Source organism: Lathyrus oleraceus, chromosome 7 (assembly GCF_024323335.1).
Source record: "Lathyrus oleraceus cultivar Zhongwan6 chromosome 7, CAAS_Psat_ZW6_1.0, whole genome shotgun sequence".
Taxonomy (NCBI): Eukaryota; Viridiplantae; Streptophyta; class Magnoliopsida; order Fabales; family Fabaceae; genus Lathyrus; species Lathyrus oleraceus.
This window is the reverse complement of record NC_066585.1, coordinates 487,372,892-487,444,980: the sequence shown is the minus strand read 5'-3', so window position 1 is coordinate 487,444,980 and position 72,089 is coordinate 487,372,892. Positions and strand designations below refer to the sequence as shown.

At 37.1% G+C, this 72,089-nt stretch overlaps 2 protein-coding genes and 1 non-coding gene across 3 annotated transcripts; 1 reads left to right on the top strand and 2 right to left on the bottom strand.

Annotated features, from left to right (window-relative positions):
• Positions 1-8,881: 8,881 nt before the first annotated feature.
• LOC127106059 (probable histone H2B.1) lies at positions 8,882-9,559 on the bottom strand. Its single transcript, XM_051043338.1, has one exon. The coding sequence runs from the start codon at positions 9,454-9,456 to the stop codon at positions 9,010-9,012; it is 447 nt and encodes a 148-aa protein (XP_050899295.1). The 5' UTR covers positions 9,457-9,559; the 3' UTR covers positions 8,882-9,009.
• A 35,973-nt stretch (positions 9,560-45,532) lies between these two features.
• Positions 45,533-51,690, top strand: LOC127106058 (geranylgeranyl transferase type-2 subunit alpha 1). Its single transcript, XM_051043337.1, has 9 exons — positions 45,533-45,698; positions 45,807-45,938; positions 46,020-46,176; positions 46,319-46,479; positions 46,577-46,681; positions 47,715-48,491; positions 48,611-48,791; positions 50,195-50,378; positions 51,168-51,690. The coding sequence occupies exons 2-9, from the start codon at positions 45,823-45,825 to the stop codon at positions 51,554-51,556; spliced, it is 2,070 nt and encodes a 689-aa protein (XP_050899294.1). The 5' UTR covers positions 45,533-45,698; positions 45,807-45,822; the 3' UTR covers positions 51,557-51,690.
• A 7,357-nt stretch (positions 51,691-59,047) lies between these two features.
• On the bottom strand, positions 59,048-59,154 carry LOC127109397 (small nucleolar RNA R71). Its single transcript, XR_007796696.1, has one exon. It is a non-coding gene; the product is annotated as a small nucleolar RNA R71 (small nucleolar RNA).
• Positions 59,155-72,089: the final 12,935 nt, after the last annotated feature.

Genomic DNA, 72,089 nt, shown 5'->3' with positions numbered 1-72,089 from the left:
GCAAAGGCTATTGGGAAAATATTAGAATTTCCATCTTGTGCGACCGCCATCAGTAACGATCCTTTGTATTTCCCATATAGCCAAGTTCCATCGACTTGAATAAGCGACTTGCAGAATGTGAAACCGATGATGCAGGGACGGAATGCCCAGAAAAGTCTATGGAATATTCCATTACCTTCTAGACGAGTTCCGTCAGGGGATTGTGTCGACAAGGTCTCCATTATAGAAACCGTCCCAGGTGAATACAAATGTAGTGCAGCCAGGTAGCGCGGAAGTTGTTTATATGATTCCTCCCAATTACCGTATACCAGTTCAATTGCCTTGGTTTTCGCTAACCAAGCCTTTCTGTACGACGGTGTATATTTGAAAACAGCAACACAATGGGAGATAATAGTTTTGACCTTGAGTGACGGGTCAGCTTCAACAAGAGGTATTATGGAATGGTAGATCATATCATGGCTAAGTTTGCGATGATCCTGTGCCATGTTTGTGTTGACGCAAGTGTGAGCTTGATAAATGGACCCTATCACCCACGTATTATGTTTTTTCTTGTACGATGCCATCAACCTATACCCACACTCCGGGTTTTTGCATAAAATAACGTATCTTTCCGGGTTTGATTTGTTAACATCGTAGTCAACACAGTTTTTTAAGTGCCAGTTTTTTATTGCTAACAGACACTCTTCCTTGGTCCGAAATTGGTCACCCTTCTTTAACTCCTCATCAGACCTCATATATGGGTTGTAGAACATATCTGACGATGGCTCATCCTCGCCCAAGTTAAGGGTTGTGAAGTGCACAGGCGGTGAGTAGCGTTGCGCTATAGGTATTTGTACTTAGTCTTCGTCTTCGTCTTCGTATTCGGAATCACGGTTCACCAAGTCATCAACCACGTCTTCTGCATCATCAACCACATCGTCTTCAACGGGGTGTTCAACATCTTGTTCGTTATCAACCACAGGATCAATAACCTGTGACTGAATATTCTGAGTTGGTTGAAATTGTTCCAAGACAATGTACAACATTATATAATCGTAACCAGAATACTCATGGTTACGAAACATGTATTGTGCCTTCATGTCATTTTGAATCAATAACTTATAAAACCTGACTGAGTTATTTTCAGAAAAAAAAGGTTGTTGATAAAAAATTTGGGACACAGGTTGTCTAAGTTTGGACCCAATCTTTTTTTTCAGATAAGAGAAGTCAGCTCCTCTATTTAGACAAAAACGAGTGCAATCGGTGTTTCTAAATAGGAAGCCAGACATATCACATTCATAAGTCTCACCATTCACGTGAGCTTTGATTTTGTATTGTGATGAAGATGCCATGATATGTGAAGATATGTGTGAAATATGTGAAGATATTGTGAAGATTTTGTGAATACCTGTGTGAAAATTTGTGTGAATACTTATACTCACACATGCCTACATACACGGATTCAATTGTGATGCATGCGTTAGACGTGTCACATTTTTGCATGCAACACATCCACCAAGCCTTCCCCTAGACAAGATAAGTGCAACTTAACCTGTACCAATGCATGCTAACCTATCCACCTAGCCTGCAAGATTCTCACGCATGCCTATCCATCAAAGTCATATCCATCTAGCCTGCAAGATTCTCACGCATGCCTAGATACACGGATTCAATTGTGATGCATGCGTTAGATGTGTCACATTTTTGCATGCAACACATCCACCAAGCCTTCCCCTAGACAAGACAAGTGCAACCTAACATGTACCAATGCATGCTAACCTATCCACCTAACCTGCAAGATTCTCACGCATGCCTATCCATCAAAGTCATATCCACCTAGCCTGCAAGATTGTCACGCATGCCTAGATACACGGATTCAATTGTGATGCATGCGTTAGACGTGTCACATTTTTGCATGCAACACATCCACCAAGCCTTCCCCTAGACAAGACAAGTGCAACCTAACCTGTACCAATGCATGCTAACCTATCCATCTAGCCTGCAAGATTCTCACGCATGCCTATCCATCAAAGTCATATCCACCTAGCCTGCAAGATTGTCGCACATGCCTAGATACACGAATTCAATTGTGATGCATGCGTTAGACATGTCACATTTTTGCATGCAAAACATCCACCAAGCCTTCCCCTAGACAAGACAAGTGCAACCTAACATGTACCAATGCATGCTAACCTATCCACCTAGCCTGCGAGATTCTCACGCATGCCTATCCATCAAAGTCATATCCACCTAGCCTGCAAGATTGTCACGCATGCCTAGATACACGGATTCAATTGTGATGCATATGTTAGACGTGTCACATTTTTGCATGCAACACATCCACCAAGCCTTCCCCTAGACAAGACAAGTGCAACCTAACCTGTACCAATGCATGCTAATCTATCCACCTAGCCTGCAAGATTCTCACGCATGCCTATCCATCAAAGTCATATCCACCTAGCCTGCAAGATTATCACGCATGCCTATCCAGCTCCACCTAGCCTGCAAGATTCTCAGACAAGACAAGACTTCAATGTATTCGCCACCTAGAGTGGCGAGTTCATGTCTTATCCTGACCTACTGATGCATGCAGTAGACGTGTCAAAATTATTACATGCATGCAGCTCCACCTAGCCTGCAAGATTCTCAGACAAGACAAGACTTCAATGTATTCGCCACCTAGAGTGGAGAGTTCATGTCTTATCCTGACCTACTGATGCATGCAGTAGACGTGTCTTATGTGAAGACATGCATGCAGCTCCACCTAGCCTGCAAGATTCTCAGCCAACTTTGCATGCGTTACACGTGTCAAATTTTTACATGCGTTACACGTGTCCAATTTTTTTTACATTTTCATACTATTTGAATACGGTTATAAATAGCAGGTCATTCTTGAAAATTTTCATCATCCACTAACACTTTTTCTCAGAGAACACCGGCGAAACTTTTCATCAACAAACCTACGTTCTACATTGCAATCATGTCTCTTCTTACCATGGGCCAAGAACACAGAGGCACTAGGGCGAACATTGCCTCATTTGTAAGTTTTTCTTGAACATTGCCTCTTTCGTATGTTTATAATTTATTTTTTAAAACTCCAAACTAATGATTGTTTATATTGTTTGTTTTAAAAGGATCCCAAGAAATTTCGTCAACGTTCACACCCTGTGGCTTATCCAGACCCATGGTGCGTACCTTACATAGAGCGTGCGGGGTTCGGTCATGTTATGCATGTGGTAAATGCCACAATTGATGTGAAATTTATTCTTGCTTTGTGTGAACGTTGGAGACCGGAGACACACACTTTTCACCTACCAACTGGTGAATGTACCGTCACACTAGAGGACGTGTACATGTTTTTGGGTCTTCGAATAGATGGTAAGCCTGTGACTGGAAATGTTCAACAGCCCAACGAACTATGTGTTCAAATGTTAGGCGTAGATCTAGTCGAGGGTGAGGGATCTGTGAAAGCAAGGGGCCAGGGTATTAAACTATCGAGCCTCCAATTCTACCACGACGCTATAATTTTGACTGAGGATTCGTCCTAACAAGAAAAAATAATAAAAACAAGGTTTTACATTATGTTATTATTTGGGAACTTGCTATTTCCCGAAGGCATGGGAAATAGCATAAACTTTATGTACTTGAGTTTGCTCGAGGACATAGATAGAATAAGCCCGTATAGTTGGGGTTCTGCTGTATTGGCTTTCCTATATAGCTCTTTGTGTAAAAATGCACAAAATGACCACTGTACATTTTTTGGATGTGCTTTTTTGCTCCAAACATGGGGATGGTGGAGATTGCCGAGGCTAGCCCCCGAAAATCCTAACGACTACTCTTTCCCCTACACAACTAGGTAAATTTATGATGTTATTTCATTTTGTATATTTATTCTATAAATATTTGTAAATAATATTATTTATCTTTTTTTGTTTAGGTTCATTGCAACTGGACTAGATTACAGTCTTACCCCGAAAAATAAAATAATATTTTATCGTCAACTCTTGGATCGTCTCCGAGCACAAGATGTATTACCACTAAATCATTCATCTTCTAACTAATTTATTAATATCAAGCATTCTCAATAAATAACATATTTATTTTTTTCTTTGCAGTTTATTTGGAGACCATATTTGGGACTGGAACATCAACCCAACCCCGAAGATGCAGCTGTTTGGACAACAAAAACGGCTATCATGTGGTTCACCACTGTGGAGATGCACCAAAGTGACCGTATCAAACTGCAATTCGGAATGCATCAAGAAATCCCAGGCCCCCAATGTCTTTGGAACCTTAGCATCTTAAAAAAGTCAGCCACCAGTGGTATGCCCAAAATTGGAAGGCATTTGCAAAGGAGTTCCGTAAAATGTGGAAAGAGTGTGCCCACTATGTTCTACAATTTCCGGTGGCGCCCAACGAAATGAAGCCGACAAGGGAATATGTGGATTGGTATAGAGCAAATACAAATCCAGAAATGATTGTGTCTGACCCGTTCTATTTGGACGATCCCCGAATGCAACAACCATATTTCCAACAACAACAACCACCACAATATTCCCAACAACAACCACCACCACCGTATTACCAACAACAACCACCACCACCGTATTACCAACAACAACCACCACAACACATGTCCACCCCCCAACCAAATCAACACTACATACCACAAACTCAACCCCAATATCATGAAGATTACCAACACCAACCTCAACATTCCCACCACCATCAACAGTCCCAACACCTACCACAAACTCAATCCCCCCACCAACACCAATCCCAACACTTCCATCACGACGATGTCCCGGGCTCTTCCAGTCCTCCACTTAGCCCCGACACAGGTATACAAGAGGATTACCAACAAGACTACTATACACCACAACAGACATTGTTCTTTAGCCAACCCGATTCAACCCTCAACTACCAAAGGTCACATTTCGAGGACGCACCCAACAGGAGTCAGTTTGTCCCACCGAGACAAAGCTTTGAGGGCGGAGAGGGCACCCGCCTTTCCTACAGCATTTAAGGGACTTCGACCCAACCACAACGGCAAACGGCAAGGGGACGCGTTACGACTAGGGGTGGGAATAGGGAAGCACCACCACCACGTGAGTCGTTTAAACGAGTAGTTAGACCTCCCCCGTGCGGACCGTACCAGGGACCGCATAATATGTAAAAAATCCCAAATTAATAATGCATTTTAATTAAACTTTATAATATTTGTCTTATGTATTATTTTAATATAAATATATTATGTTTATTAATATAAATTAATATATATAAATTAATATATATTTATATATATATCTTGTGTATTTTACAAATATATACATAATATTATTTATTTACATGTATATAAATTAATATATTTTAATAATTTATAAATAATATTATTTAATTATAAATTAAATTAATATATATAAATTAATATATATAGATAGATAGATATATCTTGTAAATAATATTATTTATATATGTATTAATATAAATTAATATAATTTATAATAAATATAAATTAATAAATTTAAAATAAGTTAAAAAAGATTTAAAAAAAAATTTAAAAAAAATTAAAAACATATTTAAAAAAAAAAGCAAAAAAAAAGTTTAAAAAATACAAAATTAGGAGTAGGCGCCACTCCTAGTGGCGACTTGCCCTACAATTTAAGGGTAGGGCCATCTAAGGTGGCGCCAATGTGTAAATTAGGGCAAAAATTGCCCATTTTTGTAATTTTTTTTAAATTATGGATATTTTTGTAATTTTTTTTTAAAATATGATTATTTATAAAAAAAATCTTCTTGATATACTCTGTCTCCGTAAAACCCATTGATTGGCCATTAAGGCATATGTTTCTTTGTCTACATAAGAGCTTTTAATGGGAATCAAGCCCCTTATTTTTTTGTCTGAGACAAACTATTTATGGTTATTTACACAAATTGAATACTTTGTTCATGTGTGTAAAGAAATAGGGTATATGAAACTTGGGTCGGTTAGATCTACCTGGACCATTTAAGTTGATCTTACTTGGTCTTGCCTCACAAATGGCTTAAACTCGGGCATGTCATGTTAAGTGTGGATTCAGATCTGACCTAGATCATCGGAATGTCCACAATCCCTTGATGATAATTTACTATCAAGTTTACTTGCATTGGAATTAGAGTAATAAAATAAATTCTTCTCCATAGGGATTGTGAGTTTAGAACAAGGAATGTTGTGTGGTGTAAGTAAAAATAGTAAACGAGGGATTTTTCAAGTTGATTGGTTGAAAACACAATAGATAACTTTTTAATAGCAAAGATGATAAAGATGATAAAGACGATTAGGTCTTATTATCAAAATCCCATATTTTTAAAACAAAATAAAATCTCATATTCTTACTTGATTGATGAAGCGTACGTTAACAGACATGTAATGACTATAAAGTTGCACAATGGACTAACTCTACCACTACACCAATCCCTTGACATGTAGCTCACTAATCTAGGCGTAAACTCTCTGATCCCTCTGGCTAATTGTACCATCAGACTATGAAACATAGTGTGTTAATGTCTAAGTGACAATTCCTAATTATCTTATCCCTGGTCAATTAGTGAATTCAACAGTTATATTAGTTCAGATAAATAGCCATAGGGCCAGTAGTCACTACTTATCAAAATCAAATTCAATATCATAACAAACAATAGGCAATGAGCATAACTTGAAATGAATAATAACATAGTAAGAAAACTAATGAATATACCTATCCCACTGGGCGTGTCAATTTGTTTACCTTGAAAATTGGTAAGCAACCGCTGATCTTCTAAATTTTTAAATTTGGTTGCTCGCATGATCGATCAGATTGATCCTAGGACATATGCTAAGTGTTTTGGAAATGTGGTAGTAACAAATAATCATGACTAAACGCCAGATCAGAGTTTGAAAGAAAACTAAGAACAAATGGTGAGTTGAATGAAAAAGATCTTAAATCGGCGTTTAAAACAAATAATGAAAAATGAAGTAAACAACAAAAATTATAAAGGATTTAAAATGATAAAGTAAAGGTTGCAAGTACCGGAATCTTAAGACTGTAAAGTAAATGTTGAATGTAGGAAAAAGAACGAAAAGGATCTTAAAATTGCAAATGACAAAGTAAAAATAAGGTGTTCGAAAGGAAGAAGTAAGGAAGTATGTTTCTAGAAAGAAAGTAAAGACAAATTTATATTGCTTTGAAATAACTAACAATGGTGTAGACAACGTACATTCTGAGTTTTACAATTCTTCTTCACACGAATACTTAGTAAATTTTGAGATTTTGTACACAATTTGACACACACTTTTCTAACACTAAGACCCTATATTTATACTGGATCGAAATAAGCGTTTTGATGGTCCTTCAATCACGTTGATACACATGGTGCCCTGTATGCGCGCATTCATTAACTCGGCTCCACGTGTGCTCTTATGGTTTCTGACGAAGGTGAAATTCGCTTCTTTATTTAAATTTTGAATCTTTGATCGAAAACCATTTTTAACCGCTTCTCTAAAGAACTGCTCTGAAGTTTCAGTTGTAAGCTTGATCTTTATCCAACTAGCCAAGTCGACTCACCTCCAGCTGTTCGAATACTACTTCTTGGTCGAAACCAGCTGTGCATATTTTCCAATTTTGGTAATTCAGGGTGGGCGTCAAAAATATGACCTAACAGTAACACTATGGAATGAGTTCTATGTTTTCTCTTGTTGCACGTCTTATTTCTTTTGAGAATTGTCGAACTACTTTCTCATTTATCGTTGTTGAGAATTATATGTTAAACTCATTAGTTTTTCCGCTGTTTATTTTTTAAAGTTTTATTTGTGATCATTTTATGCTATGGTGAAGAATCTGTGACACTATTTGTTGAGTTATACTGAAATATTTTATTAAATGTCGAGTCAGAAAAACAGGGTGTTACATCATGCTCATTTTGTGACCAAGGTTTTAGGTTTGATGTGTGCACCTCAATTTGTTCGTTCTTTTGGGGCACGGACATTTATAAAAATTTATGCATTTTTGATTTAAAAGGTGTAGTATACGCTATCCCACCCTAACCCCACCTATCGTTGCTTAATGATCGATGTTTCCCTTATCTTAATCCAAGTAGAAACAATTTAACTTGAAGTCTAGTTTGGCAGAGTCAAGAGGTGAGTTGTGAAATTATTCCAAAGTAAGTTCTTAATATTTTCACTCCCTCTTCGTCAGAAAATGACAAGGTTTTTTGAAATATATATCTTAGTTGTCTGACATATATCAATTTAAAGCTTTTAACGGAATAATCTATTACTAAACCTAATAGGATGGATTTTTCTTAGGAATTGCTATCATCATTATTATTCTTAAAACAACAATGGTGACATGTTTTTTTCTAACTCGGTTGATGTTCATTACTTTATTGTTGTTGTTTTTAGATTGCAGAAATTTGTCTTTCAATCTTCCTTCATTCGCATATAAATACCCAATTGTATTACATTTTTTTCATCAAACTCTCCTTGCCTTTTTCTATACTTACTAACCTTTTTCTCCATTAAACATGAATACATCATCTTTTAACTAAAACATGGGTGGCCAACAACAAACAATCTTAGTACAAAAAAACAACAAACAAACTTAAATTCATATAAATACCAAGGATTGAATTGAGGGCCAATAAATCAAACACCACAAGCATCACAAATCCTAACAAACTTGATTGGTAATTATAAATCAAACACCACAAGCATCTATTTGTCCGGAGTCACAATAATTAGTAGAGAAATAGAAATTATTAAGAGCCATGGTACTTATTGAATCAATTTTGTTTTAAGGTCATTAACATGATCACAATTGCAAAGTACAAACTCATTCATGTCGCATTATAAACTGTGCCCTACAAGACGACAAAAGACATATAATTATTCATAGACAAGATATTATTTTAATATTTAAAAGAAAATTACAGAATAATTCGGATTTAATTGATACCAAGAGAGATAAACATTAACAAGAACCACTTCTGAAACAACACTACAAATGGTACAGTTTAAGCACTGGTAAACTTGGTCACGGCTTTTGTTCCTTCAGAGACAGCATGCTTGGCCAATTCTCCAGGGAGAACAAGTCTAACTGCAGTCTGAATTTCCCTTGAAGTGATTGTTGGCTTCTTGTTGTATCTTGCAAGTCTTGAAGATTCAGCAGCAAGCTTCTCGAAGATGTCGTTGATGAAACTGTTCATGATACCCATGGCCTTGCTTGAGATACCAATGTCAGGGTGAACTTGCTTCAGAACTTTGAAGATGTAGATCTTGTATGTCTCCACGCTCTTCTTGTTTCTCTTCTTCTTCTTGTCTCCGGCAGCGGCACCGCCATCCTTAGGCAGCTTCTTTCCGGCCTTTGGCTTCTTCTCGGCCGGAGCTTTCTCTGCTACTGTGGACTTCTTCTCCTCCACAGGTTTCTTCTCAACTGGTTTCTTCTCTCCCTTTGGCGCCATTGAAGGAATTTAGAAATTCTAGTTTGGAAAAGTTTAGGGATACAACGTAGAAATTGAAGAGGATGCAGAAATTGGAAGTGGATGAGAATAAAATGTTGCGGTGATTTATATATAACAAGATTCTCGTGTTGCTATTTGCTGATGTGGTAATACGCGGATCGATGACGTGGAAATGTTTTAACCGTTAAATAAATGTGATGGATGGCTTAGATGCTTTTTCTTAGTTCCCCCTATTTGCTGATGTGGTAACAAGGGAGTAATTGCTTTTCATTACGCGGAGAAATGGATATTCCCACTTTTATATCCTTCTTTTCGCGGTTTAGTTTTGAAACACACAGTTTTCAAATTTGCGAAAATATCATACTTAATTTTAATTTTAAGAAAACATTCTTGGCAAAATTATTAATTTAAAAATTAAATTAAACTTAATTCTAATTCTACGATGTCTTCTTAAAAATCTTTCCGCTAAAATCACTAATTCAGTTATCAATTAATTAATAATTAAATTAAAATAATATTTTATTAATGAATATTAGATCTATGAATTAATTAATTAAAAAATCACAATCTTCGTTAAATCTACTATTCATAATACTTTGGATGAGAATAAAAAAGTATTTGTTTCTCGCATTTGTTTTCCTTATTCTCGTCTCATAGTCTTTTATTTTAGGTCTTATGGACAATCCAAAACAAATGTCCTTCAATCCTTGTCTCTATTGTGAAGGATTAGGGTTTTGTCGTGTACAATCCTAGGTCGAACAACAATCGAAGTAATTAAAGAGTTTTGATGGGAAGTCAATGTCGGTATTAGGAACATATGCATTAAATATTTTCATTGTAATAGATGATGTTTTTTAAGGAGGTCTAGACGCACGTACCTAACTTGTCAGTAATTATTTCTTTTTTGTCCTACGACGCTCAAGTATTCTTGACGGATTTTTGAGGGAATTTGGACCGTTGGTGGCATATCTCGCTTCTCAATCGTAGGAGATAGTGTGGCTTGCTACAATGAGGATACACATAAGAACTTTTTAACTTGTCACTTTCCTCCTTACGCCGCTTGTGGGATTTAGGAAATTATTCTTCCACTTCTTCATCGCCTATGGCTTTTTTTTTCTCTGTCAAATTTTCTACGCAAGTCTTTGTTTCAAGTTTATTCTCATCACCTCTCCAGCATGCGCATGTTCGCCTACGTTTCTTTCTAAGATAATACTCGAGGTTCATTTTCCTTTAATTCACTTCCCTTCACTAGGATTTCAAATATTCTTGCTTTGTCTTCAATTAATTTCCTTGCCATGGATGTGCTTTAACAAGAAGTGTTTGATTCAGGTTTGAACTTACTTTAAGTTTCTTTTTAAACCTTTTTCTTCCTTTTGACGGAGTCCATTGCTATGGAGGTAGCACCAAGTATGAGAAAGAAGGCAAAGAGATATATTTCAATAGATTGGGTAGGTCAAGAGACGTTGTATACCTCATTTATCTTTGCTAGCGGGAATGGTTTGGACCATGCTTTTATTGAAGTGGAGTCTTTGTCAGATGTGGGGTGTTCCCTTTAAATGAAAATAAGATGATATTTAATACATATGAGAGATGTGTCATTCCATTTCATGAATGTTTGTTCTCTTTAATAGGCTTCTGTTTGTGGAAAAATATTTTGCAGGATATTCAAGATAAATGATCACAACCCAAGAGATTTATGGTTTGACTTTGTCATTGTGCTTTTGATGATGACAATGAGACATGTTATATACAAACTCACATGTAGTAAAATGGTTAAAGATGCAGGCAGACGAGATAGGGTTAATCGTCTGATGATGGTACATAACTAAAATAAATATTAAGCCTCATAACTAAAATAAATATTAAGCCTTTATGAAAATCTACAAACCTTACTCTCAGATATGTCAAGGGTCACTACGAGAATTCTTGACAAAGGTACCCAATAGAACTTTTCCTAACCTCGTAAAATAATTTTACTCCAACCTATCAATTGTAGGAACATCCATAAAGTTACCGGTTAGATGAGTTAAGATAGAAATCCACAAAGATAATTTTGGTAGAATCTTTATGTTGCCCTACCAAGAAACAATTTACACACATGAGGCACCCCTAGGATTTAAGAACTTCAAGAGGTCTATAACCCTAAACCCCATAGTTGTAAACCCCGTGGAAAAGAGAAATCTACCTATCAAGTCAACCTTTTTGAAATCAAAAGTATGTGTAATGCATTACCTTCTGAATATGATTCTTATACCAAGAAGAGTAAACCTCAACTATGTCATAAGAGATGACATTGTTCCTGTCATACCTAAATCTTACCCTAACATTTTTCACCTGCATCAACATGGCCCAACCCTTCTATTTGATCATGCATTTCATCAGTCATAGATGTTCATCAGGGATATGGCATTGGATCTGATCTTAGTGGCATGCATTGCATTCATCTTTGGAGTAATGAATCAAGAGTATTACATAGCCTCTGGACATTATCCATTTCATTTGTATCAGGGCTCAAAGTTTAGATTGGTAACAGTCAATAGCATTGTTTATTATCTAAACCTTTGTAGGTTTTGACTATCTTTATGATCAAGTATTGGAAGTAATTGATCCAAGAGTTGACTCTTTTATATTTAATTCTTTGTTCATTAATCATGTTCATTTGTATTTAGAAACTAGGTCAATAGTCCAAAAGTGATTATTTTCAACTTTCTTTTTACTCATAGTTCATCTGCACCATTTGTTTTTCATCAGCATATTGTAGAACGAAAGTCAAAAGTCAAGGTTGACTATGTTGATCTTTATAGATGGTTCGTTTTTATTCACTTTCATTTTTGCATTTTTACATTAACTTTGCATTATCATTTCTCTTAGTCATTCATTAACACATATCAAAGGTGAAGGATTAAGATGAAAGGATACACCTTTAGCTTTAATTTCTATATGATAAATATTTTGTTTTAGTTCAATTTGTTTTATTTATTTTACTAAAGATTATGATTAAAAATTTGGATGAACAAAAATAAGAAAGGTTTATAAACAAAAAGAGAGTTTTTATTGATCAATCTTTCCCATACACTACGTTTGCCCAGGACACATAAAGTCCACAGGAGGTAAAAATTAGAAATAAATTATGTTTTTTGTTGAGACCCCGTAGGTTTTCCAATAGTTGCATGCTACGCCTTATTTCACAACCATTTGCCATTATCTTTCTTCATGCTCGTCAATCATGCCCTCCTGTAAATCAAAAGGATGACCAAGTGCACATGAAAAATGTCACTTTGCAACATTACACATCACTACATATCCAACAGCTCACACATAATATCATCACCATACATATACACATATACCATATACATACCATGCCGAATGAATTCAAGAGAAAAATATCGAGGGCGGATATATGATGAGTCATGCACCAAACAATAATGAAATACAAAGCATACACCACACATACATCAAAATTAACATACATTTTCATCAGTTTTTGGGACCACAAAATTACACCCCGCGTATTCCCCATTCCATTCATAATCCCACTTTTTCAGGGATGCAATTTCACTACCCTAACAGAATGCATTCCAATCCACACCTCATTCACATGCTTAAGAGCATATTCCAAATTCCCTCACACGAGTTTTGATTTCTCTCACACCCTCATCTCACCTCACCATATAATAACCCATGGTTTCATTGCAAAGAAAGAAAAAGACTCAGAAAACTTACTCTACAAAAATCCTAAAAAATCACTCACTTAAAGCTCTTTCCTAAACCTAACCAGAGTTTCACATTAAACTCTGATAAAGGTTGAGTTGTCATCTTATTCACTTCTACACTAAAAAATAACACAGCACAACAGCACTTCCATTTCCCTCACAAATTCAAACACTCATAGAAGATTAGTGAAAGAAGGGAGAGAAGAGGATTCAGTTTGAAGTAGAAAAAGGAGATAGATAGAGACGAGATGAGAGAGTCAGTGTGTCGAACTCCTTACTGACGTACCTGAGTTTTCACCGTTACGCCATATTCTTTTGATTTTTGATTTGGTAATCTTAAGCCTTCTTTTTGGGTTTTCGTGCATGATTGTAGTTGTATTGCTATTGCTAAACGTTTTCCCTATTGGTTACATATGGATTTGGGGTTTAATTTGGGGCCAGGGTTTATATTTTCGCATGCTCGATCTGTTGGATTCAGGTGTTTCCTGTTGTTTTAGGGCTGGATTCATGTTCTATGGTTTATGTAGTTTCGATTTATGTGGGTTTCGACGAATCCTGGGCAGGAGCGGTGGCGCCGCCGTGGTGTTCATCGACATCACAATGTTGTTCTTGAGATGTCGCTGGCTTTGATTCTTTTTGCTGGGTTTGGAGTGTTCTTTGGTGTTTGAAGGAAGAGATTACATGAGAGAAAGGTCGGTACGATAAAGAAACGGATTTGGAAATGGGTTCCCTTAAGTGGGACGTGTCTTTTGTTTATCTTTCTCCTCCCTTTTCCATATAGGCACATGGCTCTATTTTGAGCTCTCAAGTCAGTGGAGCTGAGTCTTGCAGAGCGTTAGATTTTCTTATTGGGGGCGTTGACTCTGAATCCTTCTCGTGCATGCCCAGGAGCCTACTTTGCACCATTGAATTGTGACCACATGATCTTACAGTCGCTTGATCCTAAGGCCCAGGGTTGAGTCAACTTATGTTGACTCCCCTTCCCTCTTGTGGACCTTTGACTAGCGCTCTAAGCTTCTTCTTGGGCCCAATTTCGTTTTTGCACCATGTTTATTTTCCTTTTTCTGCATTTGTTTTTATTTTTGTTTTTTTATTATCCTTGTTGGACTTGTGATTGGGCCATGGGCCTTTGCATGTTGTTGTTTACTAGTCTTATAATAATTATTATTATTTACGCCTTCCATCATAGTTTATTTCTATTTTTTCTTTTATTTTTGTTTTCTTTTGATTAAGCCAATTCATTATAGTTAGTTAATTAATCCTATTAATTAATCTTAATTAATATGGTTGGTTAGTTAAATTGATTTTTAATTAACCCTTTATTAATCGACTTTCATTAACTTGATTAATTAATCTAATTTAATTGATTTAATTAATTGTTAATTGCAATGCCTTAGCTCTTTATAGTTTTAATTACTCTCATTACTCCCATTTGGAAAAATATACCCTCTCTCATAGTTTGTAATATTTTTTACCGTTTTCTTTTAGTTGTCTATTAACTCAAGTCTTGATCAAGATAACTTAAAAAGAAACATTTTAAAAAGAAAAATAAAAACAAGTTTGATCCAACGTTGAGCAACTTTCCCAAATCAAACCATTTTTAACAATCATTTTCAAACCAAGATCATTCAATCCCATTCATATTCAAAACCGCTCACATAACTCATCTACAAACACAAATAAACGTTTGATCCAATGTCAAGCTCTTTTCACAATCAAATTCGAAATTACTAACCCATATCGTGACCATTTCAAACAATAATGAAAGAAAAAGGCCACCTGGGTGAAAGGTCCAGTCATAGCCCCGAGTATTAGACCCTAGTAGTAATTTCTTTTGAGTTATAAATACTCGTCAGATTTTGCAAATACATTCACCAAACTCCCAAATCATTCTAATATGATTCCCTTTGATCTCTAACATGTTACACAACATTGCAAGGCCCAAATGAAAGTCAACTTGGATGCTAAAACTTCTCAAATTGCAAAACCCGACCCCATGTGCAAATTTTGATTTTTGCCCAAAATGGAAAAAAGCAAAATCCATATCAGACTATCTCTTTGCTCTTGTTTATTCCAGATTGATGATAAGTGAAGCAAGCGGAAATATACCCGAACGTATCACACGTTCGAACATACAACCGAGTCAACATCAAACTTTATTTATTCCCGAAGGAAAGGGAAAACATCGATAAAACTCGGGGGAAAGAGATATGGTGGGTAAGGAAGTCGGTCATGCAAGGGGAATGTATTAGCACCCCAAACATCCATGGTACTCCATGGGAACCGTTTTGATTGTTCTCGCTCGAATAGGTGTTATATCTAAAGATTACTCGCAAAAGAATGGGAAAAAGGAAAAGAATAGATAAAGTGCTCGGTGAGGATTAGGGCCCTCATGCCTACATATTCTCATAGTGCAATGAGGAATTCAGAGCTCCATAGTTCAAAGAACTAATGGTGGGAGATGAAAAGAATTATGATCAAAGTATGGTCTGAACCAAAGGATTATGTTTTGAACTCCAACAAGGGGTGCAAATATGAACCCAAGAGTAAAACCGGTATGAACCAACAAATGATGGCCTACAACACTGTATTGGAACAATCGAAAAAAAGGTCGAATTAAGTGTTTGGTTTCATAGCGCAAACAACTTTTGGTTCACAAAGAGGTGCAAGATGGAGCACAAAGGTATATTGTATTTGGCTCAAAGAATAGGTATATCACGTGAGTGAATGGAGTTAAAACATGAGTGCATCATAGAGATGAACAGAATAAAGTGACCAAAGTCACAGAATTGAATATTTGGAAATAAGTGACTGAAGAAGTATTGTTTGAAACCGAAGGGTGAAAGTGTATTGGAATCCATAAGAGAAATGATATTTGTACCATACAGGGAAACAACTTTAATTGATATGTGGACTAGCATGGCTGCCACTATAGGGTGATTAGCCAAGAACAAAGACCAGATTAAGTGTTTGGGCACAGCCCCAAACAACTCTAGGTAGAAATGCGGACTTTCATTAGGCGCCCTAAAAGGGTGTATATGAAATTCCAAAGAAAACTGTGTTTCGATGTCAAAGACATGTATGTCACTGGGTGGACGATTTATGATCGAAGATAGATAATGGATTGTGAAAGATATGAATGGTGCCATAAGGCGAATGAGGAATAATTAGAAGTATGCTCGCCAAGGATTCGCACTCTCGTGCCTACGTATTCTCATTGTGCAATGAGAAAATCAGAGTAATCGTAGTTCGTGGAACCACGAGAATAGGGAGAGAGATATACAGTGATGAAAAGTATAACTTATACCAACAGAATGGTATCAAGGGAACCCATAAGTGGATGGGTTTTGGAATCAAAGAGTAAACAGGCATTTACCAGTACGTGGGCTAGCATGGCTGCCGCTATAAGGTAAAGCCAAAAACAAATGCTGAAATAAGTGTCTGGGTGCCAACCAAACAACTCTTGATTCACAAGATGGACTACCGTTATATATTCCTAAAAGGGTATAGGCGGGGCCCAAGAGAAAGTATCGTTGTGTACAAGGAACAATATACCACTGGATGGGGAACAAACAGTTCGAGATCAAAGAAGAATAGTATCTTGGATCCAGGAAGGAGATAGACTCTGAATCGAAGAGCAAAGTAGGCATTTACCAGTACGTGGGCTAGCATGGTTGTCGCTATAGGGTAAAGCCTAAAACAAAGATTGAATTAAATATTTGGGGATATGACCCAAATAACTCTCGATTAATAAGGTGGACTGTCACTAAATCGTCATAAAAGGATAGACAATGAGTCCAAGGAGAAGTGTAATTGATCTTAAAAAGATGATATTGATTGAATGAATGAAGAATGATTGATTGATAAATAGGGTATCTCGTGAAGAAATTGGGTTCTCCTGCCTACGTATCCTTATAATGCAATAAGGAAATCAAAGCTTTCGTAGTTCAGCCTACTAGGGCTGAAAGTAAAATGATTAAGGAGGCAAGAAGAGATTGAAATGATTGAATGAGAGAATGGAATATACTTGATAGTTATTTGATAAATAACACACTAAAGTCTATGAATAAAGGTGGATACGATAAGCAACGAGCCAAATGTCTCGCATCCAAAGATATCCAAAGTGAGTGTAGGAAAGCTCCAGTCTCATCCTTCTTTACTACTTAAGGCTCATGGCATGTAATTCTTATCCTAACTTTCAAGTGGAGAAAGGAGAATATTTGTTGTTTCTTATATCAATGAAGACCTTATCAATTGTTTGATTCAAATTACACTAAAGTCTATGAATAAAGGTGAATACGATGATCGCTGAGTCATTCGTCCCATACCCAAAGATATCCAGAATAGGGGTAGGAATTCTCCAGTCTCACTCCTTCTTCATTGCATAAAGCTCGTGTCGTACAACTCGATCCATGATTGATAAGTTATTGACGTAGTCCTTGCTTGTTCCATTGCTTTGTGAAGAGGGAGATACTTGCCAATAATATGATTAGAATTGTGCTAAAGTCTGTGAATAGAGGATAATACGATAAGCGATGGGTCATTCGTCTCATACCCAAAGATATTCATAATGGGGGTAGGAATTCTCCAGTCTCATTCCTTCTCTATTGCTTAAGGCTCATGCCACACGATTCCAACTTCGATTTAACAAGCTCTTGAAGTTTCCACCTTTGAAGTACTTGTATTATCCGCTGCTTGGTATGACTAAGGATGCCTGGTTGAGAATCTTGATTTGAGGCCTCGAGCTCCACAACTTACGAAAAAAGTCTTATTAAGTGACCAATGGTATTTTTGTCACTCAAATTAGACTGTGGGATTATACAAGTTTAAGGGATTTAATTGATCAAAATTGCTTTTGATCAATTTGAATCATGTGTTTGATTTGATTTGAGAAACTAGGTTAATCCTAATCTAAAAGTTAGAAATGATCAATCTAGCCTTAAGGGAGCATGTTATAGTTATTCAAAAATCTCGATTAAAATTCTAAATTAGAATGCTAAGGGAGCATGTTATAGTTAGTCAAAATCTTGACTAAAATACTATGTTAAAATTCCTAATGGAACTTGCCATTGTTAGGAATTGATTAAAGTTCTAATGTCAAATTCTAGTCCTAAGGGATCATGCATTTATAAGATAAAAATGGCAAAATAATTCCCAAAGGGTAAAATGGGCATTTCACAAAATATAGTATTGGTTACAAATTAAATTCTAGTTGAAATCTAACAAATAGCCTAAAAATTGATTAAGTCCTAAAGTTTGATTTTAACCTAATGTTTGGAAATTTCATTATATTCTAAAATCACCTAAAATTCCAATTAAACCTAATTAAGTCTAATTAAAATTCTATACGAATTTCCTAAATTCTAGTTGAAATCTATGAATCTAATTAAAAATCTAAGAGTTTAATTAATCCTATGTGTACATGATTAACAAAACTAATCCCAATTAAAATCCAAGATTAGAATTAAAAAGTAAATAAATTTAAAGAAACATGGGGTGCAATTCAGGAATTGGTGTATGGTCCAGCAAGTGGCTTCGGGCCCAAAGTTTACTCCTTTCTAGCAATGAATTTTGCCCAAATCCCGTTCTTGTCAATTTAATGGGTGTGCAGAACTTAGAAAAACAGGGTAAGTAGTAAATATGCACATATGCCCATCATCCTCAAGCCCATTCTAACCCCATCCTTGTGAAGGGGGTACGAGAGTGATAGGTGGAAATAGGAATGAAATCTTGATGAGCCCAAATTAGTCAAGCCCAAACCACTATCAGTCATAGCAAACCAAATAAAAAACACATTTGAAATGAATTCAAACGCGCGCCCTCAACTCTCGGTTGTCCCCGTGTAACTAGAACGGAGTCCACCGTGGGCCACCGCACCGGTCGTCGCTCCCAGCGGTGGTGGCCACCAAAACCACCGTCGGAGCTGGCAAAACAATCGTCTACCCTTTCTCTAACCAAATCCATGGTCAAAATCACCTTATCATTATTCTAAGACCCTAATCGAATTAGAATGTGCCATGAACCCCAGCCAATCAAAGTCAAGTTGGTCAATTAGTTGCAGCTCACTGTTAGTGAATCTAGTCCCAAATTCAACTTTTATTGGCTACTGTAGGTTGTAGTTTTGATATCCTTTTATGACTCAGTTGCAAAAGCACCAACCCTAACATGACCTGCAAGTGCAAGTGATAATTTGTGCAGCTAGGTTATCACACTAGGAGATCATGTTGTTGACTAGCTAGTTGGTTAGGTTGATTCCAAATGGTAATTGGTTGTTGTAGGTTATTACTTAAATGGAAATGGCTTTGCAACTTGGTTCATGACTTGTTGGAAAGGTTCCTTTTTAATGCCCATTGAACTAGGCAATGTTATGTTGTCATGTTGTCCACATCAAGCAGATTATGTAGGTAATGGCCACCATGTAATGTTACTCTTTGATGCAGTGCAAGCAAAATCATGTAAGTCCCAACCATTATAGGTACATTGTGATGCCTTAATTCAATCTTCCCATTGTTGCAGGAAGGTTTTGCAATTGGTTTATGTGACTATTCCCTTGTATGTATTCGTGTTGACCCTGTTTTGAACTACAATGTACATTGTAGCATGGTTTATGTGTTTCTATTCTGACTTGTAAAATGACTACAAATTTTCGTTTGCTTTGAATTGATGTTTGTTGAGTAATGGATTATGGTTTACAGAATTGACTGTTTTGCTTATAACATGTGACTTCATGTTGCTGCTTGTAGTCTTGTTATGCATTACAAAATTAGTTTTTGTTGTAGCATGGCTAACATGGTCTACTGACTGATGCATTACAGGATGGTCTTTCAGCTTGGCAATGTTGGTTGCAAGTTTTCATTTGGTCATGTTTGCTCATGTTGGATGATAGTGATTTTGTTGATTCAAATCCAATTGGGCTTGGAGCTAGGTTCCAGGATGGATGAGTATTGTTGCATTTCGAGTGCAGCTTGGATACATAATATAGAATCTGGTCCTGACCTGGTTTGTGTGCTGCAGGTGGCGAGTTTATATCTTGACTTGCATTTTTTGTATTATTGTCCATTGAATTGTTGCTTGCTGCAAATGCTTGTTGTGTGCTGCAGGTTTTGGTTTGGTTTATTGCAGCATGTTGTTGTTTCAAGCTGCTGAAATGCAATTGCCTTGGTGTTCTCGGTGCTTGCTGCAGATGTTTATTATATGCTGCAGATTCAAGTTTGGTTATAGCAACATGTCCTGATCTGTATTTCCCTCTTGTGTTTGGTTGATGATTACTTGTAATTCCAATGCTTTGTTCTTCCATATTTCCACTAAAACTTTGTTTCATGTTTTGCCTTGGTTTTGTAGGCTATGTGGACATGGAATAAACAAGAAGTGTGGTGCCAAATATCACCATGGATTTTGAAGCAATTATGCACAAGAAACAAGTCCAACATCATCATGGCTTTGGAAGATTAGACTAGTTTCGCATCTCGAAAAATACGATTCCTCGCGATGGTCGCGGAAAAAATTAGTGTTCGAACAGAGTTGCCACCGAACTTTATTTAACCCAATGAAGGAATAGGGAAATATCGATAAAACCTTTAGGAAATGGAATAATGGTCGTCGCAACCATATTCGGGTTCGGGAGTGGATTACGTAAGGGGAAGGTATTAGCACCCCTTACATCCGTTGTACTCAACGGGAACCTTTTAGTTCTAATTTGCATTTCGAGTGTTAATTTATGTTTGTTTGTTATCTTTGGGTTATAACATATTGAAAATAGAAATGGATGAGAACCTCAGAAAGGAGAAAGGGGAGGTTTTTTATTAGTGTGCTCGCGAAGATACAACAATCTCCTGCCTACGTATCCTTATGGTATAATAAGGAAACCAGAGCATTCGTAGTTCAGGGAACTACGGTTGGTTGGTGTCTTTTACCGAACAACTGTTTAGATCGTGTTCTAAAGGCTAAACGTTGGCTTGTCTACTCTCAGCGGAGGCTTAAGCATTGGTTTGTTGTGCGCATTAGAAAGGATTAAACAATGTTCTTTTTGAAAAGAGTTTATGTCACACGGAGGTGACAAATTGGATTAATATGTTGGGTGTTTTGTTTGATTGGTTATGATCGCACGAGGGCGAGAAAAGATAGGTTCGATGTGTTGAGATATTTTTGGTTGGATGACGATTACTCGGATAATTGAGTAAGACAACTCGTATCCTAATAGTCGGGAAAGGGAATAGAAGACTCTAGACCACTTTCTTTTTCATCCTTAATTATATAAAGGATTTAATAATAATTAAAGTGTTTCGAACGGATAACGAATACTCGGATAATCGAGTAAGACAACTCGTATCCTAATAATCGGGAAGAGGAATAGAAGACTCTAAACCGCTTTCTGTTTCATTTGAATATTTATGGAAATAAGGTTGACGTATTTTAGCCTGAACGACAAATACTCGAATGACTGAGTAAGACAACTCATATCCAAGCATTTGAGAAAAGGAATTGAAAGCTCAAAACCATCTTCTTTTTCGTTTAGTTTTGATTGATTTATTAATTTGCGGAAAACTGACAATTGTTCGACTGACCGAGTAAGAGAACTCGTATTCAAACAAATGAGGAGAGAAGTTGAAGGCTCAAAGTCATCTCCCTTTTCTTTCAACTTATTGTAAAAAAATGTTTTGATTTAATCGGGGTATTTCAATTGAGTTTGAGAGAAAATACTCGACGTTGGATCGAGGTTTTAGATTTGTGTTTTGGATGAAGTGAATTTATTTAGTGTATTACTCTTCTACTCGATAAAAATTGAATAGGTCTCATTGTAAGAAAGCCCAAGAGTAAGCTATGTGAGGTTGATGGCGATGCTTTAAAAGCGATCGACTTACAAGGGCGTTTTGAATTGATTTGGAAAAGGCGCACTCGATATTGACCGAGGTTTGTATTTACATGTGCATATGAATTGAATTATGACAATGGTCTCAAAATGAGATTGCTTATGAATTTTAGCTTATGCAACATGAATGCAAAATAACCAACAAGAAAATAAAGAGTCTCATTGTAAGGTATCCCAAGAGAAAGCCTTTTGTGTGCAAAAGTGACATATGCTAAACAAAGGATAATGGTCTTACAAACATGTCCCCCTAAGGTGGTGCCACGATGTTATTCTTACAACATGCATGTAAGTTATGGATGAAAATCCAAGTGTTTACAATGTATCACAAAGAGTAAAGGAAGACTTCCAAGCAAAGGTCCTAAGATGAAATCCTCTAAGTCCAAGTTGATTAAGAGTGGAGTGAATATTTTTGGTCTTACCATTTTATCATGTTTTTGTTATTTTAATATATGATGACAATAAAATAAATAACAACTAAATAAACATGCATGATGAGTTCGTACAATGTTGATGATAATGAGTACTTGAATGTAAATTACAAGGTAATGACATAAAAGTAAATCACAAGATAAAGAATGGTAATATCACAATAATAATGGTTAGTGAATGTAAATGAACAATAAAATAAATTGCAAGGAAGTAAAGTGCAATAATGTAAATGTTAGAAGTTAGTAGTCAATGGTTAGTAACAATAAAATAAATTGCAAGGAATTAAAGTGCAATAATATAAATGTTAGTAGTTAGTAGTTAGTAGAATAACAATAAGCAAATGGATTAGCAAGTTAATGTAAAGGATATGGTTTCATCTATGCATCAAATGATTCAAATATGGTTGGAATATAGGCAATCTATCAATGCCTCAAAGTATCATGAATGATCTATTGATCAACCATTAATAGGTTTAAGATATTGAAGATTTAATCAACTCTAAACAACCATGGTCATGATCTAATAGAACTCATCAACCAAATAAAATCAACAAGTCAACAATAAATATTAAATGATGACAAGAAACAAAGTTTGATTGAAAATGGTGGATAAAAAGTAGTAAGAGCAAAAATCCCCAAAAGGGTGTAAACTCAACAAAAATCACTTGTCTCAAAGTTGACTCAAATCTCTCTCAAAACACAACCCAAGGGTAAAAACTCATTTCCAAACACAAAACAAAACAAAAAATGTCAAGGAGTTTAAGTCCAAAATATTACCAAGATTGTGGTGTCAAAACTAGGTTGTTGTTGTGTTTGGGTTTGAGAATGAAGCAAAAAGCTTGGAAGAGGGTGGCTATGGTTGTTATGGTAGAAAAATGGAAGGGAAGAAAGTTGTATGTTTATGTGGTGGTGGTGAATAATTATGTAAGTGAAGGTCACAAGTTTGCTACTGTTTTTGTTGTGTGGAGGTTGTGGATTTTTACATGGTGGTTGGGTGGTTCAAAGAAGAAAAGAGGGTTTGGGTGAGTTAGGGTTTAGGTTGAAAAGAGGGAGCTTGAATGTGATTTGGACAGAGGTTTTATGGCTTTCAAGCTTGAAAAATAAGTGGGGATAGTGCTCTATTTATAGGGGAAGCAAAGGGGTTGAAGTGGGTGAACCAAAAGGTCCTTTGTGTAAAAAACAGAGATATTTCTGCGCAAGTGTAATCGGTTACCCTGATTAGGGTAATCGGTTACACAGTCCTAAAAATCAGTTTTTAGTCTGGGTAATCGGTTACCCTGATTAGGGTAACCGGTTACCCAATTTTTTTTTTTTTTTTAATAATGAATGTATGCATGTGCAGTAGGGTCATGGATCAGATGAAAACTGTATCGGGGTAGGGACAAAATTGGGGTATGACAACTAGGATGGGAAGTTTTAGGGGTTTAGGATAGAAAAGAAACTTGAGTTGACTTTGGTCAAAGTTGTCCAAAAAGTCAACTATTGACCAAGGTCAACACTTGGTCAACATGTAATTTTTTTTCATTTCTTGTATGTAATGAACACTTTATGGATGATGATGAATGGGATTGGCTAATTGAATGAGAATGAATTGATTTAGTATATGAACATGTGTCACAGTGAAGAATCTAAGCTATTGATTAGACTTGACTCATGAATCAAAATATCACCACCGAACTTTAATTTATCCAAGGGAAGGGAAAAAGATTCAAAAATAACCCAATATGTATATGCAAAGCTAGAAGATTAAACTTAAGCTAAGCAAAAAAAGGGGGAGATTCTAAGGTACGGGGGTGTATTATGAAAAGGGAAGGTATTAACACCTTAATCATCCGTAGTATTCTATAGGAACATTTTAAATATATGTGTTTAGTTTAAAATTATTTGCTATTTGATTGGGGAGATGAGAAAAAGAACATCTTTTTATTGCTTGATGATTTGGAAAGACATTGAGTCTTATGCCTACGTACCGTGAAGGATCAAAACCTCGTAGTTCGGGTTCAAAAGTAAGAAGGGATTTGTTGGGGTTGATTTTATGAGAAAGAGACAAGTTGTCATCTTAAGGAGAAAACTCACTTTTAAACCACCACAAACATGTGGAAGATAGATCTTTGCATCAGATTGAAAGAAGGGCTCTCACTTGGATATAGAATCAACAAGTATGGCACATACCTCTTCCAAATGGAAAAGAATCAATATCAATCTCAACAATGTTATGGGGTAGGAGATTTAAATCTCAAATAGGGATGACTCATGTCTAATCCTTTTATGAAAAGGTTTTAAACATGGAAAAGCCAAAGTGGAAAAAGGTTTTGAATTAAGTTTGTGTTTTTTAGATCTTATGAAAAGATCTTTGAATATGCTTAAGTGTTTTAAAGCATCTGATTAAGAATTAAAAGGGAAAATAATGACCTAAGTCAAAGTTTATTATGAAAGTGGTTATAAGAAGGAGAGAGGGAGATAGAATCCTAAGGTTTACATTGAGGGGAACCTAAGATTGTATCTAGAAGTTTTGGATTAAGGGAAAGTAAAGTTGTATATGATGCATATGAACACACACATGTAAAATGACAATAATGTCATGATTCCTTTCCCTTGGATATAAACAATAACAAGGTTGCACATGCATTAACATTAAGGCACAAAATATGGCTAAATACAATGGCAATCACAAGGTGAGTGAGGTATGGATGATAATATTAATCATGGTTTTTAGGCATTGAGATAAACATAAACAAGACATGACGAAGTTTCACATAACATCACAAGACACAACATATAGATGGTGAAGACAAAATCATATTTGACATGGTAAAAGCATTCATTGGTACATGGTAAACGCAACATGAATCAATTTAGGTCAAACATGCATAACATTATAAGTCTTCACAAAATAAACATTAAATTTGAATCAAAGTTCATGATAAGACCAAACTTAAGTGGAAACCTAACCACCTCCTAACCATTCATTCAAACATGTTTTTCAAGGTGAATCAATTGATACATTGTATGAAGATAATCAAGTTCAAACATGTTAAGGATAAAAATTAACATTTAAAAGAGCGTGCTTTAATCATGTAAACTTTCAACATCAAGAACAAACAATACATAAGCCAAAAGAATCAATTAGGAGCCTTAAAAAACCACTTTGAAACACATGTTTTTCATCCAATCAAAAGTGGTGAAATAAATAATATTTTTGGGATTTTTTTGGTGTCATCATAAAATAGACATTCTCATGAACACATGGAAAAAATAATGGGTCAAAAATGTTAAGGGATCATGAAGTTATGGATATTTGAAGTTATGAAGAAAAATGAACATTTAACAAGTGAGAAAAAATAAACATTACACTGCCCAGGTTCAAACCCACACCTAGAGACTTAACAAACCAGTGTTTTACCACTGGGGCGTAATGGTAATTCATGTATTAAGTTACATAAATTAAAATATATATTAAAGTCACTTTTAAAATTAAATAATGGCTCCAAACTTCATCTTCCTCATTCATCTTGTAGTCCATCATTTCCACCATTTTCACTTAATGTCAAAACTCCAACTCTCTCAATTCTTAACGAAATCAAAAGTTATAAAGACCAAAATATCCATAAATCAAACAAAATGCATATGAATCCTAAAAATTGAATTTAAAATAATGAGACCCTTTACTTTTTTGTTGGTTACTTTGCATTCATGTTTCATAAGCCAAAATTCTCAATCAAATAAACAAACCCTTGATTCAATGTCAAGTGAATTTTTCTTAATCAAATTTAAAACACTTAATAACTATGATTAGTATTGTATGCCACGGGCCTTAAGTGATGGATAATGAGTGACAATGGAGCATTCCTACCCTTAATCTGATTATTTTGGACGCAAGACGCTTGACTTATTGTCTAGAATATTCACATACGCCCTAGACTTTAGTGCAATCTAATCACAAACATTCTTTTCATAAACCCTTATTCAAGATAAAATCAACCCAACCCATCAAACCTAACTTTTTTGCCTTATGGAACCCATCCCCAAAACCCTTTTCTCAAAGGTAAAATCAATCAAACACACAAACATTTTTTGCTCCAAACTATGGAGCTCTGATTCCTCATCCCTGATGAGTGATACGTAGGCACAAAGGCCACAATCCTTGGCGCGCATCATAATAAAAAAATAAAAACCCCTCATTTTCACACACATTCTTTTAAAAATAAAATAATAATGAGATAAATCCCCACGTGCGTAAATAACCTAAATGGTTCCCATGGAGTACCATGGACGTGAGGGGTGCTAATACTTTTCCCTTGCGTAACCGACTTCCGAACTCCTATAGGCAGTTCTTTAGTCCGTTCAGTTCCCGTTTGCTTCGCGAAACCCCGGTAGCAACACCTCTGAAGTTCAAAACGCAAGAATTTGAAAATACAAGGGTTTCAGTTGCTATATAAGTCACCTCTGAATGTTCATCAGGAAAATGGAAGCCTATGCGGATGATGAGAAATTAATTATGCATAACTTCTAAGATAGTCTAAGTGGGGCATCCTTAGGTTAGTATATGCAACTAGAGAGAACCCATGTCAAGACCTGGGAGGACCTGGCTAATGCCTTCATGAAGCAACACAACTATAACTTGTACATGGCTCCGAATCGCATAAAATTACAGAATTTGTCGCAAAAGAGCAACAAATCATTTAAGCAGTATGCACAAAGAAGAAGGGAACTGGCTTATCGCGTACAACCTCCACTTTTGGAAAGTAATCTAGTTGACAGGTTCATCGACATCCTGCAAGGCCCATACAATAAAAAGATTATTAGTTCGGTGTCTACCATATTTGTTGACCTGGTAATAATTGGGGAAATAATTGAGAATAGCTTGAAGAGCGATAAGATTGGAAAACCATCCTCCAATAAAAATAATAATAAGAGATACTCTAATAAAAATAATCTGAAGAAAGGTGACAGCGGTGCGTGAAGCCCATGTGCGGGAAAGGTGAGGGCGCGTGAAGCTCCGGCTGGCGGCGGGCGAAAGTGCAATAGTCGGATCGGAGGGAGACGAGTTGGATGGTGGGGTTAGTTTTCTTAAACATCGCCGAAACAGTTAGGGCAGCAGTGGCAGCAAGTTGTTACTAGAGAATTTTGAGAAATGAGAGTAAAATCATAGTGACGACACGATTTGCAAAATATTTTCTCACCAGAAGACAGTGGGTCAATCGGGTAAAGTATGGAGAAGAGTTGCCTTTTAGTAGCCTCAAGATACCATATTGAATTAGGAGAGACTAAGAGACATTTAGGTTAAAATGTTTATTTGAATAACACCACGGGAGATGTATTATATAGGAAAAAGTACAACTTATACTATTAACTACATATTTATCCTATTCTATTCTAGAATACACTAAGGAATATTCTAGAGAATATTTTCTTTCTATATATACATATATACATATCAACAATAACAAACTATATTCTTCTCTAATATGCTCTTTTAATCAAACTCTATTATGGTATTATGAGCTTGTAATCTATCACAACCATGTCTTCTTCCGCTACGAATGGTTCATCATCCTCACCGAATAACAACACTCCGACAACTGACACCACTTATTTGCAAAATGCAGCAGCTTAATCACCGAAGAATGCGTTCAAAACGTTTGCACATCAAATCAACATTAAGCTTGACAACAACAACTTCCTCTCATGGAAGAAACAAGTCGAAGGTATTATTCGCATTCGCAAACGACATTGTTGTCTGGTTAATACGATGATTCCTTCTTGATATCTCTCCACGATGGATCATGGTTTTGACATTGAAAATCCAGCCTATCTGCAATGGCATCAAGAAGATTCACTTCTCTTCACCTGGCTTCACATCACACTATTGGAATCAGTTCTTCCACGCGTTATCAAATGCATACATGCTCATGAATTATGGACCGTCATTGGTCAGTTCCAACACACTAAGATCTACGTGAAATTGCGTAACTACGAAGCATGGAGAAAGGTGATTGTACCATTGCTCAGCACTTAGGACGTATTCAACAGATTGTAGACATTCTTGAATTGATTGGGAATCCATTTTTGCATCGAGATTAACTTGAGATGATCGTGGATGGATTGCCACCGAAATGTCAAGCTCTTTCTTTGATCAGTCAATATCGTGACAAACTGTAACACCCTTACTAACTACCCCAAATAATTATTTAAAATAGCAATACAAAATCAGAGTAATTTATGCACCAAGGGTGTCACACATTATTTCACACCAAAAATGTTTAGTCATGCTCTTATTTATTCAAAACAGCAATTTGCATAATTTCGCAGCGGATATAAAGTCAATTCAATCATATCAAACATGTAACACATTACATGGAAAATGGTTCTCAACCAATAATAAAACATTCAAAACAAGTTAGGACAACCCATCCCGATGTTACATCTATCAGAGCACGACCCACTACGGAGACTACACTAGACTCCAATAATTAGCTTCTACTCAGCTCATTTCTCGTTACCTGAAAAATAAGTGTAAGGGTGAGTTCCTCAATCAATATAACGAGCATTATACAACATTATGTAATGTTAAGTAAATAACGCATCAAATCACCCTAACCAGACCACATACTCAATAACAGCAGTATCAACTCAAACATCATACTTAACAATAACATATAGCATATGTATAATCTCAAACCATACTCAATGACCACACAACAATACCAACACAAACACACGTGTAATATTGGAATACATCCATTCATATTACACGCCATACATATATTGTGCAATGAGACTCCATGCATGCGGTACCGACTATGTTGTGAACATATAGTTCAACCTCACCGTCCAAATCCAGGCACGGCTACCAAGCTCACTAGTCCCACTCATTTGAGACATAGTGACTCACTCACTAATTCCTCACCATGGGAATTAGCTACCACCCCAAATGGGCCATGAAATGCACGCTAATCACCTAGCATGCAAACAATCAACAACAGTCCAACAATGACTAACTCACTAATTCCTCACCATGGGAATTAGCTACCACCCCAAATGGGCCACAATGTGCAAGCTAATCACCTAGCAAATGCAACATCAACAACAATTCAAGAATAGACACATGCTCACACTCTAAGCCACATAACAGTCTATTCACAAATGCATACATTCACATCATCATGTATACCATCACGTATCATCAACAACAGCATATCATATCATGCCACAAATCAAACACAGTATTAGCACTCTCAACTAATACCTACACTACTCAAAACAGCGGGAAATGATCCCTACTATGTCATACATCAGCTAAGTCACATCACTCAGCCTAAACAGTCAAAAACTGCACAGTAACATCACAGAAAATTCACCATTCTGCCCATACGCGTATTGCCCATGCCATACGCGTATTGCCCACGCCTGGCCAAGTCCATACGCGTACTGCCCACTCTCATACGCGTATGCTACGCGTATCACATTCCCATACGCGTACCGCCAGAGACCAAAACACGTTCAAAACCTCATCTCTTTCACTCATACGCGTATGACATACACCATACGCGTACCACATCCAGGGATACGCGTATCACACGCGTATGGCGCGTACCAGCGCCAAAACTCCCCTTCCAAGCCATTCCATACGCGTATTGCCTCGTGCCATACGCGTACTAGCCCATCTCATACGCGTATTGCCTAGTGCCATACGCGTATGACCAGAGACCACAATTCCAGGTCTGTCATGGTTTCTCTGCTACGAATTCTCAGATCTACACTTCCACAATCCAATTTTTCATACACTTTCGTACGTTTTATCAATCACAACTCAGATACATTCAACTTCTCAAATCGCTAACCTTACTACATCTAATTCCTACGAATTTCATCGATTATCCTTCAATTTCGTTCATCCCAACATTTCACAGATTTTCAGCATACATCAATCCAATCAGAGGTAAAACAATGATTATTACTACCCAGTACATATTATCATACAATACCCTTTAACCGATGATAAACCCCCCTTACCTGAGTTAATCCGGCAGCTTCCGAGCTCTAAGCTTCTCCTCCCTTCAACCTTCGTTCTCTGGCTTTTTGCCCTTTCTGCCTCTTTTCCCCTTTCACGTGAAATTCACCTTTTTACCAAAAATGGGATTTTTCTAAATTCCAACTTATATATTATTCCAATAAATAATTATCCCAATAATTATTATTCCAAAATAATAATAAAATAAAAATAATCCAAACATCCAATTATTCAATTAAATTAATAAATAAAATATTAATTTAAATCAAATAATTAGCTTAGTTTAATTGGGGTGTTACAACTCTCCCCCACTAAAAGAGTTTTCGTCCTCGAAAACATACCTCAAGCGAACAACTCCGGATAAGACTCCTTCATCTTACTCTCCAGTTCCCAAGTCACATTGCCACCTGCTGGTCCTCCCCAAGCTACCTTCACCAAGGCAATCTCTTTACCCCGCAACTGCTTCAACTCTCGATCCTCGATCCTCATAGGTGATGTTTCAACAGTCAGGTTATCTCTCACCTGTACATCATCTACTCGGACAACATGCGACGGGTCATGAATGTACCTCCTCAACTGAGACACATGAAAGACCTCATGCAAATTCGCAAGCGACGGCGGTAAAGCGATACGATAGGCTACCTCTCCTATCCTCTCCAAAATCTGATAAGGACCAATAAATCGAGGTGTCAACTTCTTCGACTTCAAAGCCCGACCAACTCCAGTTATCGGAGTAACACGAAGAAACACGTGATCTCCCTCTTGGAACTCAAGTGACTTCCTCCTCCTATCATGATAACTCTTCTGACGACTCTGAGCAATTCTCATCTTATCCTGAATCATCTTAATCTTTTCTGTAGTCTGTTGAACAATCTCCGGTCCAACCACAGCACTCTCACCGGACTCATACCAACATAAAGGCGTCCGACATCTTCTACCATACAAAGCTTCAAACGGTGCCATACCAATACTCGAATGAAAACTATTGTTGTAGGTAAACTCAATCAAAGGCAAGTAACAATCCCAAGCACCTCCTTTTTCCAAAACACAAGCTCTCAAAAGATCCTCTAGTGACTGAATCGTCCTCTCCGTCTGACCATCAGTCTGCGGATGATATGCAGAACTCAATCTCAGCTTAGTTCCCAAAGCCTTCTGCAAACCTTCCCAAAACTTTGATGTAAATCTAGGATCTCTGTCCGAAACAATACTAGACGGAATACCATGCAAACTCACAATCTTCTCAATATACAACTCAGCTAGTCTCTCTAACGGATAATCCATTCTAATCGGAATGAAATGAGCCGACTTTGTCAACCTGCCCACAATCACCCAAATGGCTTCAAAATTCTTATTTGTCCTCGGCAAACCAGAAACAAAATCCATACTGATACTATCCCACTTCCACTCTGGAATAGCCAACGGTTGCAATAGCCCAGACGGCTTCTGATGCTCAATCTTCGACTTCTGACAAGTCAAACAGGAATACACAAAACTTGCAATTTCTTTCTTCATTCCCGGCCACCAAAATAACCTTTTCAAATCATGATACATCTTCGTAGCTCCAGGATGGATACTCAAACCACTACGATGTCCTTCCTCCAGAATACTCTTCTTAAGCTCAGTAACATCCGGAATACACACCCGACTACCAAATTTCAAAACACCATTCTCATCAACTCTGAATTCACCACCTTGGCCTTGATTCACTAAAGTCAACTTATCAACCAAAAGCATATCAGATTTCTGACCCTCTCTGATCTCCTCCAGAATACCACTTGTTAATTTCAACATTCCCAATTTAACACTATTGCGAGTACTCTCACACACCAAACTCAAGTCTCTAAACTGCTCAATCAAATCCAGTTCCCTAACCATTAACATAGACATATGTAATGATTTCCGACTCAATGCATCAGCCACTACATTTGCTTTACCCGGATGGTAATTCAAACCAAAGTCATAATCCTTCAGAAACTCTAACCATCTCCTTTGTCTCATATTCAGCTCTTTCTGATCAAACAAATACTTTAAACTCTTATGGTCACTGAAAACCTCAAATCTTGATCCATACAAGTAATGCCTCCACAACTTCAGAACAAATACCACAGCTGCCAACTCTAAATCGTGTGTAGGGTAGTTCCTCTCATGAACCCTCAGCTGTCTCGAAGCATAAGCTATAACCTGCTTATTCTGCATCAACACACCACCTAAACCCAACAGTGAAGCATCACAATAAACCTCAAATAATTCCGACGAACTTGGTAATATCAAAATAGGAGCAGTAGTCAACCTTCTCTTTAACTCTTGGAAACCTTCTTCACATTTTGAGTCCCAAACAAACGCTTGCCCCTTTCTAGTCAACATCGTTAACGGTAACGCCAACTTAGAAAATCCCTCAATGAACTTCCTATAATAACCAGCCAAACCAAGGAAACTTCGAATCTCAGCAACAGACTTCGGAGCTTCCCACTTAGATACCGCTTCTATCTTAGAAGGATCAACAGCAACACCACCTCTTGAAATCACATGGCCAAGAAAACTAACTTCTTCTAACCAAAATTCACACTTTAATAGTTTAGCAAATAACTTCTTTTCTCGCAGTACTCCCAAAACCACTCTCAAATGCTCAGCATGTTCTTCTTCAGATTTCGAGTACACCAAAATGTCATCAATAAACACCACAACAAACTGGTCTAGATACGGATGGAAAATCCTATTCATATACTCCATGAATACTCCAGGCGCATTAGTCACACCAAAAGGCATTACAGAATACTCATAATGTCCATACCTTGTTCTGAAAGCAGTCTTCTGAATATCCTCAGTTTTCACACGTATCTGATGATACCCAGATCTCAAATCTATCTTGCTGAACACACTCGCACCAACCAACTGATCCATCAAATCATCAATCCTCGGTAAAGGATACCGATTCTTGATCGTCACTTTATTCAGTTGCCTGTAGTCCACACACAACCTCATAGTACCTTCTTTCTTTTTAACCAACAACACTGGTGCACCCCACGGTGACACACTCGGACGAATAAACTTCTTATCCAATAGATCTTCCAACTGACTCTTTAATTCAGTTAACTCAACAGCAGACATACGGTACGGAGCCATCGATATCGGTCTAGTACCAGGTACCAAATCAATCGAGAACTCAACTTCACGCTCTGGTGGCAATTCATTCACCTCTTCCGGAAACACATCAGGAAAATCACACACCACTGCTAGATCACCAATCACCATTTTATCTTTAGCCTCTAAAGTTGCTAACAGCATAAACAACTCTGCCCCATCTGCCACTTCCTCATTCACCTGTCTTGCAGATAGAAATAAACTCTTTCCTTCCTCAATCTCAGGAAAAATCACAGTCTTATCAAAACAGTTAATAGAAACTCGGTTAAACACCAACCAGTTCATTCCCAAGATAACATCAATCTGCACTAGTGGAAGACACACAAGGTCTATCCCAAAGTCTCTACCAAAAATACTCAAAGGACAATTCAAACAAACTGAAGTAGTAGTCACTGAACCTTTCGCAGGAGTATCAATCACCATACTTCCAAGCATCTCAGATATCTCTAACTTAAGTTTCACAGCACAATCCAAAGATATAAAAGAATGAGTAGCACCTGTGTCAATAATAGCTACAAGAGGAAAGCCATTAATATAACACGTACCTCGGATCAACCGATCATCTGCAAAAGTCTCAGAACCTGATAAAGCAAAAACCTTGCCTCCTGACTGATTTTCTTTCTTCGGCTTAGGACACTGTGGACTGATATGACCCAACTCTCCACAGTTGAAACAAGTCACAGTCTTCAACCGGCAGTCTGCAGCCAAATGACCACCCTTGCCACACTTAAAACACTTCTTCTCATTACTGGTACACTCATGGATACGATGCCCAGCCTGACCACATCTGTAACACTTAGCAGGAGCACTAGAATCTCCCCCACTAGGCCTCTTCATCCCACTCTGCCTCTGAAAACCTTTGCCAGCTGCATACGGTTTTCCACGTTCAATCTGATTCTTGCCTTTCCTATCAACCCTCGGCTGATAGCTCTCAGCTCTGGCCTTGGAATCCTGTTCGAAAATCCTGCAACAGTCAACCAAATCAGAAAACACTCTAATCCTTTGATACCCAATAGCCTGCTTGATCTCGGGACGCAACCCGTTCTCAAACTTCACACACTTAGAAAATTCTCCAGCAGCCTCACTATAGGGAGTATAATACTTTGACAGCTCTGTGAACTTAGCAGCATACTCAGTTACAGACCTGTTACCCTGTTTCAATTCTAAAAACTCTATCTCCTTCTTTCCTCTGACATCCTCGGGAAAATACTTCCTCAGGAATCTCTCTCTGAACACCGCCCAAGAAATCTCAGCATTTCCAGCAGTTTCCAACTCAGTGCGGGTAGCAACCCACCAATCATCAGCTTCTTCTGACAGCATATGTGTACCGAACCTGACCTTCTGATTCTCAGCACACTCAGTTACTCTAAAGATCCTCTCTATCTCCTTCAACCACTTCTGAGCACCATCTGGATCGTATGCTCCTTTGAACATTGGAGGATTGTTCTTCTGGAACTCACTCAGTTGACGAGCAGCTCCCATTCCCACAACATTCGGATTTCCTCCAAGTACTCCAGCTAGCATACCCAGAGCCTCAGCAATCGCAGCATCATCTCTACCTCTTCCAGCCATCTCTATTCTGAAAACCCAACAAGCTAAACCAATAAGTACTGACAGGGTTACACAACACCTATCCCGTACAGGGGAAACAGAATAATTACGACTCGACACGACCGACTATGCTCTGATACCACTAATGTAACACCCTTACTAACTACCCCAAATAATTATTTAAAATAGCAATACAAAATCAGAGTAATTTATGCACCAAGGGTGTCACACATTATTTCACACCAAAAATGTTTAGTCATGCTCTTATTTATTCAAAACAGCAATTTGCATAATTTCGCAGCGGATATAAAGTCAATTCAATCATATCAAACATGTAACACATTACATGGAAAATGGTTCTCAACCAATAATAAAACATTCAAAACAAGTTAGGACAACCCATCCCGATGTTACATCTATCAGAGCACGACCCACTACGGAGACTACACTAGACTCCAATAATTAGCTTCTACTCAGCTCATTTCTCGTTACCTGAAAAATAAGTGTAAGGGTGAGTTCCTCAATCAATATAACGAGCATTATACAACATTATGTAATGTTAAGTAAATAACGCATCAAATCACCCTAACCAGACCACATACTCAATAACAGCAGTATCAACTCAAACATCATACTTAACAATAACATATAGCATATGTATAATCTCAAACCATACTCAATGACCACACAACAATACCAACACAAACACACGTGTAATATTGGAATACATCCATTCATATTACACGCCATACATATATTGTGCAATGAGACTCCATGCATGCGGTACCGACTATGTTGTGAACATATAGTTCAACCTCACCGTCCAAATCCAGGCACGGCTACCAAGCTCACTAGTCCCACTCATTTGAGACATAGTGACTCACTCACTAATTCCTCACCATGGGAATTAGCTACCACCCCAAATGGGCCATGAAATGCACGCTAATCACCTAGCATGCAAACAATCAACAACAGTCCAACAATGACTAACTCACTAATTCCTCACCATGGGAATTAGCTACCACCCCAAATGGGCCACAATGTGCAAGCTAATCACCTAGCAAATGCAACATCAACAACAATTCAAGAATAGACACATGCTCACACTCTAAGCCACATAACAGTCTATTCACAAATGCATACATTCACATCATCATGTATACCATCACGTATCATCAACAACAGCATATCATATCATGCCACAAATCAAACACAGTATTAGCACTCTCAACTAATACCTACACTACTCAAAACAGCGGGAAATGATCCCTACTATGTCATACATCAGCTAAGTCACATCACTCAGCCTAAACAGTCAAAAACTGCACAGTAACATCACAGAAAATTCACCATTCTGCCCATACGCGTATTGCCCATGCCATACGCGTATTGCCCACGCCTGGCCAAGTCCATACGCGTACTGCCCACTCTCATACGCGTATGCTACGCGTATCACATTCCCATACGCGTACCGCCAGAGACCAAAACACGTTCAAAACCTCATCTCTTTCACTCATACGCGTATGACATACACCATACGCGTACCACATCCAGGGATACGCGTATCACACGCGTATGGCGCGTACCAGCGCCAAAACTCCCCTTCCAAGCCATTCCATACGCGTATTGCCTCGTGCCATACGCGTACTAGCCCATCTCATACGCGTATTGCCTAGTGCCATACGCGTATGACCAGAGACCACAATTCCAGGTCTGTCATGGTTTCTCTGCTACGAATTCTCAGATCTACACTTCCACAATCCAATTTTTCATACACTTTCGTACGTTTTATCAATCACAACTCAGATACATTCAACTTCTCAAATCGCTAACCTTACTACATCTAATTCCTACGAATTTCATCGATTATCCTTCAATTTCGTTCATCCCAACATTTCACAGATTTTCAGCATACATCAATCCAATCAGAGGTAAAACAATGATTATTACTACCCAGTACATATTATCATACAATACCCTTTAACCGATGATAAACCCCCCTTACCTGAGTTAATCCGGCAGCTTCCGAGCTCTAAGCTTCTCCTCCCTTCAACCTTCGTTCTCTGGCTTTTTGCCCTTTCTGCCTCTTTTCCCCTTTCACGTGAAATTCACCTTTTTACCAAAAATGGGATTTTTCTAAATTCCAACTTATATATTATTCCAATAAATAATTATCCCAATAATTATTATTCCAAAATAATAATAAAATAAAAATAATCCAAACATCCAATTATTCAATTAAATTAATAAATAAAATATTAATTTAAATCAAATAATTAGCTTAGTTTAATTGGGGTGTTACACAAACCATGTGAAATTGTCATTGTAGAAACCATGTTTCTCTCTCATGAAGCCCATTTGGATCGATCATCGTGAGTGGTGTCTCATGATTCACTCTCTGTCAATCTTATGCAAGGTATTGTTCCTCAAGCTAAAGAGTCGTTGTCTTCGATCATTTCTGATCCTACACCATAAATCTCTATTTTGGATCCTCCACCTCAATTTGATGGTAATCACAGTGGTCGATTCTCTCAAGGTGGTGGTATGTCAAAAGTATTGTGCCAGATATGAGCTAAAATTGGACACGATGCCAAAGTATGTCATTACAGGCTACCAGTTACGCCTTTTGGACCTAATCAATGGTGTAATCCAATCATACCACCTCAACCTGCATCCAACTGTCAGAAACCTTGGTACTCAGCAGGTGTTCCATCACATATGCCACAACAATGAATGTCTCATTCTCAATGGTGTGTTCCTACACCTGGTCTTATACCTAGACCTACAACACCATATGCTGGCAAACAACCCCAAGCTTATCTAGCAGGTTCAGACGCAGGAACAAGTCAAGCTGGAAACTCTTAGTGGTATGCAGACTCAGGTGTCACACATCATGTTACCAATTCTGTAGATCACTTTATTGACAAAATCTCAACCTCAGGAATTGACCAAGTTATGCTTGGTAATGGTCAAGGTATGTCTATCACTTCAATTGGTAACACTTCATTTCCATCTCCATACAAACCACCTGTCACACTCACTTTGAATAACTTATTAGTTGTACCTAAGATCACAAAGAACTTGATATCAGTGAGTTAGTTTGCATGCGACAATAAAGTATATTTTGAATTCCATCATGATTTCTGTCTTGTCAAATCCCAGGCTACTTCTAAAGTGCTATTACAAGGATCCCTTGGGAAGGATGGACTGTACTCATTTGGCAATCTCAAGGCTCCCTTCTATTCTGCTAGTTTATTACCTTGTGTACAAACACTCACTGGTGGCAATTTACATTCAACACCTTTGAATTCATGTGCAAATAAAAACACCATTGCTATATGTTCTTCTCTTCTTAATGGCATAACAAACTGGGGCACTCTCATCATGAGTGCCTTAAGGTTGTTCTATCCAAGTCTAATATTCCTATTCCTCATCAATCCAAATTAGACTTTCGCATTGATTGTTGTTTGGGTAAAGTTCATAGGTTACTCTCTACTTCTTCCACTACTCAAATATCATGCTCCTTTTGAACTCATATTTGTTGATATTTAGGGTCCTGCACCCATGGTTTCTATTGCTGGATTTAAATACCTACTCACCTGTGTAGATTCATTCACAAAGTATACTTGGATATTCTTAATGACACAAATGTCTGAAGTGACCTCCATATTCACCACCTTTATGACATATGTCACAAATAGTTCAAATTGATAAAGGAGGTGAATTTCAACCACTCCCTCCTATACTTGCCACACAAGGTATTATTCATAGTCTTACATGCCCATACACATATCATCAGAATGGGAATGTGGAAAGAAAACACAAACATGTGGTGGAAATAGGTCTCACACTTTTGGCTCAAGCATCCCTACCTCTAAAATTTTGGGATCATGATTTTCAAACAACAACTTATCTTATATATAGAATGCCATCCAATGTTCTAGAAATACAATCACCTTACCGAAGTTTGTATCAGTTTGACCCTGACTACAAATTTCTCAAAGTGCTTGGATATGTATGTTACCCATACCCTAGGCCCTACAACCCTCATAAATTTACCTATCACACCAAGGAATGCCTATTTTTCAGATACTTTACACACCACAAGGGTTACAAGTGTATGACACATGATGGAAAGATTTACATCTCAAAGGATGTCATCTTTAATGAAATAAGTTTCCCATACACCACCTTGTTCACCAAGGTGACACCTCCATCCCCATCTCACACTCAGATTTCTGCCCCAATTCCCCTTTCATTCTCTCCATGCACTTCTCAACCTTCCAATCCTGATCCTCAGTCCTCAAAGACCAATACCTTGGCCCTTACAACCCCTCACCAATAAAACTCCCCATCTACATCTCATAATCCCCTCCTACACCAATCTTCCTCCTCTACTATTTCATTACCAAGTCATACTCCACCTCACTCAAACCACTCATTATCAGCCTCAGCCTCAGAACAACTACCTTCACCTCACCTTTATCCCTAAAACTCTCATCTTATGATCACAAGGGCCAAACATGGCATTGTGCAACCTATACTTCACCCTAATCCTCTCTTGACTGAACTTGAACCAACATCCTACAAACTCGCCATAAAGCATCCTAAATGGCTTGAAGCCATTAAAGCTAAACCTAATGCCCTTCTACATAACAAAACTTGGACCCTCACCACTATTCCTCCCAACAGAAGAGCAATTGGATGCAAATGGGTCTTTAGGATCAAACAAAATCGTGATGTTTCCATCTTGAAATACAAGGCCCGATTGGTGGCCAAAGTATTCCACTAAGCCCAAGGCTTTTATTTTCAGAAGACCTTCTCTCCAGTAGTCAAACCATTCACAACCAGAATTGTTCTAACTCTGGCTCTATCTAGACAGTGGCAAATCACCCAACTAGATGTCAATAATGCATTTTCAAATGGCATTTTAATTGAAGAAGTTTACATGCAACAACCTCCTGGGTTTGTTCGACCTAGCTCTGATCTCTTATGCAAGCTTAACAAAGCTATATATGGGCTGAAACAGGCACTCAAGGCATGGTTTGAAAGACTCTTCATTGCATTACATCAACTTTGTTTCATTACTAGCAAGTGTGATCCTTCCCTGTTTACTTTGACTACACCCTCATATACTATCTTCATGTTAGTTTATGTGGATGACATTGTTGTCACAGGGAACTCTCCCAGCCAAATTCACACCCTAGTCACCAAGCTCAATACTCAATTCTCCCTCAAACAACTTGGCACCCTAAACAATTTTTTGGGCATTGAAGTTACTAAAACTCCTCAAGGGGGTCTATTTCTGTCTCAAACCAAATACATTAGGCATCTATTGGCCATAACCAATATGAGTGAGGCTAAGAGTCTTTCTTCTCCCATGGTATCCAATCTAAAACTCATTAGGGAAATATCAAACCATCTTTCATACCCTACTTATTACAGGCTAGTGGTTAGAGCATTAAAATATGCTACCATTACCAGACCATAAATTCGTTTTTCTGTCAATAATGTCTGTCAATTCTTGGCTCAACCTATGCAAAGCCATTGGGTACCTGTCAAAAGAATACTGAGATACCTCAGAGGAACTATCCATAATGGTTTATAGTTTCAACCAACTAATCCTTACCACTCTATCTCCATCACAACTTTTTCTGATGCTGACTAGGGCTCGAACCCTGATGATAGAAAATCCACATCAGGGTCATGCATTTATCTTGGAGCAAATATAGTTTCTTGGTGGTCAAAGAAACAAACCCTTGTAGCCAAATCTAGCACAAAGGTGAAATACAAAAGTTTGGCTTGCACTACATATGAGGCTCTTTGGCTTCAATCGTTGCTCTCAGAATTGCAAATTACCTCTTTATCCCTACTCTTCACTGTGACAACTTCAGTAGTGTGGCCTTGTCTCACAATCCTATACTTCATGCTAAAACTAAGCACATGGAGTTATACATATTTTTTCTTAGGGAAAAAGTCCTCAATAAAACCTTTTCTGTCAAGCACATATCGACAAACCTACAGAATGCAGATATTCTAACTAAACCTCTATCAACACTCAAATTTCTCACTCTCAGTGAGTCTCAAGGTCATAGACAAAACTAGACTCCAACAAGGATAATGCCTACCTCATGAGGCATTACCACTTGAGGGGAAAATATTAGAGTGTAACAGAGTGGTATAAGAGTGGGTTCAACTCAATTATGCCGAGCTGACAGTAGTCTAGATAAGAGATCTCAGTCAGTTATTCTGAATTGAGATATGTGTAACAAACTCAGATCTGTTATGCTGAGATGGCACCAGTGCTATGCTTGATATAAATAGATCTCTCTCTCTTGTAATATTTAGTTAAGAATTCTGTTAATAACAAACTCTTCTCTAATATGATCTATTCATCAAACTCTATTATATCAAGCCTGTGGATTTTACTAATTACAACTAGTTTTTTAGCATTTAAAATTTCCTATTCCTTATTCAATGAATCAAATTTATTTGATAATGTTTTGAGAATTTTTCAGATAACATCATCTAGAGAATCTTTAGTACCATATTGCTACTACTATAAAGACGCGGCATAAGTAGATACTAGTTATGTTTGTCTATGATTACAAAATCTATCGCTGTCACGGATGGGATTGTTGGTGTAAGCCCTAGAGGCCAATACTTTTGGTACTTGTATCGAATTATTTATTAATAATAAAAGGCATTTTCTTTATTATGGTTGATTAATAAAGTCCCTGGAATAGATAGTCCGTTTAATGTATTAAGTGTGACTTAATCATGAGAGCACATTAAACATAAGGACACTATTCTTAAAGTATCCGTAGTCGAGCTTTATTGTGAAGTGGGATAACATTAAAGCATTAAGACTATTATGTTTGTAGACTGATGATCACATCTCATGGATCATGGATAAAGAGTTATCAAGTCTTAAACATAGGTATGAATATTAAGAGTAATATTTATACCGGATTGACCCGCTATGAGAATACTATATAGAAAGTTATGCAAAGTGTCATAAGTTATTCTCATGGTGATAATGGTGTATACCACTCTTCGACCTGAAACCACTATGGATCCTAGATGTAGAGTCGAGTGCTTTATTGCTGATCCAACGTTGTCCGTAACTGGATAACCATAAAGACAGTTTATGGGTACTCCACAAAGCATGCTGAGGGACATGAGTGTCCTAGATGGAATTTGTCCATCCTGCGTAACAGGATAAATGTCTATGGGCCCAATATTGAACTGGACAAGGATGACACGGTCTATACCTTGTGTTCAATATAGACATAAGGGCAAAAGGGTAATTATACACATAATTATTATCACAGGAGGTTTTGTCAGATCATATGACATTTTCGTGACTTGGGTAGCAGTGATGTGTTGCTAGATACCGCTCACTGTTTATTATGTTAAATGTGTGATTTAATATAATTGCCAATGTCGCGAAAACCTACAGGGTCACACACAAAGGACGGATTGATGAGAAATAGAGTAACTAAGGAACACCGTAAGGTACGGTGCACTTAAGTGGGAGACGAAATATGGTAAGGTACCAAATACTTAAGTGTTTTTGGCATATTATTGTTGGTGTAAGCCCTAGAGGCCAATACTTTTGGTACTTGTATCGAATTATTTATTAATAATAAAAGGCATTTTCTTTATTATGGTTGATTAATAAAGTCCCTGGAATAGATAGTCCGTTTAATGTATTAAGTGTGACTTAATCATGAGAACACATTGAACATAAGGACGTTATTCTTAAAGTATCCGTAGTCGAGCTTTAGTGTGAAGTGGGATAACATTAAAGCATTAAGACTATTATGTTTGTAGACTGATGATCACATCTCATGGATCATGGATAAGGAGTTATCAAGTCTTAAACATAGGTATGAATATTAGGAGTAATATTTATACCGGATTGACCCGTTATGAGAATACTATATAGAAAGTCATGCAAAGTGTCATAAGTTATTCTCATGGTGATAATAGTGTATACCACTCTTCGACCTGAAACCATTATGGATCCTAGATGTAGAGTCGAGTGCTTTGTTGCTGATCCAACGTTATCCGTAACTGGATAACCATAAAGATAGTTGATGGGTACTCCACGAAGCATGATGAGGGACATGAGTGTCCTAGATGGAATTTGCCAATCCTGCGTAACAGGATAAATGTCTATGGGCCCAATATTGAACTGGACAAGGGTGACACGGTCTATACCTTGTGTTCAATATAGACATAAGGGCAAAGGGGTAATTATACACATAATTATTATCACAGGAGGTTTTGTCAGATCACATGACATTTTCGTGACTTGGGTAGCAGTGATGTGTTGCTAGATACCGCTCACTGTTTATTATGTTAAATGCGTGATTTAATATAATTGCCAATGTCGCGAAAACCTATAGGGTCACACACAAAGGACGGATTGATGAGAAATAGAGTAACTAAGGAACACCGTAAGGTACGATGCACTTAAGTGGAAACGAAATATGGTAAGGTACCAAATACTTAAGTGATTTTGGCATATTATGAGATATGGGCAAAATACACTTAAGTGGGCTTTTTAGCTTGAAGCCCACACAAGTGGTTCTATAAATAGAACCCCTTGGGTAGAAGCATTGTCACTCCACTCCACTCAAACAGAAATTCAAGTAGAGACTTGGAATTTTGTTTCCCTCTTTCTCTCACTCAAAGCCTTCATTCATAACAGCTAGCACTGCGATTGAAGGAATCCGTTCGTGTGGACTGAGTAGAGACGTTGTCATCGTTCAACGTTCGTGATCGCCCCGTGGATCTGTATCAAAGGTTTTGATCATTATCAAAGATCTGCACCAAAGGTTTGAATCGTCACAAGAGGTAACGATTCTATCACTGATCATGCCCATTCGAAAGGATCACTAAATGGAGAAATTTTTAAATTCCGCTGCGCCTTGAATGGCAATTCTCCTTCAATTATGAGATATGGGCCAAAATACACTTAAGTGGGATTTTTAGCTTGAAGCCCACACAAGTGGTTCTATAAATAGAACCCCTTGGGTAGAAGCATTGTCACTCCACTGAGACTCAACTCAAGCGAAGAGTTGGAATTTCGTTTTTCTCTCTCTCTCTCTCTCTCACTCAAAGCCTTCATTCGTACCAGCTAGCATTGAGATTGAAGGAATTCGTTCGTGTGGACTGAGCAGAGACGTTGTCATCGTTCAACGTTCGTGATCGCTCCGTGGATCTGTATCAAAGGTTTTGAACGTTACAAGAGATCTGCACCAAAGGTTTGAATCGCCACAAGAGGTAACGATTCTATCACTGATCATGCCCATTCGTAAAGATCATTAAAGGAGAAATTTTTGAATTCCGCTGCGCCTTGGATGGCAATTCTCCTTCAGGGGTCCATTGAGAATTTACTGTGGGTGCAAATGCTAGACCTTAGCCACAACGAACTACAATCAATTGAAGGTATTCCATAATTTGTAAATTTTCTATATCTTAGCTTTTCCCTCCACTCAAACACCACTATAGTTTTACGTTATTATTACTGGTATGATCATTAACATAGCCTCTAGTATGCCATTAGACCTTATTGCGCAATTTTAACTCTATTCTGTTTTCTCATTGTAAAAAGTGCGGAGAATTAATTGGCCCATTACCTAGCTATAGATGCAATCTAAAAGGAGGATAGAATTTGGATAGAGGATATCCCCTCTTTTTGTTTGCAAAATTTTGTTTCTGATATGACCTCCTTAGTTTCTTCAATATATTTGCTTTTATTTTAAAAAATAGTAATATGCCATTGTGCTCGATTTTTTATTTATTTTACCATCCACTTTTTGCGAACCCAAGTTTTAATGAGAATATTGATGTTAGTGGTTGAACGAAAATTAAAAAAATGTGTTTGATCTCTGTCACTCCCCAATTTCTATAAATCCAAAGTGCCAAAAATGATCGATCGATCATTTATCAACATTTTTGAATGGAAGAAGATTGAATCAACCAAGAGATTCATCTATGAATGATTTGAAATGATGAAGATGGATGAACCAAACAATCATAAAAGATGAACACAAGTTGGAATAAAAAAGAAATAAAAATTATTAGTTAGATGTTAATTTACATTAAAGATTAAATCAAATTAAAGTGTTAACAAAGTGCAAAGTACAAATGAAAAATAGCATTGTAATAATAAGAGGAAAAAAAAACAAAATAACAAAGGAAAAGCAAAGGAGCAGGGGGTGTATGCTGGAATGAAGATGCAGGAAGTGGTTTGGTCGCTTCTAGGCCTGGATAAGGCCCAAGAAACTCAAACTATGCCTGAGGGGGTGTTTGTAGCATACTTGAGGTGTAGTGATGATGCATAACGGGCCTAAAGCCTTCCAGGCCCAAACATGCAGCAACAACAAGAAGAAATCAGCCAAGTCAGACGCGAGCTTGACTCGATCCCTGAAAATGCGAACTCACTCCATCCATGAAAACATGAACTTGACTCCATCCATGGAAACATGAATTCACCCACCTAAATCCCAGTGAGCCTCACAAAACCCCTTTGAATATTTTAATTCTTTTCAATTCACCTCAACTACGTTACTATAACACTAATTTCATTTCATTTTCCTGTGCAATTTTCATCGTAGCGACTGTATTTGAAAAATGCACGGTCAACCTCGCAAATCGTTGAAGCAAGAAGACGAATCACTTTTATCAGCCAAAGCCGAAAAGCTTCGTGCACTTCAATCTCAGTTCTTCGCCAATCACCGCAATCGCATGTATGTTGCTGATTCTTTCTTCTCTTTCGCTTACTGATTTTCGTTTTCTTTTTGTTTTGATTTGGATGAATCTGGTTGCAGATATACCCAAGAAGCGTTAGATTTGTCCGCAAAGCTTCTTGAGGGTAATCCAGAGTGTTACACTGCTTGGAATTACAGAAAACTCGCTGTTCAACACAATCTCTCTCGATCGGATCCCAATTATGTCGCATATCTCTTCGATCAGGAACTCAAATTGGTGAGAATTTGTTTTACTTTCAACTGATTGAATTGAATAACATAGATTTAGTTGTTTTTTTTTGAAGTTAAACAATTATTGTACTTGATTGCAAAATGTGGAATCGTGGTTGGTTATTTTTTGTGGATTTTGTATTGTTTAGGTGGAGAATGCGTTGAGGAAGAATTACAAGTCCTATGGTGCTTGGTATCATAGAAAATGGGTGCTCAGCAAGGGGCATTCATCTATAGATAATGAATTGCGCCTTCTTAATGGTTTTCAGAAGGCTGATTCGCGAAATTTTCATGCTTGGAATTACCGAAGGTTTATTATTTCTCCCTTTGATGTCATATTTTTTATAATAGGAAAAAGTTGCAATTTAAGAGACTTTTGGCCGTTTTTGGTTTGATATTGCTTTCAGGTTTGTTACTTCACTGATGAAAAGATCAGATGAAGATGAGCTGATATACACAGAGGAAGTGATAGGGGAGAATTTTAGTAACTACTCTGCATGGCATAATAGAAGGTATCCTAAAATCTTACTCTTTCATAAACTTTTTCATTCATTTGTCATAATATTTACATCTGTAGCTCTTCTCAATAACAGGTTGCAATCTCTGACTGAGTATACAATTAGAACTTAGAACATACCTTTTCTTGCAGAGTAAATTTGTGAGATACCCTTGAGTATACAATTAGAACTTAGTTTTATTCATACTATTGATACAAGGGTAAAGGGGAAAATTTCTACATTTAACATTCTCCCAAAAACAATAGATAGAAATCGATGTGCTAAATTTAAGGTTGAATTATGGTTGAATGATATTGTGATCTAAGTGAATTAATTTGAGGTATGGTTGAATGATTCAGTCCTATTCTTAAAATGTGGTACTGTCAAATTACTTCATTTGAATACAATGCATCCAACATGCGTATATTTTTTGTTATATTCTCTTGCCACATTCATTTTATTTTTGCTATTACTAAGAGAGTTTGAGTTCCTGATTTCTCTTAAGAGATGTTAGTTATAATATATTTTTTTAACGGAAATGGGAAGCCATACACCCACCTGATTTCCACATGCATTCAAATATGTTCATGGCTTCAATGTTTATAGTTAGTTGTATGTAACAAATATGCATTGCAAACTTGTAGTGTTTGTTTTAATGTGATTAGGTTCTTTTTCCTCCATGTTTGTTCTCTAATACATACAGGTATATCTTAGGCAACAACTTTAGTTTAGATTTATCCCTTTCATCCCTTAATTTTTGGTCTAACACCCACCCTTTCTTTTATTAACATATAGGGTTTATAAATTTGGGAGATATTTTGACAACCTTATGAGAAATATTTTGACAGTGCAAGGAAGTTTATGGCCCGTGTGTACTCCACAAAGATCATATGTACTATGTTTTTATAGTAACAACTCTTTGTTTGGTTTTCATTCAGTATTTTCTTGTTGTGATTAATTCAATAACATTCTTTAAGATTTTATTTTAACGTGACTCTTGAGTAACTAATTATATTAATACATATGCCATTCCTTTGATAAATTTCAGTGTACTTTTATCTAATTTATTTAAAAGAAAGGCCGAAGAATTCCCCCTTGAAGAAAAAGTTTTGCAAGAGTATGAGCATGTCCGCAGTGCTATTTTTACTGATCCAGCAGATCAGAGTGGCTGGTTTTATCATCTTTGGCTAATTGATCTAACAGTGAAAAATTATGCTCCTCTCCTTGTTTCATCTTGGCCATCTCATGGATCTAGTATAACCCTAAATGGAAACAATTGTATAGATGGATGTGGTTTATCTCTATTGAATAGCACACTATCAGACACTAGAACACTTCCAGTGATTCTATATTTCAATCAAGCTGTTGAAGGCGTCAACCTGTCTACAGTAACTGTTAAATCTGAACACTTGAAGGAAGATCTTGTTTGGAAACCACTTATAACAAATAACTCGAGTACTGCTCAAGTTTGGGGTGCGTACCTAAACCTTGGTAATATGGAGCTCGAACAATCAAAAACTTACTCTATAGAGATTGCTATTGGACACTCTATGGGTATTGTATCTTCAAATGGATATCAGTATGGGGATCCTTCCCAAATTGCCTTTAAATTGTGTGTACAGAGTGCTTGTACCAAACCTGTTGAAGAACAAGGTGGAAAGTTGACTTCATGGAAGGACAATAATTTCCAAAAGATTGATCATTTTGAAGACTCAGATTCCACTGTAACCGCTGATCTCCATATTCCAACAACTTCCTATTGGTGCATGAAGGCAATTGAAGAAGAAATAACTAATTTTCGGGAATTATTGTCTGAAGATGCATGGTAAGGTGGATTCCTGAAATGTATGGCTTTATGGTTTTAAAGGCCACCGAGTTCGTTCTTTTCCCATATTTTCCAGTTATATTTCAATATATGATATTGTGCTTTTTTGATTTTTGTAGTAAAATTGGAAAGCTTTCACTTGCTAGACTTTTGACTGCTCTTGATTTGTCAACGCATCAACATGACAAAAGAAAAAACCACACTGAAGAAGTTCTTAAACTTTACACTGATTTGGTGGAGTTGGATCCAACACATTCGCTATACTACAAGGATGAGCATAGTCTGGTATTACTTCAGCAGGTAATTTACTCTTTTTCCGTATTGAGCATCTTTTAGTGTGTTTAGTTTTAATGAATTTTCTGAAAGAAAAAAAAACTAAGGATTTTCTACGATTCTCATCTGAATATGCGAAAAACTGTTGATGCCAAAATACTTTACTACCAACTTCGTGCTTGAGTTCTCAAGTTGAATGTAATTCTCAACTTCTTTTTTTTTTTAATGATCAACTATATTTTCAATGAAAGTGCACTTGAATTTCGAAGCTTTTATGAAGCAACACTAGTGTAATTTTAGATTTACAACTACCTTTATAGTATTGCAAATTTTCTATTCCTTCCATGATAAATCAAATTTATTTGTTCATGTTGAGGTTTGTCAATTTATTAAAATTTTCATCAAGTCATCTGGAGCTTATATAATTTGTACTTGGAGAGATGACTGTTATAAACTTCGATCTAAGAATGATGAGTAACCCCTGCAAAACAACAATTGAACACACCGACAAAAATTTGACATGAAAGAAATCATGACATATCAATAAAATAAGAAGTCGTGTGGTGTTAGTCTAAGGCATGAGAAATCACATTGTCCAGGACTTATTTGCATGAAGTATAAACTTCACATGAATCATGATACAATATGCTTATTCCGAAAAGGGTCAAATAAACCCCATATAATTGCGTGGTACTTTTTTTGTACAAACACTAAGACCCTCCTCCATTTCAACCACCCAATTTGAATTCGATTGTTTACATATCCTTGTATTTTTCCATCATTTTGTCTATCATTCAACTATTGTCAAAAAATGTTAAGTATCAATGCATAAGAATCATCGAAGACTAAGAAGATTTGACACAAGAAAATACAAAAAGAGCATGTAAACTACATAGGGAGTATGCAAAAGGAAGATAAAGTATTGTTAACGAGTTAGAGTGTTATACTAAATCAAGAATAAGATAAGGAATAAAAGGAATAAGGCAAAAGAGGGGAGAAGTACGCAAGGTTTATACCAAAACTCAAATGATAGAAAGCATTTTTAAGATAAGGGGCTGTGTGACTAGGCCTGTTATTTATGCTCCGCGCACAACTATATAATGGTCTGTTTGAATGATAGATGGGAGCATCTGTGCCTTGTACATGTACAGCAGGTAATTTACTCTTTCTGTGATTCTTATCTGGATATGAGGGGAAAAAATACCTTAGAACCAACTCCGTGCTTGAGTTCTCAGATTGAATGTAATTTTCTACTTGTTTTTTTTTTTGGGTAAACTATTTTTTCTATGAAGATGCATTTGAATTTAAAAACCTTTATGAAGCATCACCTATGCATTTTACTAATTACAACTAATTTTTTAGTATTTCAAATTTTCTATTACTTATTCAATGAATCAATTTTGTTTGTTCATGTTTTGAGGATTCTGCAGATAACATCATCTAGAGAATCTTTACTACCATATTGCCACTACTATAAAGATGCGACAGAAGCAAATACTAGTTATGTCTGTCTACGATTACAAAATCTATCGCTGTCACGGATGGGGTCCATTGAGAATTTACTGTGGGTGCAAATGCTAGACCTTAGCCACAACGAACTACGATCAATTGAAGGTATTCCATAATTTGTAAATTTTCTATATCTTAGCTTTTCCCTCCACTCAGACACCACTATAATTTAGCCTTATTATACTGACTATGGTCATTAACATAGACCTAATGTGCCATTAGGTCTTATTGCCCAATTTTAGCTCTATTCTGTTTTCTCATTGTAAACGGGCTGGTAATCAATTGGCCCATTGCCTAGCTATAGATGCAATCTAAAAGGAGGATAGAATTTAGATAGAGAATATCCCCTCTTTTTGTTTGCAAAATTTTGTTTCTGATCTGACCTTAGTTTCTTCAGTATGTTTCTTTTTATTCAAAAAAATAGTAATGTGCCATTGTGCTTGATATTCTATTATTTTTACAATCCACTTTTTGCAAACCCAAGTTTTAATGAGAATATTGATGTTAGTGGTTGAACGGAAATTAATAAATTTACTTTCATCACTTTCATGGAATATCTATAAACCCAACATTAAACAAGACAACGTCTTTGAGCTATTTTGCAAGGAAAATAAATCCTGCAGGTCTCTCTAGTTTATAGGTCATGCATCCCCTTGGCTACTCATTTTTGGTAATTTTAGCTTCTGGCATTGTATTTCATCGCATTCATACAATATCAATAAACCCAACTATATTCAAACAGGATGCTGTCTTTCAAGTTATTATGCAAATAATTTAAATCCTGCAAGTTCTCTAGCATAGGTTATATACCTGTTTAATCGTTTTTTGAAAATTTTAGCTACTGTTATTGTTTCTAAAAGTCGAAAGAGAGACTCATGCTGAATTTTTTGACAGGGTTGGAAGCTATGCAACTTCTATCTTCCTTAAATCTGAGTCATAACAAATTTGGTAGTTTTACTGCTCTGGAGCCTCTCAGATCACTCAAGTCACTTAAAGTGTTGGATATCTCTTATAATGAGTTAGGCTCTCACTCGATTGACACAAGAAGATACTTATGCTCTTCTCCTTTAGCAAACACTGAAGCATTTGACTGGGACCGTTTTGAAATTCTTTGCGGCAGTTTTAGTTCCACAAAGTTTTGGGAAGCTTTCTTGATATTTGAAAGCTTGAACTTGACAGATTTGAACGTAACAGGAAATGCAGTTGCTGATGAGAACTTCACGTCATTTATTGGCAAAGTTTTGCCTACACTAAAGTGGCTAAATAGTGAAGAGTTATCTTGACGTTTATTGGTTTTTAAGGATGCAGTTTTATGTTTGTGGTGTAAAGGTCATTTCTTTAACGGTATTACTTTTGGTCCTTGTTGCATCACAGGTGCTGGATTGATATTGATAGATATTGATAGCATGATTAAACATGTTATAGTGTGTAACTTTTTTTACTCAGTATTAGCACCAAATTAGGTCTCTGATTAGTGATATTTAAATATCACTCCATTGCCTTTTTCTCCATTGCTGAAACAAACCCAATAGACAGGGTTAGTGCCAGCTACAATTGATGCGATGGATCCTATTGTTGATGAAAAATATAGTTTCTAATAACTCTACGTTTGATCTATAAACAAAATACTTCTAATGAAACCCATTCGGTGATTCTATTAAATACCAGCCAATAGTCATGGTCAAAACTTGTTAAAGATTATTTTTATATTTCTATATTTAAAGTGAACATCAATGTAGTATAGTGGAGTAGATAAGGTGGCTCAAATATTATTACGGATTATTATTTTATTTTATTTAAAAGAAGTGAAAAGTGATATATGGGTTATCAACTACTAGTAACATACTAACATCCAAGTACTACTGCAGCATCACCATAGCAAATATGTATACTATATTACTACGAAAATAAAACTTAGATTCATACAAGCTTTCCACCTCAATTTCGCTTCTTCCGAAAAATAAAACAAGCTTATAAACTCAAGGAAAAACAAGCAAACAAAAAACACAATAAATAGAATTTACTTCTTTATCAGCATTAGTTGAGTAGTTAATTCTAGCATATACTCATCCTAGGAGTCTATATACTCATCCTAGGAGTCTATAATTGTCAATCATCACCCTTAAATTTATGTTCAAGTAGTTAATTCTAGCATATATTCATCCTAGGAGTCTATAATTGTCAATCATCACCCCCTAAATTTATGTTCAAGTCACCTCAACTACATTACTATTAGTTGAGTAGTTAATTCTAGCATATATTCATCCTAGGAGTCTATAATTGTCAATCATCACCCCTAAATTTATGTTAATTCTAACATATACATCCTAGGAGTTTATAATTATCAATCATCACCCCTAAATTTATGTTCAATTCAACTCTACTACGTTACTATTAGTTGAGTAGTTAATTCTAGCATATACTCATCCTAGGACTCTATAATTGTCAATCATCACCCCTAAATTTATGTTCAATTCACCTCAACTACGTTCCTATAATACTAATTTCATTTTATTTTTTTGTGTAATTTTTATTGTAGCAACTATATTTGAAAAATGCTAGGTCAATCTCGCAAACCATTGAAGCAAGAAGACAAATCCGTTTTATCAGCCAAAGCCGAAAAGCTTTGTGCACTTCAATCTCACTTTTTCGCCAATCACCGTAATCGTATGTATGATGTTGATTATTTCTTCTTTTTCGCTTACTATTTTCGTTTTCCTTTTGTTTTGATTTGGATGAATCTAGTTGCAGAAATACCCAAGAAGCGTTAGATTTATCCGCAAAGCTTCTTGAAGGTAATCCAGAGTGTTACACTGCTTGGAATTACAGAAAACTCGTTGTTCAACACAATCTCTCTTGATCGGATTCCAATTGTGTCGCATATCTCTTCGATCTGGAACTCAAATTGGTGAGAATTTGTTTTGCTTTCAAGTGATTGAATTGAATAATATAGATTTAGTTTTTTTTGAAGTTAAATAATTATTGTACTTGATTGCAAAATGTGGAATCGTGGTTGGTTATTTTTTGTGGATTTTGTATTATTTAGGTGGAGAATGCGTTGAGCAAGAATTTTTACAAGTCATATGGTGTTTGGTATCATAGAAAATGAGTGCTTAGCAAGGGACATTCATCTATAGATAATGAATTGCGCCTTCTTAATGGTTTTGAGAAGGCCGATTCGCAGAACTTTCATGCTTGGAATTATCGATGGTTTAATATTTCTCCCTTTGATGTCATATTTTTTATAATAAGAAAAGGTTACAATTTAATGGACTTTTGTCCCTGTTTGTTTTGATATTGCTTTCAGGTTTGTTACTTCACTAATGAAAATATCAGATGAGGATGAGCTGATATACACAGAGGAAGTGATAGGGGAGAATTTTAGTAATTACTCTGCGTGGCATAATAGAAGGTATCCGAAAAATTTACTCTTTCAAAGGGATATCTCAGTGATGGTTGACCATGTGTTGAGTGTTTTTTTCTATGTAATATGCTAATTTATTTACAAATGTTACATAGACAGTTGCATTCATCTGTCATAAACAGTTTCACCAGTGTCTTTGCAAAATATATCAAATTGTGATGTTTTAAGATGATGTTATATGATACTTTGTTTTATCCAGTATTTTGCTTACACACTGTTAGAAACTGAACATAGGTTGACGATTAGAGAAGAAGAAAGTGGTGATAGCACTGTAACTAACTCCTTTCATTTCATAACAGAAAGAGAAAGGTTCGACACAAAATAGTTAGGGTTAAGCTTATATAGATGAAGCTCAACTGTGCTGACTCAACACAGTTGTTTTACACATATACCTTTACTCTATATTACTATTACTTTAATATCTTCCCCTCAAGCCCTAGGCCACCTCTGAATAAGAAAGGACTTGTCTTGCACTTTAAGTTTGTCTCTGAGTTGCATGAACTTGAGAGGAGAGAGTAGCTTGGTGAAGAGATTTGTATACTGATAAAATGCAAGGATATGCTTCACAATAAGGCTCTTGCTCAACACTTTCTCCATGAGGAAGAAGATATCCAGTTCCATATGTTTGGTTTTGACATGAAGGATGGGATTGTGGGATAAAGCCAATGTGCTAAGTTTATCACATAGTAGAACAAGGGTGGTAAATGGCATCTTTAACTCTACCATAAGAGACTGAACCCATAACACTTCTGAGGCTGAGTTAGCTAAGCTTCTATACTTAGCTTTTGTACTAGAATTTTCCACCAAAGTTTGTTTCTTAGACGACCAAGAAACAAGGTTATGACCCAAAAATATGCAGGATCCAGAAGTGGATTTTCTATCCTCTAGATCACACCCCTCCCAGTTTGCATCAGAAAAAGTTGCTATAGATAAAGGGACTTGAGTGTTAGCACTTTGCAAGTGAAGACCATGATAGAAAGTCCCTCTGAGATATCTTAGGATTCTCTTTACAGTTGCCCAATGACTTTCTAAAGGATTAGATAGGAATTGACTGGCTTTATTAACATCATAACTTATCTCAGACCTGGTTATGGTGGCATACTGCAGTGCACCAACTATGGACACGTAGTATGTAGCATCCTGAAGAAAATCAGTGCCACGTTTGGTGAGTTTGAGACTTGAGATCATAGGTGTAAGAACTCCTTTTGCATCAATGAGTTTACCCTAGGCTAGAAGATCTTTAATGTATTTTGTTTGAGATAAGAATAGAGACTTATCCTTTTGATGAGAAACCTCAATGCCCAAGAAATACTCAAGTTCACCTAGCTGTTTGAGAGCAAATTGAGAATTCAATTTTGTGATCAGTTCCTTGATGTGAAATGGAGAGTTTCCAGTAACAATGATATCATCAACATACACTAATATAATGATAGTCTATGTGGGTGTGGCCAAAGTGAACAAAGAAGGATCACACCTACTGGAGGTAAACCCAAAGTTCCTGAGAGCTAGATTTAACCTTTCAAACCTGGCTCTAGGTGCATGTTTGAGGCCATAAATGACCTTATTGAGCTTGCAAACTAGGTGAGTTGAGTCACTACTTTCAAAATCAGGAGGTTGCTTCATGTATACTTCCTCTTGAAGTAAGCCATTGAGGAAGCATTGTTTACGTCTAATTGGGTGATATGCCACCTTTTTGAAACAACTATGGTAAGAATAATTATGATTGTGACATGCTTAACCACAGGGGAAAAAGTTCTAGTGAAATCAAACCCTTCTTATTGGTGAAACCCCTTTGCCACCAGCCTGGCCTTGTATTTATTGAGAGTTCCATTAGGATTTTGCTTGACTCTAAACACTCATTTACATCCTATATCCTTCCTATTATAGGGTAATGGAGTTAGGGTCTAAGTTTGATTGTTCAACAAGACTTTATACTCATCATTCATAGCTACCACCCACTTAGGATATTGTAAAGCAAACTTGTGTGAAGAGGGTTCTAGTTCAGATACTAGAATAGTGAAATGCAACCTAGGCTTGACTATACCATTCTTTCTTCTAGTAGTCATGGTATGAGTGTTCTGAGGATGTAATGGGGGTAAATTATGAGGTGACTGGCTGCTGGAACCAAGATCAGAAGAAAAGGATGGTAAACTGACAGAAGAGTTGTTAGTTGAATTAGAGGATGAATGAAGGATTGAGGTTGGGATGTTGTGAGGAGAACCTGGTGGGGACCGTGAGATGTTATTTGAAGGAGTGATTGAGTTAGAAGCTGACACAATATGAGAGTCACTGGAAGCCTGATTGGGAGAGCCAAAATTGTTACTTGGGAAGTGGTCAAAAGTTGCACTATGAGAGGTGGAATTGGTGTAAATGCTAGGTGATAAAGTGGAATTGGGTAGTGAATGTGGAGGTAAGATGGGAAAGGGTGCAGAGAGAATTGATGGAGGATTTTTAGATGGTAGAGAAGGCTCAGAGGTAAGCAAAGGATAATGGAATTCAGTTTCATTGAACAAGACGTCCTTGGAGATGTAAAGTCTTCCACTAGAATCAAGGCATTTAAAGCCTTTATGATTTGATGAGTAGCCTATAAAGATGCGTTCCTGAGAGTGAAAGTTGGACTTATTTAAGAGTAAGGCCTTAGGTGAAGGTAGCAAGCACAACCAAAGGCTTCGAGGTGCTTATAGTCAAGAACATTACCATAGAGCATTAAGTAAGGAGACTTCATGTCCAGTATAGGGGTTGGCATTCTATTAATTAAGTAGGTGGCAGTGGGGCAAGCATGGTCCCAAAATTTTAAAGGGAGACTTGCTTGGGCAAGCAAGGTAAGGCATGTTTCAACCACATGCATATGCTTCCTTTCTACAAACCAATTTCGGTGATGTGTGTGAGGACATGCCAACATGTAAGCAATGCCTTTTTATAAGAAACAATAAGGTAAGGGGCTTGAACTCACTGATAACATGAAATAGTATCACATTCTAGGACTCAATTTAATTAAATTATATTATTATTTACTTCAATTTATTTCATTTTATTAGATATTACGTAGTATTTTCTTTCTATTTATCTCAGGTGGTTTATTTGAAGCACAAGTAAAAAAGGAAGAAAAGGAGGTGCAAAAAGGAATGAAAAGAAGCAAATATCAAAAGCCAAAGCCCAGCCCAAAAAGCACAGGCGCTGTGCTTGTGACGAGCGTCACAAGGGCTGTGACGAGCGTCACGCTTTGCACACTCCTGTGACGAGTGTCACACATGGTGTGACGGACGTCACACCATTCCCCTATACTTTTGGCACCAGGAACGCAACAGACCACGTTGAAGCTACTTTCACGCTTGACCCTTTTACAACGTAATGGCTATATTTACGGAAAACCCTTGGAAGCAGTTGCAATAAGTATCAGTATAAATAGAGCTTTTTGGAAAGCTCTCGGTTCGACACTTTTTCCAGCTTTCTTTGCCATTTTCGCTTTTTCGCATTTTTTCTTTTCCAGCAGCTTAAGCATATTTTTACCGCAATACTTGTACGAGTTTTATATTGTTTTCCCTTGCAATTTCTATTTTCCTTTTTAGCATTTAGTTAATTCTTTTTCGCACAATAGTTTCTACACCGGAAACTATTGTGTACCTTTTACCGGATCTAACCTTACGTTAGAATCTAGTTTTTTATTCCCTCGCTTTTATTTTATTTCCCTGCCTGACTGAAGAATTCAAGAACAAATCCAACCGACCTGTGGTGGAGTGTTCAAGACTGCTATTTAATTTCTCAGGTTCTTAAATTATTGTTTGAATTTATATATGCCCTGTTTTACTGTGTATTTATATTATTTGCCTGAGATGAATCTGTTTATGCATGATAATTATTTAAGTCTGTTTAGCATGTCTGGCTGATTTACTTAGGTATCGGTATGTAGAGTAAGCGGAATGAAGGAATCAAAACCAAATTGGTTTAATTAAGTTTAAAATTAAAATCACTCTTTTTACGGTCTCAGTTTACAGGTTTAATAACAAGGTTTTTGTACGAAAGTAAAAGACATAAAGAAGTTAAAAGCAATAGAGCGAGAGTTTGAGTTTTTGACTGGACAGTGTAAATTGGACATTAATTTTAGATCAGGGCGAGAGCAATTTTTAGAGTTAATTAAATTCTAACCTTTTTCAAAAAGTATTTTTAAAGATTGAATGTGAGGACGAGAGTTAAGCATTTGAATTTAATTATATAACCTAAGTCAACAGAGCGAGAGTTTGAGATAAGGGTGTTTAAACGATTAGTGTTTTCTTAAAAAGAGTTTCTACGGATCCTATTGTTTTCAAAAAGTGGTTTTTGACTTAACTATAAGTGACAGCTACGTTAATATAAAATCATAGTTTATTCAACAGAGCGAGAGTTTGAGATAAAACTTTTAATCAATAGCGTCAACTGAAAAGATTTATTTTAAAACCAAGAAACCAACAAAGAATTGATTCCCTAATTACGACGAACTACATACCGATATCCGCTTATTAGATATTTATTTCAGATCTTATTTTAGTTTTAGCTTTTCCCCCAAACAATCAAAGCATTACCTGCCTTAGCTTTACGAAGTAACCTTAGATAACGGTATATCGATTCATAAGTCCCTGTGGGATCGATATCTTTTAAAACTACGCGATAGAACTGTGCACTTGCAGTTTGTACCCCAAATTCGACTCATAAAGTCGCGATCAAGTTTTTGGCGCCGTTGCCGGGGACTTTTATTTAGTCGATATCGTAACTCTTCTGTTACGCTGTAGAGACTAAGGCTTTTCTTTTTCTTTTCTTTCTTTCGTTGATTTGTATGCCACATACTCGCTCACAAGGCGAGCCGTTCTACTTACGAATCAACGATATCGAACTATATCTCCGAGTCTTACGACGAATTCGGGAATATCGTGCTGCAAACAATCTCCCTCCTGTTGAACTCCCTGATTTCAAAAATATTTTCCCTTCGATACCCGAGATGGCAGAACCAGCTCGTGCTCTTAGAGATTACGCCGCTCCATCGCAAGATGAACCGCATTCAAGTATTGCTCCACCCGCAATCGAAGCAAACAACTTTGAACTCAAACCTTCACTGTTGCAGGCAGTACAACAGAACCAATTCTCTGGAAATCCTACCGAGGATCCAAACCTTCATTTATCCGTATTTGTCCAATACGCTGATACTATTAAAGCTAATGGTGTCACTTCAGAGGCAATTCGACTTCGTCTTTTTCCTTTCTCATTAAGAGATAACGCTAGAAGATGGCTTCAATCTCTTCCTTCAAACTCAGTCACCACATGGAACGAGTTGAAGAAAGTTTTTCTTGCTCGATACTTTCCGCCAAGCAAAACAACTATGTTAAGAGCCCAGATAAATGGATTTAAATAGAAAGATAACGAGTCTCTTTTCGAAGCACGGGAAAGATACAAAGACATGATGAGACTTTGTCCACACCATGGTTTAGAAGACTGGTTAGTAATTCATACCTTCTATAATGGTCTCTTGTACAACACGAGGTTAACAATAGACGCCGTCGCAGGTGGTGCACTAATGAACAAACCTTATGCTGACGCTTACCAACTTATCGAAAGCATGGCTCAAAACCACTATCAGTGGGGAAGCGAACGAACAATGGTAGAAAAACCTCAAACGAAAACTGGCATGTACGAGATAAGTAACCTTGATCATGTTAATGCAAAAGTGGATGCTCTGGTCCAGAAAATTGAAAGTTTAAATGTATCACCTCCAACCACCGTAGTTGCCATAACTCAGAATTGCGAAGTCTGTGGAATCCAAGGTCACACTCCTGCAGATTGTCAACTCCTAACAGGAATCCAAGCGGAGCAAGTAAACTATGCTCAAGGAAGCCCCTACTCGCACACCTATAACTCAAATTGGAAGAATCATCCCAATTTTTCATATAAGAGTAATAATGCTTTATACGCACCTGGACAATCTCCAAATCAAGCCCCAGCTATACCTCCGGGATATCAGAAGCCGATCCCATCTACACCTAACAATAACGCCCCTAGGAAATCCAACTTGGAAATCATGATGGAAAACTTTATAGCTTCTCAACAGCAAACCAATAAAGATTTCTTAAACCAGAATGTACACACTGGCGAACAAATTAAACAACTAGCAAGTAAAGTAGATGCCCTGGCTACTCATAACAAAATGCTGGAAACGTAAATTTCACAAGTAGCTCAACAACAAGCGCCTACTGCTGCCCCAACTGGTACATTTCCTGGCCAACCCCAACCTAACCCAAGAAGCCACGCTCATGCAATTATACTGAGAAGTGGAACGGAAGTGGAAGGACCGTCTGACCCAAGGATAGAAAACCCAAACTCTAAAAAGTCAACTGAGGAGGAAAGTGAACCTAAGGAAAAGGAAGAGAGTAACAAGGAAACCGTAGAAAAGAAGGAACCTTATGTACCTCCACCACCTTATAAACCGCCTACCCCTTACCCTCAAAGGCTTATTAAAACCAAAGATGCGGGCCAATTTAAAAAATTTGTTGACCTACTAAAACAATTAAACGTCACAATTCCGTTTACAGAAGCTATTACGCAGATGCCCTCATATGCCAAGTTTTTAAAAGAAATTCTTTCTAATAAAAGGAAACTTGAAGATAGCGAAACCGTTACACTCACCGCTGAATGTAGCGCTATAATCCAGAATATGCCTCCTAAACTTAAAGACCCAGGTAGTTTCTCTATACCCTGTCACATAGGAAAATTTGTCATTGACAAAGCCTTATGCGATTTAGGAGCCAATATTAGTGTTATGCCTTTATCCATATGCAAGAGACTTGAAATGGGAGAATTACGACCAACTAAAATGTCTGTGCAACTAGCAGATCGTTCCGTCCAATATCCTGTAGGAATTCTTGAAAACGTTCCAGTGCGCATAGGTCAATTCTACATTCCAACTGATTTTATAATTATGGATATTAGAGAAGATGAAGTTACACCCATTATACTGGGAAGACCGTTCTTAGCAACTGCCGGTGCAATCATAGACGTGAAACGAGGACGACTCACTTTTGAAGTAGGAGAAGAGAAAATTGAGTTCATTCTTTCCCAATTTTTGAAAGCACCTGCAATAGAAGATACATGTTACTTCATGGATATCATCGATGAATGCATAAAAGAGAGTTAGAAAAAGACAAATCATCTGACTATCTTGTAGAAGACAAACTTAACCAGTGTTTAGCAATAACACCGGACCCTACGCAATGCCTTAAGAAACCAACCTTAGACCTGAAAACACTTCCCAAAAATCTGAGATATGAATTCCTAGACTTAGAACTTGAACGACCAGTGATAGTTAATGCTGACCTAGGAAGACTCGAAACAGAAAAACTCCTGCATATCTTAAGAAAATATCCAACCGCACTAGGTTACAACATCACCGATCTTAAAGGAATAAGTCCCTCTATTTGTATGCACCGCATCATGCTAGAAGAAGACTGTAAAACTTCTAGGGAACACCAGAGGAGACTAAACCCGATCCTGAGTGAGGTAGTGAAGAAGGAAATAACCAAGTTATTAGAGGCAGGTATCATATATCCTATATCTGATAGCAAATGGGTTAGTCCTGTACACGTAGTACCAAAGAAAGGAGGTGTAACAGTCATTGAAAATGAAAAAGGAGAAACTATAACAAAACGAATCGAATCGGGGTGGAGAATGTGCATTGACTACAGGAAACTAAACAAAGCAACCCGAAGAGATCATTTCCCTTTACCATTCATTGACCAGATGTTAGAACGATTAGCCAAACATTCTCATTTCTGCTATCTAGACGGTTACTCAGGTTTCTTTCAAATACCAATTCACCCTGATGACCAAGAAAAGACAACGTTCACGTGCCCTTTTGGTACCTTCGCTTATAGACGAATGCTGTTTGGCTTGTGTAATGCTCCTGCAACTTTCCAAAGGTGCATGATGGCAATATTCGCCGATTTTCTAGAAAACATCATGGAAGTATTTATGGATGACTTTTCCGTATGCGGACAAAGCTTTGAAGAATGTCTTGAAAACCTAGAGAGAGTTCTAGAGCGATGTGCAAAAGTAAACCTAGTACTTAATTGGGAAAAATGCCACTTTATGGTACAAGAAGGAATTGTTTTAGGACACATCATCTCGAACAGAGGAATTGAAGTAGACAAAGCTAAAATAGAGGTAATCGAAAATCTTCAACCCCCGAAAACTGTGAGAGAAGTACGAAGCTTCTTAGGACATGCTGGTTTCTACCGACGATTCATTAAAGACTTCTCTAAAATAACTAAACTGTTAACCGGGTTATTAATGAAAGATGCTGAATTCATATTCGACAATAAATGTTTAGAAGCATTTCAAACACTTAAACAAGCACTGATCTCCGCACCCATAATGCAGACACCAGATTGGAATGAACCATTCGAAATAATGTGTGATGCTAGTGATTACGCTGTAGGTGCTGTTTTGGGACAACGAAAGGATAAAAAGCTTCATGTTATATATTACGCAAGTAGAACTCTAGATGAAGCACAAATGAATTACGCCACAACCGAGAAAGAACTTCTAGCAGTAGTGTTTGCGCTAGATAAATTTCGTTCTTACTTGGTCGGAGCCAAAATAATCATCTACACTGACCACGCTGCTATCAAATACCTCTTAACAAAAAAGGATGCTAAACCTAGACTCCTAAGGTGGATCCTTTTGCTACAAGAGTTCGATTTGGAAATCAAAAACAAGAAAGGAACTGAAAATGTAGTAGCAGATCACCTCTCTAGACTTGAGAACCTTGAACCGGAAAGAACATCGATCAACGATGATTTCTCGTACGATAAACTTATAGCTACTTTGGAAGAAAATAACGCTGATAAACAGGTAGAAACCACTTTAGCTATATCTGTTACACCGTGGTACGCTGACCTCGTCAATTATTTAGCTGCCGGAATAGTTCCACCTACCTTATCCTACCAACAGAAGAAACGATTCTTCTATGACATAAAACACTATTACTGGGATGATCCCTTACTTTTTAAAAGAGGCCCCGATGGTATTTTCCGTCGGTGTATACCCGAAGAAGAGGTAGAAAATATAATCCAACACTGTCACTCCGCTCCTTATGGTGGACATGCAAGTACATCCAAGACCTGCTCTAAAATCCTACAAGCCGGTTTCTATTGGCCAAATATATGGAAGGATGTACATGCAGCTATTAAGAAATGTGACAGATGTCAACGCACAGGAAACATATCTAGACGTGACGAGATGCCACAAAAGGGCGTTTTGGAAGTAGAGATTTTCGACGTGTGGGGAATAGACTTCATGGGACCTTTTCCATCCTCTTTCGGTAACAAATACATACTCGTGGCAGTTGACTATGTATCGAAATGGATTGAAGCTATAGCTTCTCCAACAAACGACACACGAGTAGTAACTAGACTCTTTAAGAACATAATATTTCCAAGGTTTGGTGTCCCAAGAATAGTAGTCAGTGATGATGGATCGCATTTCATATCCAAGGTACTCGAAAAACTACTGCTTAAGTATGGCGTAAGACATAGAGTAGCGACACCTTACCACCCTCAAACCAGTGGGCAAGTGGAAGTGTCTAACAGAGAAATCAAACAGATACTAGAGAAAACAGTCGCCACTTCAAGGAAAGACTGGTCATTGAAATTACCAGAAGCTTTATGGGCTTACCGAACTCCCATAGGGACAACCCCATTTAAGCTAATTTATGGAAAATCCTGTCACCTCCCGGTAGAATTAGAACATAAAGCCTATTGGGCTATTAAAAATCTAAATTTAAACTATAAATCCGCCGGTGAAAAGAGAATCCTTGATATAAGCGAATTAGAGGAACTCAGCAGAGACGCTTACGAAAATGCCAGAATCTACAAAGAAAGAACAAAACAATGGCATGACAAGCGCATATCAAGGAAAATCTTCAAACAAGGCGATACAGTCCTTTTATTTAACTCCAGACTAAAGTTATTCCCGGGAAAACTACGATCTAGATGGTCAGGTCCTTTTCAAATCACCAATGTTTTTCCCAGTGGAGCAGTAGAAATTAAAGGCAAATCTATGGAACCATTTACCGTAAACGGGCAACGTCTAAAACATTATCACTATGCAGAAAACACTGAAGATTCGCAAGTCTTGCACTTAGACGAAATGCCTCAAGAACTTATAGATTATAATTGATAGTTTTTATGTCGAGCTTGCGACATTAAACAAAGCGCTTAGTGGGAGACAACCCACAAATATTTTATTATTTTCTTCTATTATTATTTTTCTATTTCTTCCTTAATTATTCTTTTAATTTTGTTTAGTATTCATTCTTAATTTATTTTTATTTATTAAAAACTTTTCTCTTCTTTCGGCATTTGGCCAAATCCTGACTAAAACTCTTGTTTTCTTTTCTCTAGCTAACACTAACCTGATGGGACAAATTGATCGTATGGGTATCAAATTCAGAGGAACAGCTCAGAAACAAAAGTTTGAGGAACTAGCCACGAGAGAGATGCTACCTAGTCTGTATGCTGATGACTGGGCAATGACTGCCCTTGGACTAAGACAAAGTGTCCTGTATTTGCTGAGTCAGATAGGGTGGGAAACCGCTCCTATCCGTAGACAATTTGTCACTTACCGGAGACTGACTCTAGAATTCCTTAGTTCTCTGATCTATCTACCCGGCCATGGAAAAGGAATAAGCAGAGGTTTCATCCAGTTCAGAATGTTTAACATGGAGTACCAATTTAATATTCAAGATTTTACCAACCTTTTAGGTTTCCCTACATCCTTTGACACATTCACAGTGAGCCAAGAAGAACTTTTTGAATATAGAGAACTTGAACACTTTTGGGGTAACTTGACTGGAAATGACGATCCCGAGGAACATGAGTTTCTCTCTGGAAACATACATAACCCGACCTTCCGTTATTTCCATAAGATCCTGACCCACACCTTATTTGGGAAGAAGCCAAACAGTACCACAATTTCACGTGATGAACTCTTCATCATATTTTGTGCTTCCCAGAACCGTCCAGTAAACGGTGCCACTTTTATATTGGCAAATTTAGACCACCTTATCCAAGATGAACGAGCACCAATTCAAATAGGCGGTTTGATAACCATGATTGGTAATGCTATCGGATTACGTCAGCCTATGCTTGACTTAAGCCCTTTTTGTGGCATTACTACTATGAGTATACCCTTCCTCTTCAACACTATGTTTATAGCAAACCTAGGATCTGATGAGTTTGAGCTTATAATTAATAACCAAGTTCTTTGCCTATTCACCATGCCCGATCCTAGGACTAGTGTTCATAACCGCAATAACTGGCTCTACAATCTGAACGAAACCCCCTCTCCTGCTAGATCCATTGAATCCATCCAGGACTATGAGATTTGTGATGACCTGATTCCTTATGCTGAATCAGACCCTCAGACACCATCTGGTTATTATGATATTGATCCTCCTCCTCAACCTGTTCAGACCGAAGAATCGGCAATACCCGACCTTAGACATCATATGCCCGGAACTGATCATAACACTGCCATTGAAGCTTTGATGTCAGAACAAGACGCCCTCAGAGAAGAGTTCACTAGCTTGAGACACGAATTTCTGGGATACATGAACAGTATGACAAATCAGTCTCACGAGTTACTATACCGTGTTAACTCCTTTGCTCCTCCGGCCAGAGATCGTGCAGATGGATAAAAGCCGTTTTTCTTAGTTATCTAGCTTTAGTTAGTTTTATTATTTAATGTTATTTCAAATTATGTTCGTATTTGTTTCTCTTTCGCATTTTTGTTTTTCTCCATTGTTACATTACGATTATTTTATGAAGCTATTGAATTATCCTATTTTATTATGAATTATGCAATATTTATCAAAAAAATGCTCTCTACTGTTGCTGCCTACATAAATTATTAACAACATAATCCATTTATGCACTATTATACAAAGTAGAATAGCATGCAGGAAAATTAAATAGCAAAATAAAATAATCTGAAGCAAAACAAAATAAATAATAAAAAAATAAATTACCAAAGTTATTCTGAAGAACGCTAGCTGAAGCCATGCCAAAAAGACTGTGTGACGAGCGTCACACAATCTTTGACGGACGGCACGCCAAGTACTTGTTATGCCCGTCACGCCCCTGTGACGAGCGTAACACCTTTCTGATTAGGTGAACGTTACAGAGCCGTTGGAGACGAACGTTACACCCTTTCACCTTTTTACCTTCCCCATTTATTCCCATTTACCCACATTTATTCACTTTTCAACCACTCCCTTTCCAACTTCAAATTTTTTCCTATAAATACCCACCATACCTTTCTTCCAACATCACAACTATTCTATACAATCAAATATATTTTCTTTTTCTTTCCAAATTACTTCTTCCAACTCATTCATCAGTATGGCGGGAAATCAAAATTTCGGAAATATCATCTTCCGATCCGAAGATGATAATTATCAAAGGGAACAATTCGAGCGCTTTCAACAACGAGGTGTCACTTCTACCAGGTATCCTGATTCAACTTGTTTACAACAATTAGGATTACTTCAAGGTATCGAGTGGATGCTCCGCCTTGCCGATCTAACCTTTCTATGCACGCATAATCAACCCACCTACCCATCCCTAACCTTAGAATTCTTAAGTTCATATGCGTACAACACTCCCACCGGTGAGGACGAATTCTTAACCGGTACCGCAACCTTCCGTATGTTCAATACCGAGTACTCCCTATCCCAAAACCAACTGAGTACCATGCTACAATTCCCCATAGAAGGTCAAGTCTACCCCAGAATCCCTCCAAACCTAAACTGGAGCACAATTGCTGCTTTCGACCTCTTTAGGAAAATATCCGGTGTAGATGCCAACAACTGGGAAGAGCTCCTTGTTTCCCATATACATAACCCAACTATCCGGTACTTTATCCGCATTTTACAAAACACAGTTTTTGGACGACCGAACAACAACAAGGTCAACGCAAAGGAACTATTCTTCCTCGAATGCGTCTTCGAACCGAATGCTAAGGTAAACGCCGCCTCCTTCCTATTTCATCATATCCGCACCTTATGTGCTAGAGGCCGTCAACCTTTTGTAATTGGTGGATTAATCACCACCATAGCACTTGACTTAAACCTAGGGGACCGACTCCAAACTTTAGAATCTTTACCTCCCCTCTTTATGGATATATGCTACTGTCGGTCCAGCCGCCTAATAAAGAACCGAGTAGGCGGAAAATATTACCTTATGGTGAATAACCAGGCAGTCCCAAGCGTTGTTCTACCCAACATTGCCTTAACCGATGTCACCAATCCCAATCGCCACCTCTATGATCTGAATGCTCCCGAAGCTACCGAGCCTTCACATACAAACCTGTCTGCAGACGAGTTCGAAGAAATGGAGCAAGGTGACAACACTCCTGCACAACAATCAGTCCCGCTCAACCCTTCCGAAACTGCAGCTGGCCCATCCTCCCGACGTCGTCGACGAAGAAGGCCTGCAACCAACGACGACATCATGGATGCTATTGATGGTATGCAAGCACATAATCTCGAAATGATGCAAATGATGCGCCAAATGCAACAACAGCAGGAAGAGAGGAATGCCATAACCGACCAGCGGTTCACTGATTTCCTTTTCAAGTATGTATCTTTCTTTTCATTGTTATTTCCCTTATAAAAAAAATATAATAAAATAATATTTCTTATAATATAGATTTATTTTAAGTTAAGTCCCAAATGTGAAAACCTTCTATTATCTATTCCCCTCAATTCTCATGAGCCATAACAAAAATTCATCACACTCAATAAGTATAAAGGTCGCTTACTTTATAAAACTTGAGTGAAATCAAGACAAAAATTATTACCATAACAACGCTCTAAGAACTTCAACATGTTAGATCAGAATAAGTACCTATTATACCAATCCCTTGAACTTTTAGTTTTATAGTAACCCCGAGTAGTTTATACGAGAAGTCAACACCATCTCAATAGCAAACTACGTGGAGAGCCGATGAATATAAGTGAATGATTCCCAAAGTAACATAAAATAAAAAATATATATATATATATATATCAGGAAATGCACTAATTAAGTTAGGTGATCCTTACCAGATCATTTAAAGGTTGCAGATCATACAAAAGCATAATATGAAAGATCCATTATGAGTTGGTTCATCAGGTATCTGGTACTGAACTTGGTAGGGCGGACTACGGTCCGATCCCCCGCAATTTGCAATGGACTGAATAACGAAGTTATCCAACTTATGTACCAGAACTTCTAGCTAAAAGGGGATCAGAATCACTAACTGGTTACTCCACTATGTGCGCGAAAAGATAAAAGGGCTTAATGTGATTTCGCTAGAATGAAAACGGGTGAAATAAGAGTAAAGGAACTAGGATAGCTATAATGGCATTACTCGAACTGGTTTGCATAAGGTGAGGTTATCTGAGGTTGTGACGGTGGTTGTTGATGTCAAGATTAAAACCAAGTTACTTCTAAACAAGGTTTACATGCAACCTAGTACGAATTGATGTGTGTTTCAAAATTTCATCTGGCTAAAATTTTTAAAACAAGTTCTATACTGTATTTTGCTTGAGGACAAGCAACGATCTAAGTATGGGGGAGTTTGATAACATGAAATAGTATCACATTCTAGGACTCAATTTAATTAAATTATATTATTATTTACTTCAATTTATTTCATTTTATTAGATATTACGCAGTATTTTCTTTCTATTTATCTCAGGTGGTTTATTTGAAGCACAAGTAAAAAAGGAAGAAAAGGAGGTGCAAAAAGGAATGAAAAGAAGCAAATATCAAAAGCCAAAGCCCAACCCAAAAAGCACAGGCGCTGTGCCTGTGACGAGCGTCACGCTTTGCACACTCCTGTGACGAGCGTCACACATGGTGTGACGGACGTCACACCATTCCCCTATACTTTTGGCACCAGGAACGCAACAAACCACGTTGAAGCTACTTTCACGCTTGACCCTTTTACAACGTAATGGCTATATTTACGGAAAACCCTTGGAAGCAGTTGTAATAAGTATCAGTATAAATAGAGCTTTTTGGAAAGCTCTCGGTTCGACACTTTTTCCAGCTTTCTTTGCCGTTTTCGCTTTTTCGCATTTTTTCTTTTCCAGCAGCTTAAGCATATTTTTACAACAATACTTGTACGAGTTTTATATTGTTTTCCCTTGCAATTTCTATTTTCCTTTTTAGCATTTAGTTAATTCTTTTTCGCACAATAGTTTCTACACCGGAAACTATTGTGTACCTTTTACCGGATCTAACCTTACGTTAGAATCTAGTTTTTTATTCCCTCGCTTTTATTTTATTTCCCTGCCTGACTGAAGAATTCAAGAACAAATCCAACCGACCTGTGGTGGAGTGTTCAAGACTGCTATTTAATTTCTCAGGTTCTTAAATTATTGTTTGAATTTATATATGCCCTGTTTTACTGTGTATTTATATTATTTTCCTGAGATGAATCTGTTTATGCATGATAATTATTTAAGTCTGTTTAGCATGTCTGGCTGATTTACTTAGGTATCGGTATGTAGAGTAAGCGGAATGAAGGAATCAAAACCAAATTGGTTTAATTAAGTTTAAAATTAAAATCACTCTTTTTACGGTCTCAATTTACAGGTTTAATAACAAGGTTTTTGTACGAAAGTAAAAGACATAAAGAAGTTAAAAGCAATAGAGCGAGAGTTTGAGTTTTTGACTGGACAGTGTAAATTGGACATTAATTCTAGATCAGGGCGAGAGCAATTTTTAGAGTTAATTAAATTCTAACCTTTTTCAAAAAGTATTTTTAAAGATTGAATGTGAGGACGAGAGTTAAGCATTTGAATTTAATTATATAACCTAAGTCAACAGAGCGAGAGTTTGAGATAAGGGTGTTTAAACGATTAGTGTTTTCTTAAAAAGAGTTTCTACGGATCCTATTGTTTTCAAAAGTGGTTTTTGACTTAACTATAAGTGACAGCTACGTTAATATAAAATCATAGTTTATTCAACAGAGCGAGAGTTTGAGATAAAACTTTTAATCAATAGCGTCAACTGAAAAGATTTATTTTAAAACCAAGAAACCAACAAAGAATTGATTCCCTAATTACGACGAACTACATACCGATATCCGCTTATTAGATATTTATTTCAGATCTTATTTTAATTTTAGCTTTTCCCCCAAACAATCAAAGCATTACCTGCCTTAGCTTTACGAAGTAACCTTAGATAACGGTATATCGATTCATAAGTCCCTGTGGGATCGATATCTTTTAAAACTACGCGATAGAACTGTGCACTTGCAGTTTGTACCCCAAATTCGACTCATAAAGTCGCGATCACTCACCTTAACCTATCAGTTTGAACTGACTTGATTTTAGTGACAAATTGTACCTCAATAGCAGTGACAAAGTGTGTGAAGGTGAGCATAACATCAGATTTCAATTTCAAAGGAAAAACCCATGAATATTTTTAGTAGGCATCAACACATGTCAACAAGTATTTATAACCACAAGTAGAATTCATAGGAGCTGGGCCCAATACATCCAGATACACAAAGTCAAATGCTTTAGCATATGTAGTGTGTGAAAGAGTAATAGGTAGCCTATGAATTTTACCAAGACAACATGATGTACAAAAATCTAAGGGAGATTTGTGTGGCATAGGGATGTTGCATGATTGCAACATAGTCCTAAGAGCCTCATGGTGAGGACTCCCTAGTGTACTATTGTTGCTACCGTGAAAAAATTGACCGACTGGACTAAACTGCCAAAAGAAAAAAATGACACAGAGTCGCCACCTTATTTTATTTATTCTTCATATATAAAAGAGAGGAAAGGGAAAATAGTCGATAAAACCCTTATAAAAGAAAAAATATGGATAAGGATTGGTCTCACAACCAAATTAAGGTCCATAAGTTGATTTACGCAAGGGGAAGGTTTTATCACCCCTCACGTCCATGGTACTCCATGGGAACCATTTAAGTTGTCTACGTGCATGGTACTCCATGGGAACCATTTAAGTTTATCTTATTATTTAGGAAAAAATGAGGGAAAAAGATATTGTTTTTTTTATTATTATTGTGCTCGTCAAGGATTGGGGTCCTTGTGCCTACGTATCATTCATCAGGGGATGAAGAATCAGAGCTCCGTAGTCCGGAGTAGAAAATGTTTGTGTGTTGGTTGATTTTACCTTGAAAAAGGATTTTCAGTGTGATGCCCTAAGGTGCAAAATAGGGTTTGATGAGTTGATGTTTGTTTTAGGATTTTTAAAAAGAAATTTTTTTGGTTAGGATTGCACTAAAGACTATGGGCGGAGGTGAATATTTCAAACAAACAAGCCAAACGTCTTGTGTCCAAAATATTCAGAGTAAGGGTAGCAAAGCTCCATCCTTATTCATTCCCCACCACTTAAGGCTCGTGACGCAGAATTCTAATTGTATTTTTAAATATTTTTTTAAAGTTTGATTAAGAAAATGTCACTTGGCGTTGGATCAATGGTTTATTGCTTATAGATTTTGAAATGGTGACGTGCATGGATATTTACAAAGTAACAAATGCGAAAAATAAAGGGTCTCATTGTAAGGTAGCCCAAGAGAAAGTCTTGTGTGTGCAAAGTGACTTATGCTAACAAGTAGATATTAAAAGCATGTTTCCCTAGGATAGTGCCATGAATGTCATTCTTATAATAAAATATTACAAGTTACACATGAAAATCCAAGTTAGTGCATTGGGTCAAGAATTAGGGAAAGGTCCACATGCAAGGGTCCTAATGATTCCTCCATGTCCCACAATAGTCACAGATGAATGTATTCTTTTTGTCTTTTTATTTTATCTGTTTTTGTTCTTTTTATTGTGAAATGACAATAAGTAAATGACAAATGATAAAGATGTGTGATATATGAAGAATGATGATAAGTATGATGATGGGTGCTTGATAATAAATGACAATAAAGTAAATTGACAAGAAAGATAAATGACAATAAGGTGAATTAGGTGAACAAGATCAATGGTTAGAAATGAAAGTTAGTGGTTAGTAAACAAATTACACAAGGTAACTACCAAGGGATTATATATCCATAAGTCAAAGGAGTCAAAATATGGTGCACCGAGAGATAATCTATCATTGATGCAAAGTATTGAAGATGATCCATGATCATCTATCAATAGATTTGAATCAAAGAAGGTTATACAATCTCAAGTCCATCTATCAATTATTTGAAAAGTGGAAGATTGTATCACCCAATAATTATAAGTCAAAGATCAAACAATGGTACAGGTTAAACATTCAAGTCCAAACGTTAATGGTTAATGGTCAATGGATACAACACAACACAAATAGAATCAACAAGTAAAGCTCATACAA

Bases quoted from the DNA above. Each gene is read 5' to 3' on its own strand.
- LOC127106059 (XM_051043338.1), bottom strand. From the start codon at position 9,456: ATGGCGCCAAAGGGAGAGAAGAAACCAGTTGAGAAGAAACCTGTGGAG.
- LOC127106058 (XM_051043337.1), top strand. From the start codon at position 45,823: ATGCACGGTCAACCTCGCAAATCGTTGAAGCAAGAAGACGAATCACTT. The intron at 46,177-46,318 runs GTGAGAATTTGT...TGTATTGTTTAG, and splicing joins TCGATCAGGAACTCAAATTG to GTGGAGAATGCGTTGAGGAA. The intron at 50,379-51,167 runs GTATTCCATAAT...ATTTTTTGACAG, and splicing joins CGAACTACGATCAATTGAAG to GGTTGGAAGCTATGCAACTT.